The sequence below is a fragment of the Pan paniscus genome, chromosome 23, assembly GCF_029289425.2.
Source record: "Pan paniscus chromosome 23, NHGRI_mPanPan1-v2.0_pri, whole genome shotgun sequence".
In the NCBI taxonomy this organism is placed as follows: Eukaryota; Metazoa; Chordata; class Mammalia; order Primates; family Hominidae; genus Pan; species Pan paniscus.
Window position 1 is genome coordinate 172,952 of NC_085927.1, and position 72,089 is coordinate 245,040.

Consider the following 72,089-nt stretch of genomic DNA (forward strand, 5'->3'; position numbering starts at 1 on the left):
CATGAGCAGGGATAGTCAGTACAGCTTTAAGCCTTATTCGAGCTGAACTCTACTAGATGATCAAATTTATGTCATTGTTATAGCCTATGCATTTGTCATAATTTTCTTTATAGTAATACTATAATTGGAGGTCTTGGCAACTGATTAGTCCCCCGATAATTGGCGCCCCCGATATAGCATTTCTCTGCATAAATAATATGAGCTTCTGACTCCTCCCACCCTCCTTCCTTTTATTACTTGCATCCACTATAGTAGAAGCCGGCACTGGAACCGGCTGAACAGTCTCTCCTCCCTTAGCAGGAAACCTAACACATGCAGGCGCCTCTGTAGATTTCACTATCTTTTCACTCCACTTGACAGGTGTTTCTTCTACTTCAGGGGCTATTAACTTTATTACCACAATTGTTAATATAAAACCCCCAGCCATGTCCCAATATCATACACCCCTCTTCATCTGATTATTCCTAATTACAGCAGTTCTTCTACTCCTTTGTCTCCGAGTCCTAGCCGCCGGCATCACTATATTGTTAACTGACTGCAATCTTAATACTACTTTTTTCTACCTGGCTGGCGGAGATGATCCTATCTTATTTCAGCATTTATTCATATTCTTTGGTCACCCTGAAGTCTACATCCTCATCCCACTGTGCTTTGGGATAATTTCCCACGTGGTAACATACTATTCTGGAAAAAAAAAGAACCATTCAGGTTTATGTGCCTAGTGTGAGCTATAGTATCAGTTGGGTCCTTACGGTTTATTGCATGGGCCCACCGTATATTTACGGTAGGGATAGATGTGGATGCATGAGCCTGCTTCACCTCTGCTATTATAATTATTGCTATTCCTACTAGCATCAAAGTTTTTAGCTGACTAGCTAGCTACACTTCACGGCGGTAATATCAAATGATACCCCGCAATGCTGTGAGCCCGGGGATTTATTTTCCTTTTTACTGTAGGAGGCCTAACCGGCATTGTATTGGCTGAGGCTTATATTATGGTTCATTCATATATTTAGAAACCTGAAAGTTTCTAAATAAGATGTAAAAAAGTTGTAAAAAAAACCCCAGCTGAAATAACTACGAAGGTGCCTTTAATATTCTGAAGACAAAATAGCTAAGATCCAAACTGGGAGTAGATACCCCGCTATGCTTAACTCTAAACTCGAATAGTTAGATCAACAAAACTGTTCGCCAGAACACTACAAGCAACAGCTTAAAACTCAAAGGACTTGGCGGTGCTTTATATCCCTCTAAAGGAGCCTGTTCTATAATCGATAAACCCCAATTTACCTCACCACCTCTTGCCCAGCCTAAATACCTCCATCTTCAGCAAACCCTGGAAAGGCCGCAGAGTAAGCACAAGTATCTACATAAAAACTTTAGGTCAAGGTGTAGCCCATGAGGTGGCAAGAAATGGGAACGTTTTCTACATCCAGAAAAATGTCGCAACAACCGTCATGAAATCTAAGGGCTCAAGGAGGATTTAGCAATAAATTGAGAGCAGAGTGCTTAATTGAATAAGGCCATGAAGCATGCACACACCGCCCGTCACCCTCCTCAAATATATTCTAGAAACTCATTGTACACCCCCCTGTGATATTGTCCATAATATCCAGGGAGGGAGAGAATGATTTGATTTTTTTTTTTTTTTGAGACAGAGCCTTGCTCTGTCGCCTGGGTTGGAGTGCAGTGGCCTGATCTTGGCACACTGCAAGCACCGCCTCCCAGGTTCACACCATTCTCCTGCCTCAGCCTCCCTAGTAGCTGGGACTACAGGCGCCCGCCACCGCGCCCGGCTAATTTTTTGTATTTTTAGTAGAGACGGGGTTTCACCATGTTAGCCAGGATGGTCTCGATCTCCTGACCCCGTGATCCACCCGCCTCGGCTTCCCAAAGTGCTGGGATTACAGGTGTGAGCCACCGCTCCTGGCCAGAGAGAATGATTTTACTCCCCATATCGCAGGGGATTTACATTCCCCTGCATTATTTTTCGTAATATCCAGGGGGAAGATGAAGATGTTACTCCCCATATAGCATGGGAGAACAATTCCCTGCAATATTGTTCATAATATCTCTGGGGGGAAAGAATTATATTTCTCCTTTTATCGCAGGAAGTGTACGCCCCCTTGTGATATTGTTTATAATATCTAGTGGGGGAGAGGATGACGCTACTCCCCATATTGCAGGGGGTGTACAACCCCCTAGAATATTGTTCATAATATCCACGCGGGGAGGAGATGATGTTACTACCCATATCGCCAGGGTGTACTGCCCCCTGCCATATTGTTTGTAATATCCAGGCTGGGAAAGGATGATATTACTCCCTGTATCACAGGGGATGTACACACCCCTGTGATATTATTAGTAATATCCATGGGGGAGATAATACTACTTCCAATACCATAAACACCCTGTGTGTACACCCTCTGTGATATTGTTTGTAATATCCAGGGTGGGAGAGGAGTATATTACTCCCTATAAGGCAGAGTGTGTATACACCCCTCTGTGATATTGTTCATAATATCCACTGGGGGATATGATATTACTCCCAATATCATAAACACCTCACATGTACACCGTCTGTGATATTATTTGTAATATCCAGTGGGGGAGAGGATGATATTACTTTCCACATCGCAGGGGGTTTACAACCCTCTGTGATACAGTTTGTAATATCTAGAGGGGGAGAGGGTTATATTACTCCTCATATTTCAGGACATGTACACCCCCCTGTGATATTGTTTGTAATATTGTTCCCAATATTCTTTTCCCCCATGGATATAGGAACAGTATCGCATAGGACGTGTACACCCCCTGCCATATTGGAAGTAGTAGTGTTTTCTCCCTTGCTGGACATTAGAACAATACCATGGGGGGGTGCATACCCCCTGCGATATTGACAGTAATGTAATCCACTATCCCCTAAATATAGGAACAATATCACAATGGGGATGTACACACTTGGCGATATTGAAAGTGATATGATCCTCTCCTCACCTGGATATTAGGAACAATATCACAGAAGGGGTGTACACCCCCTGCGATATTGACAGTAATATCCTTTCCCACCCCCGGATATTAGGAGCAATATCACAGAAGGGTTGTACACTCCCTGCGATATTGACAGTAATATCCTCTCCCCCCCGGATATTAGGAACAATATCACAGAAGAGGTGTACACCCACTGTGATATTGACAGTAATTTCCTCTTCCCCCCCGGATATTAGGAACAATACCACGGGGGGTGTACACCCCCTGCGATATTGACAGTAATATCATCCTATCCCCCCCAGATATTAGTAACAATATCACTGAAGGGGTCTACACCCCCTGTGATAGTGACAGTAATATCCTCTCCCCCCCCCCCCAGATATTAGGAACAATACCACGGGAGGATGTACACCCCCTGTGACATTGACAGTAATATCAACCTCTCCCCCCAACCCAGATATTAGGAAGAATACCACGGGGGGTGCACACCCCCTGTGATATTGGGAGTAATATCACCCACTATCCCCTAAATATTAGGAACAATATCACAAGGCGGGGAGTACACCCTCTGCGATATTGGGAGTAATGTCATCCTTTCCCTGCCCCTGCATACTAGGAATAATATCACAGGGGATGTACACCCCCATACGCTATTGGGAGTAACATCACTCTTTCTTCCCATGGATATTAGGAACAATATCACAGAAGTGTTGTACACACGCTGCACTGTATAGAATAAAGCAGGCGGAGGAAGATGGGATAACCTTGCTAGCTGAAGCTTCTGGCTCTCTTTTTTTCTTCTTCCCATGCAGGACACTTCCTTCCCTTCTTCCTGCCCTCGGACATGAGACTCCAGGTTCTTATGCCTTTGGACTCTGGGACTTGCACCAGCGGCTTCCCCGAGGCTCTCAGGCCCTCGGCCTCATACTGAAGACTGCACTGCGGGCTTTCCTGGTTTTGAGGCTTTTGGACTTGGACTGAGCCACTACTAGCTTCTCTCTTTCCCTACCTGGCAGACAGCCTATTGTGGGCCTGCCTTCTAACCGTGTGAACCAATTCTCTCTGGTAAACTCCCTTATACATATACGTGTATCTTGTTGGTCCTGTCCCTCTGGAGAACCCTGACTCATACATTTTGTTTATTTTTTCTCCATTGCCCTTTCCTCTGCTTCTAGGCTTACCTAGACCACCACCATTCTTTCCCCCTTTCTAAAGTAAAAGTTGTTTTTTTCTCACTAAATGCATGGTATTCTGCCCGTTTTCCATGGCTTCCCTCAGCCCTGCTCTGTTTACTGTTGCTCTCTTAAGAGGAAATCCCTGCCTCTTCCGTGGCTTTTCCCACTTGGTCTACTTACTTGTTTCTGTTGTTCTCAGAGACACACTGAGACCTTTCACATCTCACTGTCACTTCTTGGAAGGGCTCTCTACCTCGTCTGCCTGCTGAGCAACTTCTTGGGGAGACGCAGGCCCTCTTGAGTCACTGAACTTGAGCTATTTGGTGTTGGTATGTTAATTTATCTTCTTAGACCACTTACCACTTCTTTAACTTCAAAAGAGAAGAATAAGTATTATTTTCCATGGTTGATATGAAGACTAGAAATAACTTATACAAAATGCATTGCAGTTAAGTGATAATAAATGGCCGTGAATGCCCTTATTAATGTTATTCTATCAGTCTCGGCTCAGATACCATCTGCTCTGTAAGCTCTGCTCTGAATCATATCTGCTTCTTCTCTGGGTTCCTTGTGCTCTGTTCTTGACTACTTTAAAGCAGTAATTGTTCTGATTCTAATTAGTGATCCTTCCCAATAAAATTTTAATTTTGTAGATCTCTTCTCCCCACCCCTGCCCCAGCCTAACAAGTGTTTTCTTACTTTTTTGTGTACAGGCTACATCACTGGTCTTTTATTTGTGGCTAAATAAATGTTGTGTTAGAAGAGTAAAGAGTTCCCAGTTACATGGGATCTATAGTTCTACAAAATGAATGTATACATAATCCGTGTAAATATTTCACTTATTTTAAAACAATTTTTTAATTTTTAAATTAAATTTAATTTGTGCATGTGTGTGAGACCAGAGTGAGACCAGAGATGGCGGCAGTGAGGGGCGGTGGTCTCACCATGTTGCCCAGGCTGGTCTTGAACTCCCCTTCAAGTGCCCCCCTCCTCACCTGGCCCCCCTCACCTTGCCTCCTCCACCTCACTCCTATGCCAGCCCCTGCCTTTCCCTACCCCCTCTGTTGACCGCAAGACTCAACAAGTGACTTGCTGAGCAAACCCTGCTGAGAAGAGGTCTGTTTAGGGACACAGGAGGCCAAGTACACAAAAAAGCAAAAGAACTAGCATGCCTTTTTCAATGGATGTCTATTTTACAGGGCTGGCTTCAGATTATTCTTATAGCTTTAAATAAAAGGACCGTTTTGTCATCTCGGCCCATGGCCTACATTATTTCTTTACTGTCCATTGCCCTGGGCGCTTGACTAATAATTTAACAGCAATTTTTTTTAAAATTTTAAATCGTGATTCATTGCATTGCTGTAAGAGTAATTAGAGGTAAATTAGGGCTTGAAACTGCCTGTAGTGGGTTACTTTCTGAGATCTTAGCATAATTATCAGGTGAGAGGGTGAAGTTTTAATTAGCGCTAAGTGGGATAGAAATTCAATGCACTGAAACTGCAGTGTCCAATTCAGTAGGCGCTAGCCACCTGTAACTGTTGAGCACTTGAAATCCTGGCTAGTCCTAATTGAGATGTGTTGTGTTAAATATACTGGATTTTGTCATTGGAGTGGGAAGAACAGCGTAGAATATCTGCTTGATAATTTTTTATATTGATTACATGTTAAAATTATTACTATGATTACTATTTGGGACATACTGAGTTAAGTATATTTAAAATTAATTTCACCTTTTAATGGGGCTTACTAGTACATTTAAAATTACATATGTGGCTCACATATTTATTGGACAGCACGGCTCTAGAAGTTTAGGAAGAAATAAGAAAAATATTGAGAATAGGTAGCGACAGTATGAAGTTTGACCTCCTGTAAGACTGATTCCAATAAAACTAATAGGTGATAGTTTTAATTGGCTTTTTCCTACTAGAAAAATTAAGTGTACTTTACATGCCTCTTTGTTCTCCCTCTTTCCCCTTCAATTTAGTGGTTAGCGTGTATTTACTACATCAGGCTTAATATTCACTAAGCAGTGTTAAGAAGACTTAGGTAAATGATTCCCTGATGAACACATTTGATTTTCAAAGCACTTTCCTAACCCATTTTTAATTGGAATAGAGTCAAAGGTAGATGGCTTATTAGTAGTCATCTCATTTAAACCTCATGGAATTTTCCTGCTAAATCTCAAACAATTTGTTCTAGGCTGTTTTGTCAAGTGCATGGAAGGGACAGGATAAGACATATGGTACTTCATTTCCAAATTGCTTGAGATGGTTTTCATTATAATCATACATTATTTGCTTCTGGTTTTCCGGAAAAGGCAGCTAAACCTGTGGTTCATTTAGATATAAATGAAATATCCTCAAAGGATTGCTCAAAGTGACTTATGCAACTTGAATATATATTTTTTTCTGTAGGGTGTTTATTCCAAATTATCTGGCCATTTGTGGCAATTTGCAGTTTTTTAGAAAACACCAAATATTTTTCAAGTTAGAGATGTTTTAATAAAAACAGTCATATTGAACTGGAAGCAGCCAAATAAAATGGCCCTTTTTTCACAGTTGAGAATTTGAAATTGGAAGATAATTAACATATGTAAGGATGATGTGTTTGCTGCCTGGCTTATAGGAATAAGCCAAGGTGTTTTTTGAGGGATGTTGTTGCTGTGTATGTCTCACCTATTTTGCTTCCTTAATGAACAATGCAAATTTGAGACAGAAATATTTTAGAACATTTTTATCAGTTGTGACATTTTGATAGTGAACATTTTATATCTTCTGTCAACTTAAAATGTTTACATCTTCTGTCTGCTTAAAATGTTTAATTTGTTATAGCCAAATAATTTGGCTATAATTGATAATTTAATTCATCAAATTAAATTGCTTTTTTTCCCTTTAGACTTTCTTCAGTCACATCTGAATAAATCACTTAGAAGTAAGCTAGATGTAATATAATGAAATGCTTAAAAGGGCTGTGTATCTTCATATTACACTTACAGTGATTTTCTGTTGTACCCATTATATTCTACCTGCAGCTAGTTGAGGTAAAGAGAGGGCATTTAACTGTCAAGGGAACCTGTGAGGAGACTGTAGAAATCTGGAAAGTCTCTTGGGTCTTTGAGGGATTTTGGGATGCAGAGAGTGGGGCTGGGATCTCTGGCTAGGTTGGAGCCAGCCTGCATTTGTATCTTTATCTTGGAAGCAAACTTAGAATGCAGAGATAGATGTGGCCTGGATGCTGCTAACTCTAGCCAACCACTAAATCTTAAGGTGGGAGAGATGCAGGCTTTGGCTGGGTGCTAAGCTGCTGTATCTGGTTGAATGTAGAGGTCACTATCTTTTCTGAATACTTGTAAGTAAATTAAATCATTCTCCACTCCTGTATGCCTGCCAACCAAATGGGAAATCGCTATAGAAAAGATGGTTTAAATTTTAGTCTTTGAAGTGGTTAATGCACGTTTCTGGAATAAAGATTTAATGTGGACTTGGATTGGATATTGAATATTTTTGATTTGTCTACTTTTCTCTCCATAGGGAGCTTATAGCTTCATTGCACTGTGTGTGGCATTTGGGTCCTGTTTGGCAGCAATGACTGCCTTTCTGTTTAGTGTCTGTGTCCTATGAAGATTGCACTCAGGGGTCCAGATGCATCCTGTTTTGAGAATGTTAATGGATACACCAGCTGCTGCTTTGGATTTCACCCACTGGCGGTTTCTATAAAAACTTTAGACACAGTGAGCCACTCTTCTCAGGGAATGGTGGAAACCCTCCCAATTCCAATTTCCTAAACACTAGCCAAGGGCCAGCCTTGCATGCAGGCCTTTCTAAGGATGGCAGTCTCTTGCCTGTTATATGAAGTCTTTTCTGCACACTTTGTATAGCCCCAACTTCATTTTTGGTGTTGTTTTAAAATTTCATTTTAATAACATAATATTATAAGATAAGGTAACTTGGTACTAATTTCTGTTGTATGATCCATTTTAAGTTGCAGCACTGGTTACTTTTTTGACTTTCGGTGATGAACAGCTATTTGTACGTAAGTTACCATAGCAATGTTAGGTAATTATAATCTGTCCTATTTATCTCATTTACCTTTCAGTAAAATTGTTAAATAAGCAAAATAATTTCTGAGTTAAAATTAGAATAAAAATTGTCTTTTATTTGGATTACATGAATAATCTAGTTTTCATATTGTGCTAAAGCCCTGCTTAGAATTATGAAATAAGATAAAATATTCAATCATTTTTATCAATATTTTCTTACCTAAGCATGCAATTAAATTTATTTATTTTATATAATTTATATACTTCAATTTGAGAAATAATGACCACATGTTGTTACTTTGGTCTTCAATGATCTCTAATTTTTAGGGTCGCCGTGTCTTGCTTAAATATATCATAGTAACAGGTTCAGTGAATATCTTTATTTTTAATTTTATTTACTTATTTTTTTTTTTTTGAGACAGAGTTTTGCTCTTGTTGACCAGGCTGCAGTGCAATGACACAATCTTGGATCATTGCAACCTCCACCTCCCAAGTTCAAATGATTCTCCTGCCTCAGCCTCCCAGGTACCTGGAACCACAGGCATGCACCATCATGCCTGGCTAATTTTTTATATTCTGTAGAGATGAGGTTTTACCATGTTAGTCAGGCTGGACTCGAACTCCTGACCTCAGGTGATCCACCCACCTCAGCCTCTCAAAGTGCTGGGATTACAGACATGAGCCACTGCCCCCAGCCATCTTTTTTATTTATTTATTTTAATTGTTGTTCTGGAGATCCTGGGATGCATAGACAGTGAATATCTTTTTTGTTTTTTGAGACAGAATCTCACTCTGTCTCCCAGGCTGCAGTGCAGTGGTGTGATCTTGGTTAACTGCAACCTCTGCTTTCTAGGCTCAAGCGATTCTCCTGCCTCAGCCTCCTGGGTAGCTGAAATTACAGGTGCCAGCTGCCATGCCCAGCTAATTTTTGTATTTTTATTAGAGATGAGATTTTGCCATGTTGGCCAGGCTGGTCTTGAACTCCTGACCTCAGGTGATCCACCCACCTTTGCCTCCCAAAGTGCTGAGATTACAGGCATGAGCCACTGAGCCCAGCTGAATATTTTTTTTAAATCAATAACCTTATTTCTTAGAGTAGTTTTAGGTTCACAGCAAAATTGAGAGGAAGGTACAGAGATTTCTCATATATCCCATGCCTCCCACACAAGCATAGCCTCCCCCATTATTAGTATTTTCCACCAGAGAGTGGTCCATTTGTTACAACTGATGAACTTACATTGACACATTATAATCACTTGAAGTTCATAGTTTACATCAGGCCTCACTCTTGATGCTGTACATTCTGTGAATTTGGACAAACGTATAATGACATGATGTGTATCTATTACTGTAATATTATCAACAGAACAGTTTCACCGCCCTAAAAATTCTCTGTGCTATGCCTGTTCATCTCTCCCTTTCTCCCTAGCAACTCGTGACAACCATTGATGTTTACTCTGTCTTCATAGTTTTACTTTTTTCAGAAGAGTCATATAGTTGGAATAAGAAGAGTGGATATCTTTTTGAGCAGTTAAAAAATTAAAGCTCCATGGCAGTTGAATGTAGTCATTTAAGATGTTCTTTTTCCTTTTGTTTTTCTTTTGCTTCTTTATCTTTGTAAAGAATGATGTATTCTGATGAGATATGATTTACATACTTAGAAAACATGATTTGTATAGACATGTGGCACATAATAGAAAGGGTTGAGGAAAAGGACACCATGCCGTACTACACAGCACAACCTGGAGCATCTTGCTCTGTGAGGTGGGTCCAGATAGACTCTTTAGCAATGGAAGGGGACAAGTGCAAAGGGTTGTGCTTTATAAAACTGGAATCACAAAGTCTTTCATACTTACCTTCGGTTGGAAATAAGACCAGGCAGTGAATGCTATTAGGTAAATACATAAGTTCCTCACTGATCCTCTTCCTTTGAGGGATGAGGTTGACAACAGCCTGTATTATGATGACACGACTCACCTACAACTAGATTCTGTCATGAGAGATGACAAGGGAGTTTTGCTTTATGCGAGGTGAAAAAAATTTTTTCTCCTACTAGGGAGATGGGCAAGCATTAGAACATTCTGGTAGTAAAAGGGCGTTGATAGTTTTCTTTCTATATATTTTTTCACATCAGATAATATTGCCTGGCAGCCTGCCATACCTCCCCAGTGTTTATTCAGCTTCTCTCTGAATGTGGATAAGCTCTTAAAGGAGTGATCTTTCCAGTGGTTCTTTCTGTGGGAGGTAAAATGGCAGGTGAATTTGGGCCGTGTTATACGTAGGCCAGAGCAAATAGCTACAACTAAGGAAACCACCGAGCACCTTACCCAGAAGAGTATTAGCCAGAGTAACACACTGATCTCTCTTGAGATCTTCTCCACTGGTGGCTGGAAAGTCTTTGCAAGGATTCCTGTTTCTGGTCTGATTCCTATGTTTTGTTGGTTTCTGGTGATAGCATGTTTTATTCTAAACTAAACAGTTTGAACTGAAGAGCTAGAGAGGCTGTGTTGTGTTATAACAAAATAAGTGCAGTAACTACACCTTAACTGTGGGAGATACATTCCAAGACCCCCAGTGCATGCATGAAACCATGAATAGTACTGAATCACAAGCTGTTTTTCCCTATACATACATATCTATGACAAAGTTTAATTTATAAATTAAATTAAATCTGATGTTATCTGTAGATAGGGTGTGAGAATTGAATTGTGTCATCAGCAGGAATGATTGCTTGTTTGTTGGTGGGGAAAAACTCTCCACACATTTGGTCACAGAAGCCTTCTTTTTTGATGATTGTTGCTGTGGTGTGACAGCAGAGAAAAACGTGTCAAGTATGTCTTTCTGCGCATATAGTGGATAAGGGGTACTAGTGTATACTCTGTTGTAATGGCCCCTCATATTTTGGTCCAGAAATCATGCTCTTTGACACTGTTGGCTCATCACACCTGTTCTGCTAACAATACCATTTTTACTCAATCTCATAGGCTTTGGCTAGGATGACTTGTATACTGCAGTTCACTTGTAGATACCAAATTTTAATAAATTTATTCTTCTTTGCATCTAATAAATACAGAGGGAAGAGTTCTTACTGCATTAATTACCTACCAATACATATAATGAATGTTAATTCTAATAAGGTCCCAGGCATGCTCCCAAAGGAATGCTTTGTAACAAAGCGTCAGTCTTATGCTTTAAAAAACAAACCAAACCAAAACAACAACAACAGCAACAACAACAACAAAAAAACAGGATCTAAAGCATACACACAAGTGTGCACAATTTTTTTTATGAAGGTAGAGTCTTACTATGTTTCCCAAGCTGGTCTCAAACTTCTGGGCTCCTCAAGTGATCCTCCTGCCTCATCCTCCCAAGTAGTTTGGATTAGAGGCATGCATCACTGTGCATTCTTATGATTTTAATATTCTGTACATTTATTATTGATTTAAAATGCATTTTACCTTTTTCTTTAATAGATGTTGGAATTTCTGATGAATCTGCACTCAGGTAAGATTTCATAGATTTAAAAAATTATGTTAACTAAGAAAATACAGACGGAAGAAACTAATATCTGTTGAGTGTTGTATTCTGGGCTAGACATGCTAATATATTCTATGCATTTATCATCTCATAAAGCCATCATAACATCTGTGTTCCTATAACCTACTCTTAAATAAACAACTATGAATTAGAGCTGATTAATTGCCTCATGATCCCATAGTTAACAAAGTAGCTGGCCTACAGTTTGACCATCAGCCTGCCTGCCTTCCAAGTCCTTTCTCTTGCTCCTCAGCATAGATTGATAGATATCTGTGCAGCCCTTGGATCAAAGTATAGGTCTCAATCAGATCAATCGGATTCATTAATTTGATTAACTTCTAAATTAATGAGAGTTTAAATACCTTGAACTCTCATTTAAGTTTATTGTTAGAATGTGGTTAGTCCTAATAAATTTGACGATTTCAGTGGTAACCAGTATCTTATTTTTACCTTCAAAGGCTCTAGGGCAGATCTGACTTAGCTTGGGCCATAGGACTGTAAGTTTTACCAAAGCAAGTTTAGGCAAGTCTTAGAGACAAATTATTTGACTTCCCAGTTTGGTTTTCCATTTAGGCAAGTATTTCTGCTTACTTCCATAATACATTGTTTAGTCTTGTTGCTTTTTCCATGACTTTTATATAATCTTGTCTTCATTTTTTAAAACTTTCTTCTCTGTTTTTCTTGGTGTTTCTTTTGTTCTATTATTTTTTCAAACTCTGCTGCCTATGTATTCCAAGTTTTTCTATAGACAGAATCAAGAAGACATAGAATTACAGAATTTTAAGGAATCTTGGAATGAATTAAAATACCTTCTAGTATTTTTATCTGCGTTGAACATTCTGGTCAAGTGATTCTCTAGATAGAGAATGTGAGGCTCAAAGAGATTAGGAAGCTTTTTTTTTTTAGACATAGGAATTGGCAGAAATGAGATTTGAACTCATAGTAAAGCCCAGTACTCTTGCTTCTTTTTATGTCCTATTGGCGTGTGTTTTAATAATACAAACGGGAGTGAGTCTGTGGATAGAATGAGAATGGAATTAGCTGGTGAACCCAATGGAAGTAGATAAGAATGGAATGAGCAGGGGAAGTCCAAGTTTGAAGATAAACAACACTGGATTGGATAGGAGTACGGACTCTTCTACAAGAGATCAAAGTATTGGGGTTTATGACAAGTTTGATAAAGATAAATTATAAAAATGAAGGACACAAGATGTTGGGAATTATCTACAAAGGCACATTAAAATAGAAGGTTCAAGGGAGCTCTAAAAATTTTGCTGCTTTTTTTTTTAATCAAGGACTGACAAACTTGAAGATTTTTACTGAAAGATGCCAAAACATTTTGAGACACTGGGAAGAATGTCCAGAGCAGATAGAAATGTGGTGTCATCTACTTCCATCCTGACTTACAAAGGAGTGGCTTAGAGCCCCTGGAGTACTAAGGGGCTGGAAATTGCGGAATTACATAGATGTGTGGCACAGGGCAGGTGTCTCCTCACCTCTGCCTCTTTTCACAGTTCACTGATGTCCTTCCCATGTCCATGTGGGCTGGGTCAGGGGCATGATTAGCTGGCAAATCAGTCATGGAGTTCAGTTGGGTAGTTGGTAGTGTGTATAGCTGGTGGCAGGTGATGGAGACTCCAGTTAGCTTGTTTTTCAGGAGCAGGGATATAGAGAGCTCCTACTCCTGGTCATTTGAGGCCATTCTTTCAGGAATCTGTGCTTTCATACACTGAAGATTTGAAGATTGGAGACTTCTGTGGAACCCTGCAGAAGTAGAATCTGGAAGTGGGTGTCCATAGGAAGAAATATACTTAGATAGTACCTAGGGAAATAGAGGTACAACTATCATGACTCTGTTTCTTTTCTGGCAGTCTCTCTCCTTGGGTGTCTGAGTGCCTATGAAAATTTTTAAGGGCTTGCTAGTTCATGTAGACCTGAATAAGGTAGGACCTATAGAGTGAAAATAATGCGATTTTATAATTGTTAATATTTTAATCTTTCTGGGAAAAGTATTCTCAATAAGAACATACACCTTTGCTATTTGACTTCTGTACATTTAGCTTTCATACATTTCAAATATTGTGGGGGCTTTCCTGTACCAATTTAGGGTAAAGGAAAGCAATAGGACCTTCCTAAGTTGGATCCATGCTGAGGAATCAAGACTACCATTTTGAAGTGATGTAGATTAGTCTTTTATCCAGAGACAGATCACGGAAAAGAGACAGTGGATCTTTCTACCTTGTTTTAGGTCATCAGTTTTATTCCAGTTTAGGGAACAAAATTTATGTCATCCATGAATCGAATTTTAAGTTCAGCTTCAGGACAGATAATTTTTGAGGGCACATTATTGTCAGGCTCTGCCAATATATTGACTGTCACTATTTGTTATAAACCTCAAGGTTAGTTTTCATTGAATATTTGATAGATTTAGACAGGTAGAGGTAGAAATAGCTAACTAAAATCTATTTTTAGAACAGAGGACATATTTTAATTATATCAAGAATCATAATTTAATATATAGATCACTGACCTTTCCCAGATTATGTTTTCCTTTATTTGAGGGGGAAGCTGGATATAAACTGGCAGTTAAAAAAATTGTAAAGAAATCAACTTTCTCATTTTCATTGTGTATTTTTGCTCTCAAGCATTTTCCATGAACTGTGTGTGGATTCATTGCCTACATTGGATGATGAAGACTTGAGTGTTGCTACTAAGGTAAAGTGGTCTCTTGTAAAATTAATCTTCTCACTCTGAGTGTAGTTTTGCATAGTATTTACTTTTCAAATTTAGCAGTGGTTTACCTATCATTGTTTTATGGTGGTAATGGAAAGCTGGTCAGAGAAAAACGTACACATGGCTAGTTGATTCAAAAAATGTGTTTAACTTTGGTAACTAATAAAGATTGGTAAGTACTGTGACAAGGTGGGAGCTGAAAAATAAATGAACTGGAAAATAAGTAGTCACAGGAAAATCACATTAGGAAATGCTTTCTCCAATAGAGGAAATATGAAATTTGGTTAAAGTTTATTTGGATAAATACTAATACTTTGACTTTTAAATCATATGAGTGTGACTTTCTTAATATTTATTCCTGTATAAATCTTCAGTGGATCAAATTGTTTGCAGTAATCATGGAATCCTCCTGGTAATTTTTAGTGGCAGAAATATTCAGCACATAGCATATAGCTTTTGTTCTTGGAAACTTATCATTTTGGTGTCATATAGTTTTTAGGAGAGATTGTTTCTCTACTTATATTATTGGTTCTGTAGTGAGACTTAAAAAGTATTAAAAATTGTAGAAAAATAGCTGAGTTTGGTGGTGTACATCTGTAGTACCCACTACTTGGGAGTTTGAGACAGTAAGATTGCTTGAACACAGGAGTTTGAGAACAGCCTGGGCAACATTGTATCTGATTTAAAAATATAAGTTGTGGAAATGTAGAAATTTAAATTTATGTTCTCAAGATTTGTATTGCAAAGGGATTTTTATGTGATTTATGAGTTGTCCATGAAGAGTTTATATAAAACACTTCATCTAATTGAATAACATGTATTTTCCTGCAAATAACCAGTTCTAGAAGCAGAGACTCTTAATACCAATATGGTAAGTCTTTATCATCATAATTTTGTCATTGTAGTATATTTAAAATATTTACTTGGCCAGGCGTGGTGGCTCACACCTGTAATCCCAGCACTTTTGGAGGCCGAGGTGGGTAGATCACCTGAGGTCAGGAGTTCAAGATCAGCCTGGCCAACATGGTGAAAACCTGTCTCTAAAAAAAAAAAAAAAGCACAAAAATTATCCAGGCATGATAGTGCATGCCTGTAATCCCAGTTGCTCAGGAGGCCAAGGCAGAAGAATCGCTTGAACCCAGGAGGCAAAGATTGCAGTGAGCCAAGATCGCACCATTGCACTGTAGGCTGGGTGACAGAGCAAGACTACATCTTAAAAAATAAAATAAAATAAAATAACCACTCAAAGTCCTTATATCATATTCTGAAAGTTTGAATGTCAGAAGGTTTTCTATTTAGTTTTTTAAATAATCATTGGAAGCTCCTGCATACCATAAGCTACTGGAGGTCAGTAAACATATTTGTGTGTATCCTGGAGTACCTAGAATACAGTCTTACATGTAAGAAGCATTTTACTTGTTGTTTTTTGAGATGGGGTTTCACTTTGTCACCCAGGCTGGAGGGCACTGGTGAGATCTTGGCTCACTCCGATCTCCATTTCCTAGGCTCAGGTGATCCTCACACCTGAGCCATCCAAGTAGTTGAAACAATAGAGCTATGTCACCATAGAGCTGTGTCACCATGCTGGGCTGAGTTTTGTAGAGATAGGGTTTTGCCTTGTTGTCCAGGCTCTTCTTTAACTGTTGGGCTCAAGTGTTCTGCTCGCCTCAGCCTCTCAAAGTGCTGGGGTTACAGACATGAGATATTCAGCCTTAATAGTTGTTTAATCTGAATAAATAAACAAATGAATTTTTATGTAATGGAATGTTATAAGTAATATAATAAACCTAATGTATCTAATCATTAAATATTGTATTTAAAATATTGCTTACATTGTATTATTTTTTAATATTTAAGGGTGTATAAGTTTTGACATGTTATGTTGAGAAATTATGCCATAATTAAAAAGGAAATAAAATAGAAATAGGTCATCGGTAGCAAAGAGGGTTACAATATATTTTCTAGTATCATTCAACTGGAATCTTAACATTGAGATTTTAGATTAACATTTCTTAAGCTTTTTATTAGAACCAACTCATTTTCCATTAAATATACCATTTCAAGCCATACATTACTCTTTATTATTATTATTATACTTTAAGTTCTAGGGTACATGTGCACAACGTGCAGGTTTGTTAAATATGTATACATGTGCCATGTTGGTGTGCTGCACCCATTAACTCGTCATTTATATTAGGTATATCTCCTAATGCTATTCCTCCCCTCTCCCCCCACCCCATGACAGGCCCTGGTGTGTGATGTTCCCCATCCTGTGTCCAAGTGTTCTCATTGTTCAGTTCCCACCTATGAGTGAGAACATGTGGTGTTTGGTTTTCTGTCCTTGCAACAGTTTGCTCAGAATGATGGTTTCCAGCTTCATCCATGTCCCTACAAAGGACATGAACTCATCATTTTTTATGCTGCATAGTATTCCGTGGTGTGTAAGTGCCACATTTTCTTAATCCAGTCTATCATTGATGGGCATATGGGTTGGTTCCAAGTCTTTGCTATTGTGAATAGTGCCACAATAAACATACATGTGCATGTGTCTTTATAGCAGCATGATTTATAATCCTTTGCATATATATATCCAGTAATGGGATGGCTGGATCAAATGGTATTTCTAATTCTTGATCCTTGAGGAATCTCCACACTGTCTTCCACAACGGTTGAACTAGTTTACAGTCCCACCAACAGTGTAAAAGTGTTCCTATTTCTCCACATCCTCTCCAGCACCTGTTGTTTCCTGACTTTTTAATGATTGCCATTCTAACTGGTGTGAAATGATATCTCATAGTGGTTTCGATTTGCATTTCTCTGATGGCCAGTGATGATGAGCATTTTTTCATGTGTCTGCCATACATTACTCTTTAGAATTCTGGTGACCAATTCTTTTTCTGGGTGGAAAGTTGATGGAAAGTTCCAGTTTTCTCTCTGTTATAATAATGTTCTTTCAGGTAATGGTAGATGACCATATTTAGCTAATTGAATGTCTTATAGTAAGAAACACTATCACAGAAGTACTTACAAAAAACTAATTGCAGCATAAATATTAATTAGTATTATCAGAGTTATGAAAGACTGAAGGCTCTGTTATAGATCTATTTCCCCATGTACTTTATTGTACTTCATGGTTTTCGTTTTCTTTCTTGGCTTAAGCTCATACTTCATTGACAAATTAGGCTTGTTTTTTGTTTGTATCTCTCTTTGTTCTCACATGTTAAATTGAAATTTTTGGGGAGGCAGGGTCTTGCTCTGTTGTCCATGCTGCAGTGTAGTGGCATGATCTTGGCTCACTGCTGTATCCACCTCTCAGGCTCAAGTGATTCTCCCACATCAGCTTCCCAAGCAGCTGGGACTACAGGCACACACCATCATGCCTGACTCCTTTTGGTATTTTTTGTGTAGAGATGTGTTCTCATTATGTTGCCCAGGCTGGTCTCCAACTCCTGAACTCAAGCAATCCACCCACCTTGGCCTTGCAAAGTGCTGAGATTACAGGTGTGAGCCACCATGCCTGGGCAACATTGAGATTGATTTAAAGAAATTGATTAGGGCTGGGTGTGGTGGTGCACACTGCTTATCTCAACATTTTGGGAGGCAGAAGTGGAAGATTTGCTTGAGCCCAGGAGCTTGAGACCAGCCTGGGAGGTATAATGAGGCCTTGTCTCTACAAAGATAACAATAAAAACATTAGCATGACATGATGGTATGCACCTGTAGTTCCAGCTATTCAGGAAGTTGAGGTGGGAAGATTGCTTGAGGTCAGGAGTTTGAGACCACAGTGAGCCATAATCAGGCCCCTGCATTCTAGCCCTGGGTTGACAGAGTGAGACCCAGTTTCATAAAAAGGGATTGATAAGAAACTCTTGATGCAACTCATTATAATTTTAAATGGAAACTAATTCTTGATATTACCTTAGCTGTGTGTCCCCGAGAAAGTGTCAGAGCTTTTACGTGGACCTTCTCATGAAAAAGGAAACAGAATAGTCAATGGAAAAGGAAAAGGTGAGAACCGTATTTTATTTAAAAAGTCATTTGATGGAGACCAGGCGCGGTGGCTCACGCCTGTAATTCCAGCACTTTGGGAGCTCGAGGTGGGCGGGTAATGAGGTCAGGAGATCAAGACCATCCTGGCTAACATGGTGAAACCCCATCTCTACTAAAAACACGAAAAATTAGCCGGGCATGGTGGCGGGTGCCTGTAGTCCCAGTAACTCGGGAGGCTGAGGCAGGAGGATGGTGTGAACCTGGGAGGTGGAGCTTGCAGTGAGCGGAGATCGTGCCACTGCACTCCAGCCTGGGTGACAGAGTGAGACTCCATCTCAAAAAAAAAAAAAGGCATTGATGGAATGTTTCTTTTAAAATATGAGCACTAATAGAGTTTAATAGCTAAAGAAAATGTCCTATTAACTGTATCATAAGTAAAAGAGAAATGAAATGGTGATAAGTGGTGTCTCTAACCAAGGGTCAGCAGTTGATTCTATTGGAAGTACCACTAAAGGAGCTGAGTTATGAGTTCCATTTTAACATACCCTAAGACCTGAGGCAAGTCAGGAGAGAGGGAAGAGGAAATGAATAAAAGAGAAAGAAAGAATGAGGAGGGCAGAGTGTACATGGAATAAATAAAAAAAAAGTGGATGTATGTAATGGAGGGTCGTAAAGTCAAATTGATCTGTAGAAGAAGGAAGAACAGGGTGTTAGAAATAGGAAGGAAGATAAAGTGAGCTTCCAGTACCAAAATGTGTCATATAATTACAGTAACATTTTCCTTCTCTTGCTGTCATTCTCGCTACTGGGGAGGCATTAAGGATTGAGGTACTTTACCATGCAGACCTGTATTTTATCTACCATAGATGAACATCACCGTAAATGGTCAGCCATGTATGGCTATAATTTGTTTTTATAGAAAATGTTGTAACTTCATAGGATAGTATCATATTAACATAATTGAAAAGAATAGTGTTGGGTGATTTATTGGGAAGAAATTAATTAGAGAAACTTTGCCTGATTAAAAGTTCATTAGAAACATTATGGCTTATAACGTACTATTAAATTCAGGGACATAATAGGAAAGAAGTTGAGGCTAGGCCAAAAAGGCCAATTAGGGTAAACCAATATGGAAGCACACCAGTGTAGAACAGGGCATTCAAATTGTCATGAATTCGTTGAGGAGCTTCTGGAAAGTGCACATGCTGACTCAGCAGGTATTGGAGTCTGCATTTCTCATGAGCACTCAGGTGATGTTTGTGCTGGTCCTTGGACACAGCTCTGAATAGCAAGGGAATAGCCTTCCTTTAGAGAAATCTGGAAAAAGAACCACTGGAGAGCAATTTAAAAAATAACAGAATCCAGGGAAAGCTTTAATTTCCTTTTATTTCTGAGCATGATTCTAGCCACAGGGGAAGGAAAATGAGATGAAAAAAGAGAGATTACAGGTGTATACTACTGCTGAATACAGATGAAAAAAGTGGTCACAATCATCCATAAAAAGCAGTTAGGAAGGGAAGCATCAGGATGACAGTCTGATAATCATTTTTTCAAAGGAAGAGGGATGGCGAAAGGACACAAAAGGAGGAAAGAAAGACATTTGCTGGGGTCTTGGGAGTTAAAGCCAAGTAAACTTGAGACAACTCACTTCCAGTTTCTTCAGCATATGCCCAGTCTCACAAAAGAGGTTATTGCTGTGGAGAGTACTGGAGACAGGAGGGAGTGCTAGAGTTGGGGTAAACCACAGCAGCTCATTTCACTTGATAACTGTCAGGCCTCAGGGAGAGAAGTTTCACTGACATGAGTGAATAAGATATGATTAAGTTGCATATAGATGCTTTGGCGAAATTTTTTTGAGACAGCCAGTTCTTTGATATGATAGCTGTTTTATAAAAGTCCTTTACAGTGTAAGATAATATACCAAACTTAGTTAATTTTAGAAGTAATCATAAAATTCATTCCATGAAAACCAAAATTATCATTTTCAATAAATACTGCACTGATTTTGAAATATAAATATGTATTAATATCCAGCAAGTCTGTGGTCATTCAATGTTTTCTTTTTTGATAAATATTTTGATATCAGAAGCTTATTTGACATGGTTTATTTGATGTGTTTTATGGACCACCTTGCATGCGTGGATCAAGGAGCTCTAATTCAAGGCCAAATGAGGGGATAGGAGAAATGTAGGTGCTGCAGTAGCCCATGTGATCATGGGAAAAATGAGTAGTTTGATTAGCTGTTATTTCATAAGTGTGTATCCTAGCTGATCAATGTAGAACCCTTTCTTTGATGAGAGGTGAATCACACATTCACCTGAACTGTCATCCCAACTGCATATTTCCTCAGTGACAAGACAAGGGGAATTTATTTGTGCTGTGCTGGCAGCAATGCCTCTGGTGTGTGGAGTTAAAATTCTCTGTACATTCACCATCAGCTTTGACATTGATTCTCTCAGGTTTGATTTACCCCTCTGTTTAATGGTCCCTTTTCTCCTCATCAGTCCACGTGTTCACGGTTATATCAATGCTTTTCTATTTTAAGTATAGACATTTGAAACATAATCTCACTACTGAAATGTAAACTGTGCATTTTGGGAATCCTATATTCCTATTTTCCTCATTGTGTTTCTGTCATGTTGCTGTCCTAGGCAATGAAAAGTAGAAGCCAAGAAGAACCCTCAAAACCTTAAGTAATTATTTTATAGCCAGGCCTGAGAATTCAGCTCGACAGTAACACTGCATGAATGTTTGGTTGGCCCTGTCATACTTACATATAATTGATGACATATCCCCTTTGCTCTGTAGGGCCTCCTGCAAAACATCCTTCCTTGAAGGTAATTAATTATGTATATTTTTGAATCACAAACTCCATGTTGTATAAAATATATATGATTTATGAATCGTTTTCTTTTAAAACCCATCCAGCCTAGCACTGAAGTGGAAGATCCTGCTGTGAAAGGAGCAGTACAAAGAAAGAATGTACAGACATTGAGAGCAGGTACATTTAATGGAATACTGGAAATAAAGTACATTCAATGATTGGATGTACTCATATTATTCTTATTCCTAATTCTATTTGTTCAATATTGAATAGAAGGCATTGACATAAATGTTATTGTTGGTATCCATATTTGAATAAAAACAAATTTAGAAGCATAAAAAAGATTTTAAAAATGTAAGCTTTAAGTCAGATGTTTCTGTTTTAATGTTTTGAATAGCATGAAGTTTACAGTATAAAATTTTTATACTTGTCAGGGATTCAAAGCAGTGAATTTTGAGACTCTTAAGATATTTCCAGTGAGTTAAGTGCTAGTTGGAGTTCCGATCTTTACCTAGAGGAAAGCTTTACTTATTAAAGTGTCAGTTTCTGTTTTAACTTCAGAGGCTTGCTGCTAGTGTTATTACACTGATGATCTGAAGCCTATCAGATGTTCTAATGAGCAAGACTGTGTGTGTAGGTGTATATATAGACGTGTGTATGCGTGCACTTGTGGCATCTTTGACTATTACAAATGACGAAAGTAATGATTCATTTATGACTGGTAGACACAGTCTTTTAAAATGGTGATTTTGAGCCTTTTTGGTGTTAAAGTTTTCAAAACATGATTGCATAGAGGCTACCAACATCATAAGTTGGTTGTTTTTCATTTCAATGCCCTTTTGAAATCTTTAACTACATTGTGATGCTCAGAAATAATATGCAGAATTTTTTGTGTCCTAAAATGGTATGTGAGTGGTTATACACTTTATATACCTTTCTGCCACTTTCTTTGGTGTGTTTTGTATTATATTTTCCACTCGTACCCACATTGGTGTGATTATCTCTGGTTTAATTCATTTTACACTGTTCATTGTATTCCCTCATACCACTTTACCACATTTAGTTAGACTCTCCTGTTGCTGATAAATGAAGAAATAAAAAGAAAAATAATGTCAGATTAAGAAGGCTTTTCTTCAATTGGTTTGTACCTATTAGCATTTACTATATGAGAGTTTAAACCTGAAAAGTTCAGAATACAAGCATGCACCACCATATTTTATTAATGCCCTTAGAACTATGACTCATGAGACTTTAGCCTATGAAGTTAGGACAATTCATTTCTCTGAAGAAGAATGCTGGGCTGTTCTCAGAAAAGAAAACTGAAAATAGCAAATGATATTGTCTTATTTTACCTCTTGGACATCCTTGAATGAAACTGCTACTAAAGGGATACTCGGATCAAAATACAGATCTAATGTTTTGAACAGTATAGTTTGTGAATGTCCAGTGATCATGAGCCCTTGATGGGAAAATGACCTTTCGAGTTTCACTTTTGCATTTTTTGCTCTTTTCGTTGACTTGTCTTGAAAGCTTAAATTCAACTATTTTATTTTTACAGAAACCAGGAATATAACTTTTAAAATATATGTCTGTCCTGTCTCACGGTGTTGTGTACTCTTGAGATCTTGTATGAACATAGACTTATATGGGAACAATTAGGTTTTTTGTTTGTTTGTGTTTTTGAGACAGAGTCTTGCTCTGTCACCAAGGCTGGAGTGCAGTGGCTCAGTCTTGGCTCATTACCACCTCTGCCTCTCGGGTTCAAGCAATTCTCCTGCCTCAGCCCCTTGAGTAGCTGATACTACATGCACATGCTACCATACCCTGCTAATTTTTCTATTTTTAGTAGAGATGAGGTTTCACCAGGTTGGCCAGGCTGCTCTTGAACTCCTGACCTCAGGTGATCTGCCCACCTCGGCTTGCCAATGTGCTGGGATTACAGGTGGGAGCCACTGTGCCAGCTACAAATAAGATTTTTAAGGCTATTATATTTTATACATTTCTTTGGTCTATGTGAATTCTGAAGGTATTCATGCATTGAGGGAAGATTATCTCAGTTTAATGAAAGCAGTTTTTAATTTAACGTATATTCATTAAAAATTTTTGTGAAGTTTTTGTCTCTAGTACACAGAAACACACAATAATGTCATGGGTATTTGACCTTAATGTGTTTATGCACAAACTTAGTTATTCAAATATTTTCTTATCCTTGAAGAATCTTAATTACTAATAAACAAATTTCTCATGGAAAACAACATATATAACAGAGATGGTTGAGTGATTGAAAGTAAACTGTAGTAAATACCAGAAGCTTAGAACAAGTTAAGTAAACTTGTCTGAGTTAATAGCAATTACAGGACTTTTAAAATACATTAGAACACGGGGGAGTAGTGCATTTGTGGGGTAGAGGACAACATGGTACTGCTTCAGTGAAGAAAGAACTTTTACACCTTATTACAATTTGTATTATTGTTTTATAGTGTTGATTTTCCCAATATTAATGGGAACCACTGAGCATTTGCCTTGTGGTGTCTCCTCAGCTATATTCACATATTCCATCACCTTTTCTTAATGGATAATCACGCACTATGAGTAAGGGTTTTCAGAAAAGCTGTGTCATTTAAAGATAACACAGGAGCATCAAATTTAATTCTGCTAGGACGCCTGGTCTACTGATTAACTGCAGCTAATATGAGGTCTACTTCACATCCAAGTTAAATTCAGTGCCCTTAATCAGTCATATGATGAGGTCAACAGTAATAAATTATGCAATATTTTTTCAGCCACCCCTACAGTTTTAATTTCTTTTTCCCCTTATGTCTGTGTTTAACATTTTGCTTTGCAAAACATGATGATAATCTTCTAGAGTAGTGAGGACAAGCTATAAATCCAAAGTTTCTTACCTATGCAAATGACTTGTTTGCTCTATTTTCTCATGAGCTTGGTAGATCCAGGAAACAGAACTTTTAAAACAAAATCCCTATATGTTGCTGGGTGTGGTGGCTAGTGCCTCTAATCCCAGCACTTTGGGAGGCTGAGGCGGGCAGATAACCTGAGGTTGGGAGTTTGAGACCAGCCTGACCAACATGGAGAAACCCATCTCTACTAAAAACACAAAATTAGCTGTTCATGGTGGCACATGCCTGTAATTCCAGCTACTTGGGAGGCTGAGGCAGGAGAATTGCTTGAACCCAGGAGGCAGAGGTTGCCATGAGCTGAGATCACACCACTGCACTTCAGACTGGGCAGGAAGAGTGAAATTCCATCTCAAAAAACAAAAACAACCACAACCACAACAACCACCACAAAACCCAAATGCATTTCCTTGGCACAGTAAAACTGAAACAGAAAAAGGGTAAAGTAAATACAAGTAACTGAAAGAGTTTATGTATATTATTTTACTTCTCATTTGATAAAATTTGTAAAGTAATGAGCAGAGTGTATTTCTCCAGGGACCCAGATATATACATTTATTTATTCAATAGAAATTCATTCTTATAATGGCCACTGATACCTATATCCTAAATATTTCTGAAAACATCTCCTCAGGCCTGCATCATCTTTGCAACATTGCCTTACATTTTATCTTTGTTCATTGATTTATATGCCTCAGAATTTTATGCTCCTCACAGTATTTAGAGTGAATTATCCCTAATGCAAATAGATCCGTGAACCACTCCTGAATACCTAATGTCCAAGCATCTTAAAGGTTTATATAAGGATTTCAGAAACTGACTTCTGGGTTGGGCATGGTGGCTCATGTCTGTGATCCCAGCACTTTGGGAGGCTGAGGCAAGTGGATCATTTGAGGTCAGGAGTTCAAGACCAGCCTGGCCAACAAGGTGAAACCCCATCTCTAATAAAATACAAAAATTAGCAAGGTGGTAGTGGCACGCTCCTGTAATCTCAGCTACTCAGGAGGCTGAGGCAGGAGAATTACTTGAACCTGGGAGGCTGGGTTGCAGTGAGCTGAGATCATGCCACTGCCCTCCAGTCTGGGAGACAGAGTATAACCTTGTCCCAAAAAAGAAAAGAAAAGGAAACTGATTTCTGCCCAAATCTCCATCTGTATCCCTTTCCCCATCTGCCTTTTTCTCTGGAATTACTGAGCTGCTGGTAATGGCCCCCTCACCATTCCTCTTCTGCAGAGAAATACATACTCTCTTGGAGGCTTCTCTTCCTCTCTTGTTGCTGCCTGGCATGTGCTCACCCTTTCCTGCCCTCTGCCACGCTTAATCTGGCTAACCTCACTCTCTAAGTCTCAGCTCATGGATGATCTTTAGGAAAGCCATCCCTGACAGCTTCTATTTTCCTTCCTTATTCCCCAGTGCCTAACACTTAGCAGTAACTCACTAAGTAATTATTTAGCAAAATTAAGACTGTTTATACAAAGATGATTCAAAAGATTGTCCTCTACAGTCTAGCAGCAAAGGGGGTCAACATGTAAAGACATGATGTGCAGGTCAGGTGGTAAAGTGACACTAGAAAAATTGACAAGGTACTAAGGGACCCCAACGAAGCAGACACCTGTGTGTGTGGAGAAAGATAGCTAGAATCAAGGAAGATTTCACATAGCATTCTGAGCCTTTTTTTTTCCCTCTTTTTGGAGACAAGTTCTTACTCTATCACCCAGGATTGGAGTGCAATGGCATGATTGAGACTCACTGAAACCTCAGACTCCTGGGCTTGAGGGATCTTCTCATCTAAGCTTCTTGAGTAGAGGGGACAACAGGAACATACCACCATACCTGTCTAATTTTTTGTAGAGTCAAGGTTACCTATGGTTCCTAGGCTGGTCTTAAACTCTTGGCCTTGAGCAATTCTCCCATTTTGGCCTTCCAAAGTGCTGGGATTACAGATGTGAGCTATTATGCCCAGCCTACTTTCTGAGTCTTAAAATAAGAAAATAAATTTTTCAGAATAGCAGGGGAAAACATTTGTGATGTAAAAAATGGGGTGCACACTAATTGAGGTATAAAGAACAATAATTTTGCAAATTATTAGTAACTGCCAACTCAATTAATGTCTTGTTAAAAAGATACTGTTATGAAGTATAGTAAAGCATTACATTGTATATTTTGACTGTATTTCAAATATCTGTTTTGTTTCCAACAGTTTTGTTGACTTATGTTGGGTGGAACAATTTGTGAGTGACCCTGAGATTTTGCATGGCTTGAATCTGGTGATATCTGGTGTCTCCCCAAGTGGTTTGTTGAAGTTTTGGATAATTAGAAGTATTTCTTACAGAAGTAAATATTTCAGTAAACATTGTTTCATTCAAACTCTCAAAATATAAAATACAAAGAAATGTTATTCTCTATTTATTTTTATAAAGATTATAGTCTTTATCTAACTCTTCTTAGTTCATTTGAACTAAATCAATGAATTTGTCTACAGAACAAACCTTATCAGTGGCTTTAGAGGAAGAGCAAGAAAGGTGTGAAAGAAGTGAAAAGAAGCAATCACAGGTATATGAAAATTTAAGTTCTTGTTTAATATTAGGTTTTTTTTTTGTTTTACTAACAAAGCATAGTCCAAATGACATGACCTTTCAGACTATACCTTTAGAATCCAATAGATCATAATTTTATATTTAATTTTTAAAACATCTTAACCAGTTATGAAACTTAAGATATTCTTACTATCTCTAGTAACTATTAGTTATTTTTGTAATTCTTAGTATCTCTATTAACTCATAGCTGTCTTTACCCTTGGAACTGAGGCAAGAAATTTTCAGAATTATCTTGCTGTTTTATTTATATAACCTTACTCATAATACACAAGGTAACATGAAGTATTGGGTCATATTACTGAGGAATAGAAATTATGAACAGTTTAACACCAATGGCCACTGAGTTAAACTAGTGTTAAAGGAGTCATCATTGCCAGTGCTTCAAATGTTGCAGTTTTATATTGCTGGTCACCAGTGCCGAGGTTAAAGATTTATTCTGTTTTGTGGTCACCGGTTGACTTCTGTGTCTGTGTTCAGGGAGTGAATGGGGTCATAAAAGTCAATGCAGTTGCCTATTAAGAGAATCCTACCTTGCAGAATGGGACCTTTGGTGTCAGGGTGTGAACAATAACTTTATTTCAACATAAATACATACTAAACATTACTAAAATTTAAAAAATCCAAACCCTATCACTACCGGAACTTAAAATATATTAGAAGTGGATATAAGCAGAAATTCTATCTAGATACATAACACTATCATAGTATATCATTTGAATTAGAATTTAAAATTTTGCTTCTCTTTCTTATTGGTGTTCAGTTTAGCTCTTAATAATTTAGTGTTTGCCTAGTGCTCTAGTTAATCTTCAGAAATAAACATGCACTGTAGGGGCTCACTCTTTCTGGTATGCTGAGGTAAAGTCTTCGTAAGAGAGGAAGCTTTTATAATACTACCTATCATCTTTGAATTCATTTCTGGTAGATTTTACACAAATGCATTAAGTTTAGTCCAAACAGACACTGAGAGTTCAGCTTGCTGGTTCATGTTTCTGTCCTGTGTTAAGCCAAGGCAAATTATTTTTCACTTTTTAGTTACAATCCCATAATTTAAGAGTAGCAACACATAGATTAAGTTTCACAGTTAAATTTTAAATATTTTCTAATATTTCTTTGTTTATACTTGATTAAGGCTAATTTTAAAACATGCACTATGACAGAAAAGACATCTGAGAAACAAAACAAGCAAATTTGTTTTCCATTTTGCACCTGCCCCCCCCCAAAAAAAGTCTCAAGAACCAGAACTGGGTAAGAACAGTGATAAAGGGAATCAATCTATATATTCATGACTTTCTTTAAAATTCATTACAAACAAGTTCAAGCTGAATATTGATAAAATTGCTGAAAACCCCAAAATTACTGCTTGCCCTGAGGAAGAGCTCCTACATGGTAACTCTAAAGAGGGATGAACAAAAAAGGAGTGCCCTCTAGTCTGATGAATCGTGTCCCTGATTGTGAGGAGAAAAATGTATCTGGAGGGTCTAGCTCTGTGGCAGTCCAGGCAGCGCCTGAACAGAGGAAGCCCATGTCAAATGTCTTTTTATTCCATTCACACTCCAGGTCCCTGAAATACACTTACCAGTCATCTTCTAAGCTTCATTTAAAATAAAATAAATCAGACTATAAAAATGATAACAAACCAGACACACAGCTTGTTTCTAACACAGATGATGGAAATTTTTGTTATGATATAGAAACTGAAAAAGTAAGGAACCCAGTAATTATGATTGAAATGAAAAATGATTAAGAGTTTGACATGCAAATGGAAAAATATATAAACCCAAATACCACTAATTGGAAATTAGACATTAGGCATTGGTCTCAGTCTAGAGATCCAGAAAGTCTCTTTGATTTGTGGTTTACCCACTCCAAAGAAATGAAGCATATGATTCAGATAGAAAGTCACAGTATTTCTGCTGCTACAGATACTTATAAAAACAGAAAACCAACACAGTGCTTATTCCAGAAGCCGCTGTATGACAATCCCAGTGTTAATAACTACAAAAGCATGAATGTTGAATTATAAAATGCGGGTTATTCTTTGCCACATAGTGAGAGAACATCAAAAATATAGCTAGAAGACTTATAGCAAGATATTCCAAGGTCACTAACATAGCACATGTATACATATGTAACAAACCTGCACATTGTGCACATGTACCAGAACTTAAAGTATAATAATAGTAAAAAGAATGAGGTAGGCATGTTACAAGTAGAGTTCCTGGCTTTGGAGAAAGAGAAAGTCCAACTTCAAAAAGACAGAGGTTCACTTGCTGCTTCTTTTTTCTCTTTATCAATTATTTGATTTAGGCAAATTTTCTATTCAAGAAAATCTCATGTGTACAGTTACAGCGGGGTTTTCTAAATGTGTAATTATGTGTCAAAGTAGATTAGTCCTGCTATCTAAACAACGGTTCTGGAGAATGTTCTCATAATGTTTCTTCATTAATCAACCTAAGTCTCACTCTCAGTCTTCCAAGTGGCCTATGAGCTGGGAAACTAATTCAGCCATATACCATGTGACCTTCTGAACCAGATCAACATAAAGAAATTGCTAAAGAAATAAGCTTTAGATTCTAGATTCTTTTTTCTGTATTCATTTAGAGATAAATTACATTTATTTAATGATAGAATGGGAATACAATGGGAGGGAAGCAATGACTGAGATGAGCCACAAAAACACATCTAGCCTTGAGAGTTGCAATGAATATTCCCAGCCAAATGAGTCTGTTTAATGTGTTTTCATGCACGCCAGTTTATCTGCTTAGCTCAAACTGTTTGAATTTATAGTTCCATCATGGTTATTTCCAATATTTTGAAAACAAATATATACTTCCACATATTTTAAAAAATCACCACTCCAATATTTCTGTTGAATCAGACCTTACATTATGTTGTTTAATAAAGTATGGTAAGTTTTGGCATGTATGATTTTTATCATATAAGAAAGAAGCATAATTTCTTAGCTAAAAATTTAGCCTTTGACTCTTTAGTAGAAAGTTGAATTCTGTACATTGTGCTCTAAAGATAGACAAAAATCTAGAGATTTTCTTCTTTCAAAGTAAAAGCAGATGAGGCCTTTTTCCACCCTCTGAGGTGTTAAATTGCTTTGCTCAAGTTAGACTTTTAATATATCTGACTAATTTGATAAATTTATCTGGTAATTTATGTCATTCAGCAATATGGAATTGTATCATGTTATTTGGTGCCGTGAAATGCTAGGGAATGCCACCTCAAGAGCTCTGGATGAAACATTTCACATGTCTTGGTTGGTTTGACTCCCATTTTCAGTAGATAATGGGGCTAAAGTAGATAACTGTACTGTATGTTTTCCACCTATAAATGTTTGTGGTAATTGAATGTGAAATCTGGGAAGCATCTCATTTTCCAGAATTCTGCACTAGAAACTCAGCAGTTTCACTCTGCTTCTTGTGTTGTGGCAAACATTGGTTCCCATAGTTCAGGGAGAACTTTCACTTTTTTGATATCCCAGGATCCAAAAAAAAAAAAAAAATGAGATAAAAGGCAGTGGGGAAAAGAATAGCTCAGTGCAGAAAAGGGAAAACTTCTTTACTCTTCCTGAAGGCCTACAAGGTCACATCCTCTTAATCTGGCTATTTCATGTAAAATCCAGGTGGCAATGACAGAAGATATATATTATGGCTGTGTCTTTTTATTTCTCTGTTTCTGCCAGTCAGATAGCATAAACATTTATATCAGATAGCAAAGAGTGGATGCGAATAAAAGCACAAAATGGAGAAGAGTCCTTTTTGAAATTTTGGAAAATTATTCCATTCACTCAAACAGAAATGAGCAGACTTGACAAAAATTTCAATGATAAAATGATAAGTATCTTATAATTATTATGTATAATGATAAAATTAAAGTAAGCACAAAATACTTTTATTATTAAAATGGTGATAGTTAACTTGAATCAAGTGAAAAAATCAGGGAAAACGTTTTTTTATTGAATAAAATAATAATTATTATTCATATTACTTTTATTAAAGGTCAAAGAAGGAAATAATACAAACAAAAGTGAAAAAATATAACTATCAGAAAATGTATGTCATAGTACATCTTCTGCTGCTGACAGATTAACCAAACAAAGAAAGGTTGGGAAAACGTATCCTCAGCAATTTCCCAAGAAACTGAAGGAAGAGCATGATAGGTAAGTAAGCCTACAGCAGTGTGTTTTTGTTTGTTTTTTGTTTGTTTGTTTTTTTCTGAGATGGAGTTTCTCTCTTGTTGCCCAAGCTGGAGTGCAACGGTGTGTTCTCACCTCACTGCAACCTATGCATACGGGTTCAAGTGATTCTCCTGACTCAGCCTCCCTAGTAGCTGAGATTACAGACATGTGCCACCATGCCCAGCTAATTTTTTGTATTTTTAGTAGAAATGAGGTTTCACCATGTTATCCAGGCTTGTCTCGAACTCCTGACCTCAGGTGTTCTGCCCGCCTCGGCCTCCCAAAGTGCTGGGTTTACAGGAGTGAGCCACCGTGCCTGGCCACCTATAGCAGTATTTCTCAGCAGATAATTGTCATTGTGCTATAAACTAATTCAAAATTTGACAAATGTTCCTTATGATTAACAAGTTTTATAGTTTTACCAGGGATATTTAGCCCTGCCTGGTAATCAGAAAAATGCAAATTAACATAAAATAAGATATATTTTGTAAAGTCATGATGATATTGAAAAAGTAATTACTACCATTGAAAATGTGAGGAAAAAGGCATTCTCATACACTGTTGGTATATGAAATTGGTAAATTATTTCTGAAGGGTAACTTAGTGCTGTGTATCAAAATTTCAAATAACCTGACATCCCTTTAACTCAACAACTCCACTTCTGGGACTAGATTTCACAGGAAAACATAACTTGTGTAAACATACACACACTTATTAAGGGCATTAATTATATATTATGCATAATGAACAATAGCTTAATAAATATATAAAATATATGAAATAAGGTGAATTGGAAGTATTAAGAATTATAAAAAGTGTGGGGTGACAGATGTTAGACTCTTTAGCCTAGTTTAAGATGACAATCATCTGCAGATATAGTTTGTGTGAGAGACATCTTACTTTGTAAATCATTTGGAGAGACACCTACAATATTTCATAGAGATGAAACTTTATTTCTAGTGAACTTATACGCTTGTCAATAAATAGTAACTTTAAAAATTTAGTTGATTGTAAATGATCTTTTCTAATCGGGGAGTAATTATGACTGTGTGATTTGAAAAGGTAATTTTGAACTTCTAACTATACTGAATTATTTCCAGTATCCTTCTTTATAATACATACTAGAGTGACTAGTAACAAAAACTTTAGCAGAATATTCTTTCCTTACTACTTTTCAAGTATATACATTCGTTTGAAGATGTTGAAGTGAGAAATTAAATATCTGAGAACTACAAAGGAAAAATAATCCAGAACATAGAAATTTTATTAGGATGATAAAGAGCATCTGCAGAGGTAGATCACAGGATGATCTCTTTGTTTTTTAACAAAATGAATTTTAAGATAAATGTCTTTATCTGCAGATGCATCTTAAGACAAGGAAGTGAAGAAAAAACAAATGTTAATATGCTGTACAAAAAAATAGAGAAGAATAAGAAAGGAAAGAGAAACAATATAAGAAAGTAGTTGAAGCAAAACAACTTGAACCAACTGTTCAATCACTAGAGATGAAACTGAAGACTACAAGAAATACTCCAAATCAGATAAATCAATCTTTGGTAAAAATTCTATATTTTAAACTTTATTTTATCAATGTTACTTATAATATCCTCTTGATTTAATATATAATATTTTGGTCTAAAACAAACCAGAAATGTTATCTCATTTTCAAAAAATGAATGATGACACTTACAGGTACAATTATTGATATTTATTATAAATCTTGGCATCCACATAGGATATTATTTTATTACAAAGAGCTTTTGAAAACAATAATATGCCATAATATATACTTAGTGATAACCTATTGATAAAGATTTTTTCCCAGAAAAATTGTTCCTTGTACTTCCCGCTATTTCATATTGATTACTGTACCTAATACTATAAAGAGGAAACAAATTATTGCAATCACAAATAATCTCATGATATTCTAAGAAGAGCTCTATAAATTTTATCTTATTTACCATTGGTGTTTTGAAATAAAAGTTTTCTTTCTTATTGATACATTTACACCACAGAAGTAACTGTGATCTGTCAGAGAACTAGAAGTAGAGTCAGAAGTCCTGGGGAAAATCCTGTAGCTTGCTTATATTTTTAACATTTCTTTTTCAAAATTGTGGTAACTTGATGAGTTCATCAATGAATGTATATAGGAGTGACTAGTATAATGTCTAGATTTATGATTTAGTAAATGTAATTCTTACAACTGACTATAAAAGTGTTAAAAGAGTCAAATTGAAATAGAATGTTATCAGCGAAACAGAACTGTAGTAACTCTGGGAAATTTTATCTGTCCAAATACGTGTGAAGTAAGGTTCTTACTACAGGGTGGTGTATGGGTTAGATATCAAAGTGTAAATGCAATTTTTTGATATATTTTAATTTAGTCAAATTTGTTAATGCTTTAATTTATGCTTTTGAGTTTGTTGTAATTCAGGGAAAGGCTTTTCCAATTTTGAAATTCTTAAAAATTCCCTGGTGTGCGTGTGTGTGTGTGTGTGTTTACTTTTATAAATTCATTGACTTTAAATAAATTTCTGAACTTTTTGGAACTTATGTTCTATAAGGTTCAAAGTCTTGTTTCAACATTTTCTCCAGTTGGATATCCACTTACAGTAACCTTTTTAGTATATGGATGTGCAGGTTATTCTTTAACTTCAGAGGTAATCATGATATGTTATTTTATTGAGTACTAGCTAAAACTTTCTTTTGTTTTATTTAGGATTTTCATAGTCACGAAGAAATGAAAGATCTGATGGATGAAAATTGCATTTTGAAGACAGATATTGCTATACTCAGACAGGAAATATGCACAATGAAAAATGACAACCTGGAAAAAGACAATAAATATCTTAAGGACGTTAAAATTGTGAAAAAAACAAATGCTGCCCTTGAAAATTATATAAAACTCAATGAGGAATTGACAACAAAAACAGCATTCCGGTATCAACAAGAGCTTAATGATCTCAAAGCTGAGAATACAAGGCTCAATTCCGAACTGTTGAAGGAAGAAGAAAGCAACAAAAGACTGGAAGCTGAAATTGAATCATCAGTCTAGACTGACTGCTGCTATAAGTAAACACAGTGAAAGTGTGAAAACAGAAAGAAACCTAAAACTTGCATTAGAGTGAACACAAAATGTTTCCATACAAGTAAAAATGAGTTCTGATATTTCCGAAGTAGAAGATAAGAATGAGTTTCTTACTGAACAACTTTCTAAGATGCAAATTAAATTCAATACCTTAAAAGATAAGTTCCGTAAGAAAAGAGATACTCTCAGAAAAAAGTCATTGGCTTTAGAAACTCTCCAAACGACCTAAGCCAAACACAGCAGCAAATAAAGGAAATGAAAGAGATGTATGAAAATGCAGAAGCTAAAGTGAATAATTCCACTGGAAAGTGGAGCTGTGTAGAAGAGAGGATATGTCAACTCCAACATGAAAATCCGTGCATTGAACAGCAACTAGATGATGTTCATCAGAAAGAGGATCATAAAGAGATAGTAACTAATATCCAAAGAGGCTTTATTGAGAGTGGAAAGAAAGACCTCATGCTAGAAGAGAAAAATAAGAAGCTAATGAATGAATGTGATCATTTAAAAGAAAGTCTCTTTCAATATGAGAGAAAGCAGAAAGAGTAGTAAGTATCAAGGAAGATAAATATTTTCAAACTTTTAGAAAGAATATTTAAACATCTGGCTCTGGATACGTGTTGAACTTAGTTGAATATAAAAATCAATGGATAAAAAGTGTGTTTACCATACTGTATAATTCCATTTACATGAAGCATCCAGAAAAGATAAACGTATAGGGACAAAAAGTAGACTAATGTTTGCAAAGGGCTGGGGCTGAAAGCTGGTAGTGACTGCTAATGGGCCTGAGGGATCTTGCAGTGATGGAAATGCTGTAAATTTGGATTGTAGAGATGGCTGCACAACTCAGTAAATGGACTAAAAAATCTTTTAACTTTAAGTTAAAACAGATACATTCTATAGTATGTAAATTATATTTCAACAAAGCTATTTTAATAAAAAAAAGGAAAACCGTGTTTACTATACCAGCTTAGAAACGTGCCTCATTTCTAGGAAATAAAAGGTAGAGGTGAGAGATGATTTACTTTGAGAAAAGACATTGTGTCACCTATGAAATTTTATTAGGCACAGAGTCATATTTTAAGGTAGATAGTTCTGTACTGCTGAAATAATAATTTTAATGACTTTATGTTGCCACATGTTAAGACCATAATGTAAGTATAAATGGAAATGTTTACACCTGAAATGAGTATTTTCAAATTAAAATTTAATTGATTTTCTTTGACACTTAATTCTAGATTTCCCAGATGAACTGAAGTGTATTGCTGTGTCTTGTAATACCTTGCTTTAAGTAGCTTTTTATGTATTTTAGTTGGTATATCTTTGTTATTAATCATATTAATTTAACAGATCTGAAAATATGTCAAATTACATATTTTTATGACTATGTAATGTTTTAAAGGCACCTACTTGTTATAAAATCATAATTTAGGATACATGTGGTAATATTTAGCAAAACTATATTTGGTTTAGTCTTCCCACTGGTATTTATAGTTTACTTTGAATATTTATATTAATAATTAGCTCCTAATTTTTATTTCAAGGCTCAATGACTATCATTGGAATATAATTTTGTTCAGTACAAAGATACTTGTAGCTGCCTGTGATTTATGAGTAAGGCATTAGATCCCTATTTTCAGACTGAGGGGTGGCAGGCTTCACGTACAGTGGGAATGGAGTAATTACAGGAGGGAGTTGTGGGAGCTTTGAAGTCAGAGAGGGAGGTAGAGACCTGTTTACCTAGGACCTCAAAGGCCATTGGAATTTTACTTTTATTCTGAGATAGGAATCTGTTGGAAGGATTTGGACAGGTGATTGAATATGTCAGGAACTTTGAGGTTGAGTTGAGCTTCTAAGGTGATTGAATGGTGGGATGAATCTGTTATGTAAGTAAGAGAATACCAACTTGGCAGGAAGAGAACATATTGTGCATCCCTCACTGAATTCAGTAATAAATACAAATGTGTACATGTGATTAAAAGAAGGTGAATTGATATGTGTGGTGATAATTTTCAAAGTAAGTATGTTAGAGTTAAATATTATTAACATAATTTAATAATAAGACAATTTATAAAATCAGTAACAAAAATATTTTCTCAGGAGGTTGTGAGACAACTTCAACAAGAAGCGGCTGACAGACTAAAAAAATTAACTATGTTAGAGTCTCCACTGGAAGGTATATCACATTATCACATTAATTTGGATGAGACACAGGTCCCAAAGAAGAAATTATTTCAAGTGGAAAGTCAAGTATGTATGGAACTTAGCATGTCAACTGTTATTCTGTAGCTAGTTGAATTACATAACATGTTTTAGGATACTAATTATGGCAGAAGCTTAATTTTTTATTTTCATTATAATGAATTATTTCCATTTTACTATCTCTATAATGTACTTATTTTTTTATATAGTGACTTTCATTCTACCATTTTGAAAAACCATTGCATACCTTTTCTCTTACAATATGTACCCTTGGAAAAGTTGAGAATTATACATCATTCCTCATAGAAAACTGACTTTTGTCCTGTTAAAACAGTATTTTTAAGTAATTTTTGTATTGCTCTGATGAGGCAGACCAGATTAAATCAGAGAAGAATGTTTCATGGAATGTTCCAGAAAATTGTCTTATTTCTTCACTTTTGTGAGTGGACACAGAATCTGTGTCTATTTATTTCACAGATTCTAGGTTAACTTGTACAGAAAGGCCGTTATACTATTCTTTTAAAAGTGCATGTTTTAGGTTAATTTACAAACTATTGGAAAAGTTAGGTATTTTCTTTATTATCTTTTATTTAAAATATACTATAAAACTGTGGAAATAATTAAATTTGAGATAACATGTACATCAAAAATTGAGAGTTGAGAAAATTATCTTGATCCTGCCTTTGGATTTTAAAAACAGTTTCACTGAGATATCATTCACATTTCAGAGAGTTCAACCATTTAAAATGTACAACTCAGTATCTATTAGTATATTCACAGCATTTTCATCACCCTGAAAAGCAACCCCACATCTCCTAGGCATGACTGCAGCCTTCCTCCATGTCCCTCCACCTACCTCTGTTGTAGGCACCCACCCACCATCTATCTACTTTTGTCTCCATATGTTTGCCTGTTCTGCTTATATCATATACATAGAGTTATACAATACGTAGTCCTTTGTGACTGGCTTTTTCACTTAGCATAATGTTTTCAGAATTCACTTAGCATAATGTTTTAGCACACATTGGTAGTTTATTTCTTCTTATAGTTAAATGATATTCTATTCCATGGCTATACTGGTTTTCCATTCATTCATCAGTTGATGGACCTTTAGGTTAGTTTCCACTTTTTAGCTCTTATGAAAAATGCTGCTGTGAACATTCTCTTACAGGTTATTATGTGGACACGGGTTTTTATTTCTCTGCCATTGGACTTTATCCTCAGAGTTAATTGGGCAGATTTCACCACTTGTCTTGCTCATGCTATTCTTTCTACCTTCTCAGTTTGTGTTCATCTAGCCTCATTCACTCAGACGTGGCAGACAATTTATTGTTTTCATGAAGCTTTCTCTGACTGTTCTCTCATTGACCTTATGTGTTAGCAATCATTGTCTAGTCTGTGCAGAAAAACTTAGTTCTTAATTTTACATGGCTTTTTTTTATGGAAGATAATTTTCTCTCATTATAAATTTGCTTAATGGGGGAATAATATATAATATGTATGCCACCTATCCTTGCATACATTGAAAATATTTTAGCTTAGAAGTTTGTAGCATACAATTCAATACTTTATACCATACCAATTATTTCTTCTTTGAGACCTTGACACAGTAAGATTTATATTCTAAGTGTGTTTTTAGCAATTATATATCAAATCTAAACCAATTAGTTTAATACAGGAGACTTGTTAAATCACATATTTATGTTTTTCTCTCTATGAAAAATAATCTAAATTGGCCTTTTTTCACTATGCAGCAGAACTGTATTTCTGGACTGCTACCAGTTTGTCAGCTGAACAGTTCTGGGTGCAGCTTGTCCGATGACGGATAGCACAGCACCTCAATCTGAGTGCTCAGCAGAGTGCTTGTGAAGGCAGCACCACAGCAACAGTTGCTCAGAGGGAACGGATTCAGGAGCCTTGATTTAACAATAGAGTCCAGGGTTTTCAGCTCATTGTCTTTAGCCTGTCTCTGCTGGTCATGTCAGTTATGTACTATTCAATCCAGGAGGTGCTGTTTACATTGTAGTACATACATAGTCATTGCCTAATGAGTCATACAGAGAGAAAAGTAAGTTATAAATTATGTCCCCCATTTGCTGCAACTCTCAGTGGTAAGAATGATTCAGTGCAGCTATAGGAGAGTACTTCCATTGGCATGCCACCTGCCTAAAATACACAATTTTGTTAAGATATACTATAAAATTATTATGTTAATAGCAAATATTTTATGTAGCTCACTATGTTCCACGTAGTCTTCTAAGTGTTTCATGTTAGTCCCCAGTTAAACACCTGGTTTTGGAAGGCTGAAGCAGGAGGATCGTTTGAGCCCATGAGTTTGAGACCAGCCAGAGCAATATAGTGAGACCCTGTCTCAAAAAAAAATTTTTTTTTAAACACTTATCTGAGGCATGGTGGTGCACGCCTGTAGTCCCAGCTACATTGGGAGGCTGTGGTAGGAGGGTTGTTTGAGCTTGGAGTATTGAGGCTGTAGTGAACAGTGATCAAGCCACTGCGCTCCAGGCTGGGTAACAGAGGGAGACTGTCTCATAAATAAAACGTTTTGTATAGATTCCCATAGAAGTGAGTTAGACATCAGTCATAGAATTATTAGCTACTTTGATGTCTACCTTGGGAGTAAAACATATAATAAGGGGCAGCGTTAAACCATCTCAATCAATAGCCTCCAACTTCTCGAGAAGGTTCTTATTTCATGAATTTCTAAACAAGCGACTACCTGGATTAAGACATTTGGTGGACACCATTTTGAGATGAACAATCTTGAATGAGAAGAAGGGAGATCTCTACTTACTGAAGCTTCCCAATGACATAGTTAAGTGTCCCCCAAAAGAAAATTTAGAAGACTTTCATCATGCCATATCTCTATGGAAAAGGAATTTCTTTAAAAGAAAACAAAGGCAAACAATTGATAATATGATTCTCATGGGAAAGTTTTCATTATAAAAGAAAAAGAGGGCTGGATGCCGTGGCTCACGTCTGTAATCCCAACACTTTGGGAGGCTGAGGTGCGTGGATTACCTGAGGTCAGCAGTTCAAAAACAGCCTGGCCAACATGGTGAAACCCTGTCTCTACTGAAAATACAAAAATTAGCCAGACGTGGTGGTGTGCACCTGTAGTCCCAGCTACTTGGGAGGCCGAGGCAGGAGAATCACTTGAACCCAGGAGGTAGAAGTTGCAGTAAGCCGAGATGGTGCCACTGCACTCCAGCCTGGATGACACAGTGTGACTCCATCTCAAAAAAAAGAAAAAAAAGAAAAACAAAAAAGGGACAAAGTATACTGGTCCAAAAAAGAAGAAAGCAAGAAAAAAAGGACAAAGTATACTGGTTACTATCATAACAGTGAGATAGTCCCCCTTTGAGATTAGAAAATAACAGTACACTCAAAGCAACATTAATGAGAACCAACATAAAATAGACAACATTCACTATCTACAAAAGTAATCTGCACCAATTAGCAATGTATGAGCATGTGGTTGAGAATATTTTCTATAATATGTGTACTAGAAGGAAGAGACCTCAAGAAAATGGTCAGAGCTGGAAATGTAGATTAGGGAATCTAGGTCAAAGTTTTGAGATTTTAGGAGTCCTGAGAGAATTTAAAAAGAGAAATAACCACCAGGCATGGTGGCCACACCTGTAATCCCAGCACTTCGGGAGGCCAAGGCAGGAAGATCATGAGGTCATGAGTTCAAGACCAGTCTGGCCAACAAGTTTTTTATATAGGTAAACGTGTTCCATGATGGTTTGCTGCACCTATCAATCCATCACCTAGATATTAAGCCCTGTGGGCATTAGTTATTGATCTTGATGTTCTCCCTCCTGACCCCAACATGCCCCAGTGTTTGTTGTTCCCCTCCCCGAGTCCATGTGTTCTTATCATTCAGCTCCCACTTATAAGTGAGAAGATGCAGTGTTTGGTTTTTTCTTTCTGCATTAGTTTGCTGAAGACATCAGCTTCGGGTTCATCCATATCCCTGCAGAGAGCATGATCTCATTCATTTTTATGGCTCCATAGTATTCCATGGTGTATATATACCACATTTGCTTTATCCCATTATCACTGATAATGTCCATCTGGGTTGATTCCATGTCTTTACTATTGTGAATAGTGCTGCAGTGAACATACAAATGCATGTATCTTTATAATAGAATAATTTATATTCCAAAGTATGGTAATTTTAAATCAGTTTTGGTATTAAAAATCATGCATTTTGGAAAATATTGATAATGGAAAAATCCAAATTCTGCCAAAATATGTTAAGAAAATAGAGGGTAAATATATCTTTTCAAACTTTAAATGCCTCAGGCACTTAGTTAATCTTCCCCAGATCTGCGAAGACCTAGAAGGGGAGAGATTGGACTACCTTAATGAGGGCCATTTCAATCTCTTGGCCCTGCAGCAGCCATTTCAAAATACGTCAAAAAATATATTTTGGGGTAAAATATTTTGATTTCCTTCAGCTTCTTCTCTCTGTGATGCTGCACCAGAATCAGATTAGAAAGGAAGCCACATTATAAGTGTTAATAAAACCCATCTGATGAGATTTGATAGTTTGAAGGGTGTGTTTCCCAGACCCTTTAGATAGAAATTGGGGCCAAAGAAAACAAGGTCTTATTCCTCTATATAAATCTGTCAGTGCTTTAAGCAGTGAAAGAAAGATTTTTCATTTAATTTTACAGACTTGATACTAATGAAAAGGATAGCTTGTAAAATATAAATCTCTTTTTCTATAAAAAGGACATGTTGTTGATTCTCTTAGACCTTGAACCCTGGCCAGTGATTTGAAACCAAGCAGTACCTATCTCCAGATCTCTAGTACCAAATTAATTTGGGGTGGGGGGTAACAGGTTTATTGAGAAATAATGAACACGCCATGCAATTCACTCATTTAAAGTATAGAATTCATTAACTTTAGTATTTTCAGAGAGTTATGCCGTCATAATTACAATTAATTTTAGAACATTTTCATCACCCTAAAAACAAACCCCACATCATTTAGCCATCTTCACTAGTTTTCCCTTCCTCCCTCAGCCCTAGGGAACCACTCACCTTCTTTGTATAGATTTGCCTATAAAACTCTGAAATAAAAAGCAAGTGGTCTGCTGGGACTGGCTTATTTCACTTAGCATAATTTTTCATGCTGCATCTGTGCTGTAGCAGGTATTGATGCCGGGTTTTTGCTCCTTAGTTCAGCTACATCTGGGTTCATCTCTCGTGACCAGGAAAAATTAAGCATGCAGACACATTGAGGAGGGCAGAATTTATTATGTGAAAGGACAGCTCTCAGCAAAGAGAGGGTTCCTGCAAAGAGGTTCTCACCTCACAATTGAATACCAGGATCACATGAGCTGAAGCTGCCAGGCTCCTCCTCTGCATAAGGCGTGAATTCCTGGTGACTCCACCCCATCCCCCCACTGCATGTGGGCCTCCGGTCTGCTGCGGGCATGTCCAGGCAAGACAAGTCCAGGTTCCCTTATCTGCACATAACATCTGGTCTAAACACTTGTGGGGCTGGTTGGAGATTCTCCGGGGACCCTTCCGTATCTGCCTAGGCATTTTGCTGTCTCCTACTAATACGGTATCTGTACTTAATTTCTTCTTATTGCTGAGTAATATTCCATTGTATGGATACATCAAACATTTTATTTATCCATTCGCCAGGTGATGGACCTTTGGGTTCTCTCCCACCCAAAGGTGACAGACGTTCTGGTTCTTTCCACCTTTTGACTACTATTAATAATGCTGCTGTAAACATTTATCTATGCGTTTTTGTGCTTGCGTATGTTTTTATTTTTCTGGAGTATATACTTATGACTGGAATTTCTGGGTCATATGGTAACTTCATGCTTAACCCTTTAAGGAGCTGCCAGTTTGTTTTCCAAAGTGGCTGCATCACTTTACATTCCCAGCAGCATTAGATAAGGGTTTTAATTTCTTTACATTTTTCCTAACACTTACTCTTTTTTCTTGAACAAAGATTTTATCCTGTGGTGTGAAGTGATACCACATGTGGTTTTGATTTACATTTTCCTAATGACTAATTACATTAAGCATCTATTAATGTGCTTATCCATCTTTATATCTTCTTTGCAGATATATCTATTCAAAATATTTGCCCATTTTTTAAAATTGGCTTATCTTGTTATTTATTAATTGCAAGAGTTATTTATATTTCCTATATATGTAAGTCCCTTATCAGATACACGCTTTTCAAATACTTTCTTCTACTTGGCGTCTTACCTTTTCACTTCTTCATACTGTCTTCTGAGGCACAACAGTTTTCAATTTTGAAGTCCATTGAATCCATTTTTCCTTTGGAGTCATAGCTAAGAAAACACTGGCAAATGCAGTCACAAAGATTTATGCCAGTGTTTTCTTCTGAGAGTTTTATAGTTTTAGCTTTTACAGTTAACTATTTTATTTTGAGTTAATTTTTAAATAAGATATTTGGTCGAACTTTATTTATTTTTTGCTTATGGATACCCAGTTGTCCCAGCACCATTTGTTGAAAAGACTATTCTTTTCCCATTTTGTTCTTTCGTTAAGCTTGTATAAAATCAATTGACTGTAAATGTGCAGGCTTATTTTTAGATTGTCAATTCTTAGCTTGTTTATGTCTATTCTTATGTCAAGGCCCAATCGAATTGAATGAGAAGTTTTTTTCAATCATGTTGCATATTACCAGTTGTATTATGTCATAATAAAAATTAAATTTAGTGGAATATCTGTAACTTTACCTTTTGTGTCACAAAGGAGTCTCTGGCCAGCTTATACCTTACTTCCTGTAAGACATGATCAGACGCCAGGCTTACAAGACACACTTAATTTCTTTTTTTCTCCATTCAAGCCTTTAGTCTCTTTTTCATTGCCTCCCGCTATAGTTATATTTTCAGTAAATTTTGGTCACAGGATCTGCTGATATAGTCTAATATTTAATGCATTATGTTTTACTAACTCATTATAATTCATAGAACCTTCCATAGATGTTTACCATCTAGGAAGGAGAAGTTTAAGTCTGAGCCACCAGCTTTCCTCAGTGGAAATCAAGTGAAGTCATCATCTTGCAGTTTACAGACCCTCTTTCCTCCTGGTATCTGGTTCTCTTGGGTTGCACTGTGGCTAATCCTTTTCTTGGTGCAGATCTTGCATTCTCAGAAACCACAGTTCCCTGTATTGACCTCCTTTTACTGAAACAGAGATTCACAGCTCTGCTTTCTAGCTCAGTAGAGGATTCTTGGAATAAAACGTTTAACTCATTCCAAGAAAAAGTCTTAGGAGTGCAGCACTTCAAAATCAGGTAACGTTCAGGCAATTTATCAGAGACACATAGTAGATTAGTATTTTGACTTTCAAAATTTCAGAGCCAAGTTGTGTGCTACAGACAGACATTGTGGCATAACATAGAGATGGGATGGTCTTAACTTCTCCATACAAACAAGCTTGGAGTAAGGTAAAGGAGAAATTACATTTGATGTCTTAACACTCAAAACATACTATGCTTATTTTACTTCTGTGAAGACTAAAAATCATTCCATAATAATCTCCTTATTTCCTCATTTAGAAAATAAAATGAAAATTGAATACTAGGTTGATTAGTAAACACTCAAAGCTTCTTCTTTTAGAATTTTAGTTAATTGAAATCAGGTAAATGTCTGATTTTGCCTATGTCACCAAGTATTTCTAGTTGTTTTTCAAATCATACATCTTCTTGCTTCCCAGTCTTATTTCCTAACTTGAGGGGAAATTGTAAGGAGACACCCTTGCCTTGTTATCAGAATTCATAATTGAAGGAGTTTTAGGAAAATTCCTCCTCAGCAGCTTATGTCTCTCTCCTGGTTATCTGCTGCTTCTCAATAATGTTTGACATCAATAAATAAATAGCAACATTTATTAGATCCTGCTTTAAAGGAGACTCTTTTCTGCTGCATAAGTTATGTTTCCTGTTGTCTCTTTTTAAAACTTATTTTCCTAACAATTACCCAGAGTCTGGTGGCTTGAAAGAAAAACATTTATTTTGTTCATGAACCTGTGGTTTGGGAAAAACTTGGCCAGGACAGCTTGTCTCTGCTCCCTTCAGCTTCCCTAGGAACAGCTGATTAGTTGGGGAAATGGAATCCTCTGAAGCTTTGGTCACCCACTTGTTTGATGGTTGATGCTGGCCATCGGCTGTAAACTTGGTTGGAACAGGAAGCATAAACACTGACACAGGCACTTTCAGGCTCTCTTTGTGGCCTGATGGCTCTCACAATTGGGGCTGGGTTCCAAGGGAAAACAGTCTGAGCTAGGGAAGCCACATGGTATTCCTTTCACTACATTCTACTCATTAGAAGGAAGTCAGTAAGGCTGGCCCATATTTTGTTTTTTAAATGGGATGAATGAAGCTTCCCTTTTGTTTTAATTGACACATATATACATAATTATGGGCTATAGAGTGATATTTTTATACACGTATATAGTGTGTAATGATCAAGCTAACTAGCACATTTACTACTTCAACCATTTTTCATTTCTTTGAATTGTGAACATTCAAAATCTTCTGGCTTTTTAAAAATATACAATAAGTCATAGTTGACCATATTCACCCTACAATGCCACAGAACACCAGAACTCACTCCTCTTATCTAACTGTAATTCTGTATCCATTAACCAGCCTCCCCTCCCCTACTTCTGTCAGCTTTTTTTTGTTAAGAGACAGGGTCTTGCTAGTGTAGTCTGGGCTCTGGGCAACTGTAGTCACCCAGACTGGAGACAGTGGTTTGATCATGGTTCACTGCAGCCTCAAACTCTTGGGCCCATCTGATCCTCACACCTCAGCCTCCTGAGCAGCTGGCATTATGGGCATGCTCCATTGCACATGTCTGATTTTTGACTTTGTAGAGATATCGCCCTATGTTGTCCAGGGAGCTCTGGAACTTTTGGCCTCAAATGATTCTCTTGCCTTGGTCTTACAAAGAGCTAGGAAATTACAGGCATCAGCCATATTGCCCAGCCTTCAATTTTCCTTTAGCTCCCACATATGAGTAAGAATGTGCAGTATTTATCTTTCTGTGTCTGCACTTAACATAACATCCCTCAGACTGATCCACGTGGCCACGAATAACAGGATTTAATTCCTTTATACGGTGAATAGTATTCCACTGTGTTTGTGTGCCACAGTTTTTCATCCATTCATTTGGTGATGGACATGTAGGTTGATTCCATACACAAGCTGTTGTGGATAGAGCTACAGTAAACATATGAGGACAGATATCCTTTTGATCTATTGTTTTCTTTTCTATTGCCTGAATACCCAGTAGTGGGGTTGCTGGATCCCTCGGCAGTCCCATTATTAGTTTTTTTGAGAAAACCTCCTGTTGTTCTCTATAGTGGCTGCACTAATTTACCTTCCCACCAACAGCTTGTAAGAGTTTACTGTTCTCTGGAGCCTCACCAGCATTTGTTATTTTTTTTGTCTTTTCAATGACAGCAATTTATCCAAATTGAAGCAAGATTATATCACATTGTAGATTTGATTTGTATTTCCCTGAGGATTAGTGATACTGAGCATTTTAAAATTTATTTATTGGCTATTTGTATTTCTTTTTCTAAAAAAAAGTATAGTTAGATATTTTGCCCAATTTTAAACTCAGATTTTTTTTACTGTGAAGTTGTTTGAGTTTTTTTGTATATTTTGTATATTAGTCCCTTATTAGGTGAATAGCTTGACAATATTTTCTCCTATTCTGCAGGTTTTCTCTTCACTCAGTTGTTGGCTGGACAGAAGCTCTTTAGCTTAAGGTAGTGTCATTTGTCTATGATTTGTTGTTTGCCTATGCTTCTGATGTCTTACCCATAAAAATCTTTGTGCAGACGAATGTCCTCAAGCATTTTCCCTATATTTACTTAGAGTAGTTTGATAATTTTAGGCCTTACATTTCAGTCTTCAATCGATTCTGAGTTTATGTTGTTATATGGTGTTACATAGGAAGCTAATATCATTTTTCTCCATATGGATATTTAGTTTTCCCAGTGTCATTCATTTGAAGAGGCTGTCCTTTCCCCAGCGTATGTTCTTGGCATGTTCGTCCAAAATCAGTTGGCTGGAAATATGTGGATTTATTTCTGGGTGCCGTATTCTATGGCCTTTACCCCAAGAATCATTACTTCTTAAAATGCAATTCAAATTAGCACGAAACTTTTGCAGTTTAAGGAAAGGCTTATAGCATCAGAATCCTTAATCATAGATTTCATTATTTTGTGTTTTTTTTTTTTGAGATAGGGTTTTTGTCTGTCATCCGGGCAGAAGTGCAGTGATAATAATTCACTGCAGCCCTGAACTCTGAGTACAAGCCATCCTTTTGCCTCAGCATCCCAACTAGCTGGGTCTACAGGCATGAGCCACCATGCCCGGGTAATTAAAAAAAAATTTTTTTGTAGAGATGGGGGTCTCACTATGTTGCTCTGGCTGATCTCAAATTCCTGGCCTCAAGTGATCTTTCTGCCACAGCTTTTAAAAGTGCTAGGATTACAGGCATGAGCCACCATGCCTAATATAGAGTGTAATATTATTTTCAAAGTCTTATTCCTAGACCCATTTATTGACTTTGGCCTAAATAACTCAATATGATATCTCTGAAACTTTTTTTGACATACTGTGGGGAATGATAATGAAGGAAGGGGGTTAGACACTTTTTACTAGGAGATAACTTTGTACCATTTAAGGAGGAACAAAAATGAATTATCAGAAAAATAAAAGTTAAATGAAGTATAAAAATTCTATGGCAAAGATGATGATAGTAAAGAATATATTTTTATGACTCATGGTAGCTTTAACTTTGTTCTTAAAATTCTGAGTAATTTAAGGGGTCACATTTGAAGAATCTGCTGCATTACAGATAACATTTTATTGCAAGTAAATGCATTTCAAAATTTGCTATTGGTTTTGTATTAGACTATTCTCAGCCTACTTCATTATCAAGCTATACTATTTTATTCATGCAGTTTGATGATCTTATGGCAGAGAAGGAAGCTGTATCTTCAAAATGTGTCAATTTGGCTAAAGAGAATCAGGTTTTTCAACAGGAGTTATTATCTATGTAAAAAGTACAACAGGAATGTGAAAAACTTGAGGAGGAAAAAAGATGTTGGAAGAAGAAATATTAAATCTTAAGACACATGGAAAACAGTATGGTAGAACTTAGTAAACTACAAGAATATAAATCAGAGCTAGATGAAAGGGCAATGCAGGCAGTAGAAAAATTAGAAGAAATCCATTTACAGGTGAGTTGTTTAAATCAGGTAAGTTTACTTGTAATGTGCTTTCATTTATTTCACTGCAAATTATATTTTGGAGATTATATATATATATATATATATATATATATATATATAGTGTTTCATCTGCCTCTCTTGTAGCAATCTGCTTTGTAGAGTTCTAGAAAAAAATGGTATCTGTTTTTTCTTTTAAATATTTAAATTTCCATTATTATTATAACAAAATCTTTCAGAGTAATGATTCTCATTATGGAGTCATTTGATGATTAAGACCAGTTGGCAAAGGAAAAAATTGTGATTTAGAAATTATGTGATAATTATGAATTGGTCTTAAGCTACAGTGTTCATTGATCACTTTTTAAAATTATGAATGGATTCTATTACTTTTTATATGACCAGATTACATTAATACTAGCATAATTATGATTTCAAATTTTTACAAATCAGACTTAATTCTGAATTCAGTTATTAGTTTTGATATTGCTGAAATATTTTAAACTTCAGCCTCTTTTTTAACATATTAGAAATACTCTTTGAATCACTGACGCAAAATGAAAGGCAACAAACATAATAATTAGGTTATAATTGTTTTAAAAGTGTATTCTTTTCCTCTGTTTTAGGAACAAGCACAATATAAAAAACAATTAGAGCAGTTAAACGAGGATATAATACAGCTTCACTAAATAAGAAGGAACTCACACTTAAAGATGTGGAATGTAAATTCTACAAAATGAAAACTGCTTATGAAGAGGTTACAACTGAGTTAGAAGAATATAAGGAAGCCTTTGCAGCAGCGTTGAAAGCTAACAATTCCATGTCAAAAAAATTAACTAAGTAAGTCAAAATATACACTCATAGAAAATGAATTAAGCTCATTAATTTGTTTCAAAAGCATAATTTTTAGTGAGATGGCTTCATGAGATTAGAAGGAAGTGAATGCTAATTTCACAATGTAATTTTGAAAAATAATGTTAGTAAATAATCTTACCTTTAAAATGTTAGTCAAAGATAGTTTTTGTCTCTCCTCTCATTTTTTTTTTTTTGCTTTTGTATGGCTTTTTTTCCTGAAAAGTCTCATGTAATTAACCTGATCTGTTAGTTTTTTTCACTAAGTATTTTTGAAGCTTTATAATTAATGAAGTGATCTTGTTATAAAATTACTTGTCAGAATTTCCCTAAATAGAAATATTAATGTGTTTAATTTACTTTTCTGTAGATCACAACCTAAATGCAAAGTGGTCCTGCTACTCTGGTCACAATTGTTTTTGATTGTGATCTTTAGTATTATCACCAGAGGGTGCCTCAAGAAAGACTATTTGTGTAACATATTCAAGATGTTACAGAAAGGCACCCTTGTGAAATAGGGAATAATTATCACAGGAATTTAAAGAAGTGTAATTCACAAAGCGGTTAAAAAATAGCACCTTGTTCAGCCTGAAGCAGTGTGTGGAAGGCAGAAAGAACATGCCCCACCTCCAGGGCCTTTGTCACAGAATATGGGCCTTTGTCACTAGAATATGGTGTCTCTTAGAAGATTCATGAAAGAATGAAAAGGATCCTGAAAAACACTCGTGAACACAGATTTCTAATAACTTTAATATCATGGGTAAAAATTCCTCATAAGTTCCCCGATACCCCAAGAATTGGACTGGTTAAGAATTCTCAAAAGTTAGGCTGGGTGCAGCTGCTCATGTCGGCAATCCCAGCACTTTGGGAGGCCAAGGCCAGTGGATCACTTGAGGTCAGGAGTTTGAGACCAGCCTGGCCAACGGTGAAACCCCACCTCTACTAAAAATATAAAAATTAGCCGGGTGTGGTGGTATGTGCCTGTAATCCCAGCTACTCTGGAGGCTGAGGCAAGAGAATTGCTTGAACCCAGGAGGCGGAGGTTGCAGTGAGCCAAGATTGTGACACTGCACTCCAACCTAGGTAACAGAGTGAGACTCTGTCTCAAAAAAAAAAATCCCAAAAGTTTAATAAAAAGACCAACTGGTTTATAAAACTGCTAACCTAAGTAAAACAAAAATTGTATACCAAGGAAATATTTTGCCACATTTGCAAGCTAAATCACCAATATTGAAATTGTTTAGATATATAATTTAAATAAACTCCATGGTCTAAGTCAAATCACCTATAACTACTCATCAGTTACCAGTGCCATGCACCTAATTTGGAGAAGCAGCTGGTATTCAAGAGGATGTAAGTCTAATGTTAATTAAGCACAGACTTATGAAGAACCAGGATGGCCACCTTATCCTTCTTAAGTCCTTAAAACTTTTGTTATTAAAAGTTCTGCATTCCATAACTCATCATGGAAAGAGAAAATGATCCAAATTAAATATATTGGTGTGGTGATTTGTAAACTGCTAAAATAGTTTATAACCAATGTTTGGTTTGTCAAACCTATATTCCTAGGAAAACAATCAAAACTTCAGGTACATTTGGTTACCTGATGGGCCATTTAAACATTGTATAAAGGGATTTCATTCAGTTGTCATTTTCAGTGCATGTTTTCTGATTGTATAAAAGCTCTTCCATGCGAGAGAGTTGATGTTAAAATAGTAGATTATTACCCTGCAGTGTATTTTCACCAGGTAAAGAAAGCCTTTTATGGTTCACTGAAGACAGTCAACCCCTGCAAAATCTAGAATCTGATGACTGGATCTTCTGAGAACATCAGAGAAGGACTGCCCTTGCCATCCACATGACAGCAAAACTTTAAAACCTTAAACTTTGGGTTCATAGTCTCACAACTCAGAAGGGTCCTTCCACACTTGGAACCATATACCCACTGGAACCCTTAAGGTAAAGCTAACAAGGACAGTTCCCCCCCCAGAAGAAGATGGCATCCTTAATGTGAACAGCTTTTCCCAAGATCACAGATCAAGACTTCTCTACTATCATGAGACACTTATCTGAAGTATCTGTGCAACTGCTAACACTTATAACATGTGGAGAAAACATGGGGTATTATAAAGATTTGGTTGTAGGGAATTAACAGAAAAACCCACGAGTTAAGCAAGTAAGCTCTTTATCTAATTCATTCTTTAATCTATTTGATTTTAGGTGGTTTGATTTATGGGGACCCTGAGTTAGGAGCATATACCAAATTCTTGGTGTTATCCCAATAGTCATAAGAGTCTCCCTGGTGCACTGTACTTACTCAAATGTTTTAAGAGTTTGCATGCAGGCATCTCTAAAATATCAAATGGTATCTCTTCAACTGGAATGACAAGAGATTAAAAAAAAAGTGCAACCATAAGGACACCATAACCTATGAGTGACATGCTAAACCGGAAACCCAAAACAATGAGAGTGACATGCTAAACCAGAAACCCAAAACAATGGGAGTGATGTACTAAAACTGGAACCCAAAACAATGGGAGTGACGTGCTAAACCAGAAACCCAAAACAATGGGAGTGACTTGCTAAAACTGGAACCCAAAACAATGGGAGTGACGTGCTAAAACCGGAAATGAAAACAATGGGAGTGATGTGCTTAAACCAGAACCCAAAACAATGGGAGTGACCTGCTAAACCAGAAACCCAAAACAATGGGAGTGACTTGCTAAAACTGGAACCCAAAACAATGGGAGTGATGTGCTAAAACCGGAAATGAAAACAATGGGAGTGATGTGCTTAAACCAAGAACCCAAAACAATGGGAGTGACCTGCTAACCAGAAACCCAAAACAATGGAAGTGAGTGTAAAACCAGAAACCAAAACAATGGGAGTGATGTGCTTAAACTGGAACCCAAAACAATGGGAGTGACCTGCTAAACCAGAAACCCAAAACAATGGGAATGACGTGCTAAAACCTGAACCCAAAACAATGGGAGTGACGTGCTAAACCAGAAACCCAAAACAATGGGAATGACTTGCTAAAATCGGAACCCAAAACAATGGTAACTAAGAGTGATGCTAAGGCCCTACATTTTGGTCACACTCTCAACTAAGTGAGAACTTGACTGAAAAGGAGGATTTTTTTTTCTAAGACAGAGTCTTGGTCTGTCCCCCAGAGTGGAGTGCAATTGCACGATCTCGGCTCACTGCAAGCTCCGCCTCCCGGGTTCAGGCCATTCTCCTGCCTCAGCCTCCTGAATAGCTGTGACTACAGGCACCCGCCACCACACTTGGCTAATTTTTTGTATTTTTAGTAGAGATGAGGTTTCACCGTATTAGCAAGGATGGTCTCAATCTCCTGACCTCGTGATCTGCCCACCTCAGCCCCACAAAGTGCTGGGATTACAGGTGTGAGCCACCGCACCCAGCCAAAAGGAGGAATTTTTTAAGCAAAATTATGGGAGGCCATTGTTTTGAACTAAGCTCATGCAATAGGTCCCAACAGACCAAACCAAACCAAAATGGAGTCACTCATGCTAAATGTAACATAATCAAACTAAGACTTTAAGGAAACACATAAATCCTAGAAGAAGCCAGGTTTTGTTTTTCTCCTGTAAACAGGATGTTCCAGCATAAGAAGATATCTTCTACTCAAGTCCTTGTTCCACCTTTTCAAATCTCACTGTTCTATTTCCCAAGGGGTTTCTAAACCAAGTAAGTACATTTGCAAGGGTAATAGTGACACCAGTGACTGAAGTTTTGGCCAATCTCTCAAAATTGAGAAAATAACCAAAGGGAAGGCATTGTTAAAGTGAACTAAGTATGGCCTGAGAAGGACTCCATAATTATATATATGAGTCCTTGTGGATGAACTGCAACCTACTTTAATAGGTATACAAGAATGAAAAACTAACTTGAGAGTATGCACCTGGAACAACAGCTACATCTTGGCCAATCCCAATGGCCAAACTTCAACCACTCAGGCACTGCCAAATGTTCAAACTGTTCAAACAAGGCAAATGCTGAGTTGTTTCTGTACCTCACTTCTGATTTCGGTATGCCATTTCCCTTTTGTCTATAAATCTTCTTCCACCACATGACTGCGCTGGAGTCTCTGTGAATCTGCTGTGATTCTGGGGACTGTCTGATTCGTGAATTGTTTATTGCTCAATTAAACTCCTTTAAAGTTTTCCTTTTAACAGAACTAACACAGAAGAATTTCCAGATCATGACCAGACGTTTTGTAATATCCAACCTTGTATTAACATGAATAGACTCTTCCTTAGATAGCTAACCTTGTTTTTAATATGAACAGACTCTCCCTTAGCTGAGAAAACCAGACAAACTCCATTTGACTCCTTCATTTACAAGACATCAAGGGCTCCTTAACCACCCCCTTTCCTCAAGTACTTTAACTTGTGCAAGCTGATTTTCAACATATCAAAGAGTACAATTAACTGATAAAGTGCTGAGACAAGCGATGTCCACAGTTCCCAGCAAATTACTCAGAGATAGTATCATAAAGCCCCCACATTTGTCCGGCAGATAATGCCCAGAGCCCCCTCACCTATCACTTTGTGGTGAATTTAAAGCCCCTGCACCTGGAACAGTTTGTTTTCCTGTAACCATAAGTATTTTTAACATTTTTGTCGTTTTTTTCTTCTGTAAAGTTGCTGCAGCTAGAATCCCCCGTCCCCTCTCTAAACCAAAGTATAAAAGAAAATCTATTCCCTTCTTCGGGGCCAAGAGAATTTTGTGCATTAGCCATCTCTCAGTCACCGGCTAATAAAGGACTCCCGAATTCATCTCAAAGTGTGGCGTTTCTCTTTAACTCACTCAGGTATGACAGTTTCAACTATGGTAGAAGACTCGAGTAAGGCAAATACAGTCCCCCTAAATTTGACTATTATTTAGGTTAATGGTGAGTTTAGAAGAAATAAGTTAAGACTACACAGAGTGGGCTAAAGTGCAAATAAACACTGGAAATATTTCCCAGAAAATATGACTTTGAACAGGCTGCTGCACACCCTGCATGTACAGATAAACTAAGAAAAAGGTGTGGAGAGTTATTTAAGGACCTATGGTTAACTCAGTCCTCAATATGTTCCAGGTTTCATCCATGAATCGAGGAGGACCTCCCAAAAGCTGTTTGGGACCACACTCTTTGAGCAAGGAGCATACCTTATGATGGAAGCTGTGCTTTAGTGGCCGATGACCATTTCCACTGCACAACACTACAAGTGCTTACTGCCAGGCTGGTGTGAAATATGTTCCAGCACATAATCTATGTCACCAATGAAGGTGGTGGTTCAGACTTGGTGCACACAAGCTTTCCTGTCCCACAAGAACACAGCATGCTCTCTTCTCGGATTCCATTCCAATCACATAACAAATATGACTGCCTTTTTTCTCTCGGCATCAGAAAGATCAGAGGAAAATTTGCACTCAACTTAGACAACTCTAAGCTCTTATAACCTGCCTATATCTACAGGTCAGCTTTATCTTATTTATGTATATTTCCTTCAACTTGAGTTTTACTTATTTCTACTTTTCCTTTTTAATTCACAGACACCCATAAACTCAGAAAATACAGTGTAAAACAAACTGAAGAACAAATAAACAACTCACCAGAGATTTATTCATTTCCTGTTGCTCTTGGAAACACCAAGAGGACACTGGAAACATAGCTGGGATAGAAGGCAAATGACGTGGATTAAGGAGAGAACTGGTGTGGTGTGCTCCCAGATTCTTCTGCCCAACACTCTAGACACATTACCTGGGAAAGCCCTCCTCCCTCCTGAAAAAGAAAAACTTCTCCATGGGAGAAGAGTCCTTCATGCCTCATTAGGGGCAGCAAAGACTCAAGTTAAGATAAGATACATCTACAAGTACATTAATTGGTAGACATTAGATGCACAATTTATTTTTGAATAAAAATATGTATTACCTACTAATTTAGTAACAATATTATCTAAAGATATAATCTAATAATTTAATACAAAGAAACATTATAAGTTCACTAAAATAAATGTTATAGAAATATACTGAGCTGTATTAACTATTTTCCTATTAGTATGTAGATTCCACAAATAACTTCATATGAGTGTTGCCATGACAGTACATCTTGCTTTTCTATACCTGAACATTATGGAAAGTGCATCTTGCAAACCAGCAATTTTGGTCTACAGTTACGTTTTTTAAAATGTACATAATATGTACTTCCTGCAGTACACCATTCTACTCATGTTTCCCAATAACACCTTTCTTTCTATCCAAGCCCTCATATTATGCTCTGAGAATAAATTGGGCTTTTCCATCTGACTTGTCCAGTGAATGGACAATGGAAAATGTGATGCAAATATCCATTGGTTCTTCCCTTTTTGGACACAGTCAAATTGTGAAGAGGTCTGGAGCTACCATGTTGGAGACACAGGGCCTAGCCAAGAGTCACCACAAACCACCAGATTGTGAAGGAAACTATCTTAAACCAACCAGACTCAGTCAAGTCACCAGGTGACTAAGGCCTTTTTGTGATCCAGGCAACACAAATATATCAACTACCCAGCTGAACCCACCACACCAAAATGCAGATCCACAGAACTTCAAACAAATAAAATGGTGGTTGTTTTTTATAAGCCAGTAAGGTTTAATTAGTTCCTTAAACAGCAAGTATTAACTGTTACACCTAAGTGAACAGAATTCATTTCTGTGTTTTTAACAGAATTACGTAGGGGGAGAAAATCTTAAATTACAAATCAAATACAATCAATAGAACTTCGCAATCTAATGCTAAATTTGGTGATGGACTAGGTTTAATATATCTCAGACGCTGGAAAAATCGAGCTAAGGTTGAAGGAATGGGACGGTGTTTGGAGAGTATTTTAATCTTCTCAAGTATGACAGGTCACTCCTGTACCCCAGACCACACTTTCAGGCCCCTTCAAATAAGGAATATTTCCTAAGTCCTTGACAGTTCTTCTCAGCTGAATTCACCTCAACCTTCTGAAAGTTCGTCCAAACTTTCTACTATCACCTAGTCTTTGCAAATCTTGTGCATTCTAGGGAGTAGAATTAATATTTCCTGAGCGAGGAAAACTGGGATCTTCACCTGTGACCTTTTTTCCTCCTCTGAAGCACCAGTGAGAGGTTAGACCAGATGGCTGTTATTTCAAGTGCGCTTCTTATTCATAGGGAACCCTCCCTTTCAAACTTTGTAACACACAGTTAAGACTGAAGTACCCTTAAGGCTGACAACCATCATCCATTACACCATCTCCCTCGCGGAATCAGTGAGTTCTTCCCTGGAAACTAGGTCTCATACAAACTTCTGTAAATGCGACCCAGGAGGACTAGGCAGGTCACACAGTGAAGGAGGGAACCAGAAACTTCACTTGCTAAAGAGACACCAGGAAACCCAACTAATACAAATGGCAAGTTTAAGACTAGAGGCGCACGCGTTTCGCACTACTCCTCTGGGAATGGGGAACGTCTCCCGAGAACTGTGTGTTAGCACCGGGACACATGGGCAAACTGAGTGACATGCGGGTTGGTAACCGGGTCCCTCAGCGGCAGGACAGGAGCTTGGCCTGCAGACTCCAGGCCCAGGGCCACCGGCCTCGCCTACCTGCTCCTGCACCTCTAGAACCCGCTTCACTGCCAGGACCCCACGCCTGTCCTCCCAGCCCCCGCCAGGGTCCGCGGCCAACACCTGCACTTCAGGCCCTGCCTGCCCGCGATGCGCCCACGCGTCTGCTCCCACAACTAGGGAACACTGGTCTGGCCCCCCGGGATTCCCTGAGGCCCACGGGTTCCTCTTCGCCCTCGCACCGACCCGCAGGGACATAGAACCAAGCCCCAAGCTGGCCCAGCTACAGGGCCGCCTCTGGGTGCCACACTTCCGGAGGAAAATGGCGGAGTGGGCCGGGCGGCGCAAGCGCAGAGAGAAAAGCTGGTTCCCAAGGTCCTTGATGGTAACATCATTGGAAGGTGACACTACATTTCCCATGAGGCTCTGCGGTCCCCCGTTAGGAACCTACGCAGGACATTCTGTTTTGCCCAGCAGTTGAGTTCAGTTACCCAGACACCCGGACTTAATGGATCAGGACTGGTCCCAACCCAGGTGACACAGATGTGGCATTCTGGTTCTTTATTAAATCCTGGTTTCACAGCCTGGGACATTGTGAAAATAATGGAGAAATTTCAATAGAGGCCAATTGGTCTATGCTATTAATGAGTAACTTTTTTTTTTTTGGAGACGGAGTCTCACTCTGTCGCCCAGGCTGGAGTGCAATGGTGCAATCTCGGCTCACTGCAACCTCCGCTTCCCGGGTTCAAGCGATTCTCCTGCCTCAGCCTCCTGAGTAGCTGGGATTACAGGCGCACGCCACCACACTCGCCTAATTTTTGTATTTTTAGTAGAGATGGGTTTTCACCATGTTGGTCAGGCTGGTCTCCAACTCCTGACCTCGCGAGCCGCCCTCCTTGGCCTCCCAAAGTGCTGGGATTACAGGCGTGAGCCACTGCTCCCAGCCCTCAAGTCTATTTTTTATAGATGCATTCGAAAGCATGAAAAAAATCATGTTTCTATTTTACTTTAAAATTTTAAAAACACAACTAATGAATATGGTAATTCTCTTCCAATCCGTTATGTTTTCTCTCACTAAACTAATTTGTGAGCCTTCAATTTACACAGTTAGAAAATATGCTCTAGTGCATATACTAGGATAAAATAACAGGGTCATAAGACAGGTGCACTCCATAATCTTTGTGACAACTTACACTTCCAGTGTCTGATAAATATTTGCCTGCAAACTCCCACGTTTCATCCATCCATCAATCAATCAAATCTACCTATCTTTATTTATTTATTGTGAGAAAGACCTGAAATTTGCCTTTCCTTCCCTGATTTCTGCCACAAACTAGGCAAGGAGTTCTGCCTAGGGGTTTCTCAGAGCTCCAGCTACCACTGAGGTTCCTAACAGGGAAACTCAGGCTTGAATGCTCAGGGTTGATGTGGGAGTGCGTGTGAAACAGGGGTGGGGTGAAAGGGCAATGACGTTTGTAGGTGGGCAGATGGGGGTGTGAAGGGCTTTCAGGTAAGAGGCACACAGGAAACTGGGAGAGGCAGCGAAAGCACCTCACGGCTCAGATCACCAGAAGACGCTCCCACCAGTGCCATGACAGTTTGCCAATGCTATGGCACCACGGGAAGTCCCCAACCCTTGCCATAGAAACAGCTAGAAGTTGCTGCCCATTTCTAGCTATTTCCGAATAATCCGCCCCTTAATTAGCATGCCATTAAAAGTGAATTATAAAAATGACTACAAGCCACCCCTAGGCTGCTGCTCTGGGAGCACAACCCACGGAGGGCTCCCTGCCCTGCCGGAGTGGACGCAGGGCTGTAACACCGCCAATGCCTCCGTAGAGCTGCTTTCTTCCACCACAGGCTTGCTCTTGGATTTCTTCCTGAGCGATGCCAAGAACCTGCCCTTCCTCAGTGTGACTCTTGCCTAAAACCTATCCCTGGTTTTCTCATTTCCTAAGCATGCCCTGACTTGTTCTTTCATCTCCTCTGATCTTGCAATTGGTCCTCAGTGACTCTATTCTGCAGATCCAGAAAACTCAACCTTAATCTTCCCAGAGCCCTGTTGTCTCCAATATTGGAATCTCTAGCCTTGTTTTCTCAGACGCCTAGATTACAGGCCTCTCTCTTGAACACCTATTGGTATGGTATCTGGGGATCCTTTAAATACACGGTGATTGGCAGGGGTTACATAGCGGAAATCAGTGCCTGACAATTCTCCTTCCAGGATATGGACTGTCATTCCCTCTCTTGGTGGGCCTCAGTCTCTTATCCATAAAAGTAGAGATTGTAATACTCATTTGAATTGCAGATACCTCAACCTGAACCCACCTAATATAATGTAAAAGCCAAGAGTGCAACCCCTTTCCTCACCCCGTGAAGGTAAAGCCCTCAGAACCAAGGAGAGAAGGCTCAGGGATGAAATCTGGGTGTTTCCAACGCTAACCATGTATTGTGGTTTTTAGTGTACAAGTTTAAGCTTCCCCAGCTTTAATTCTATTGTAACAAGATTTATTTTTGTAATTCCATTTTTGCATTCTTGATTTCTTGATAAATAAATACAGTTATTTTTGTATACCAATCTTATATAGTGTTACATTCTTAAATTTGTTCATGAGTCCTAATACTTTTTAGTAAATTTCTTACGATTTTCTAAATGCAAGATCATGTCATCTATACATAAAGACAACTGTACTTCTTCCTTTCCAATATAGATGCCGTTTATTTATTTACGTTGCCAAGTTGTCCCAGCTACTACTGTTATCAAGTAAAAGGGTCTCACTGCCCAAAGCACAAGAAGCCGGTACCATGACACTGAGTTTTCGAGAAAAGAAAAAGTTTAAAGTCAAACCAAAACCTATGGGGTACAGGCGGGGCGCAGTGGCTCATGCCTGTAATCCCAGCACTTTGGAAGGCTGAGGCAGGCGGATCACAGGGTCAGGAGATTGAGACCATCTTGGCTAACACGGTGAAACCCCGTCTCTACTAAAAATACAAAAAACAAAAATTAGCCAGGCGTGAAGGCGGGTGCCTGTAGTCCCAGATATCGGGAGGCTGAGGCGGGAGAATGGCATGAACCTGGGAGGCGGAGCTTGCAGTGAGCCGAGATCGCGTCACTGCACTCCAGCCTGGGCAACAGAGCTAGACTCCGTCTCAAAAAAAAAAAAAAAAAAAAAGCTATGGGATACAGTAAAAACAGTACTACAGTGCTAAGAGGTAAGTTTATAGAAAAAAGCATCTACATCAAAAAAAGTAGAAAAGCTTCAAATAAACAACGTAATAATACATCTTAAATAGTTAGAAAAGCAAGAGCAAACCAAAACCAAAATTAGTAGAAGGAAACATAGCAAATATCGGAGCAGAAATAAATGAAATTGAAATTTAAAAATATAAAATATCAATGAAATGAAAAGTTAATATTTTTTAAAAGACCAACAAAGTCAACAAACATTTAACCAGACTAAGAAAAAAGAGAGAAGACTCAAATACATAAAACCAGAGATTAAAAAGGAGACACTATAACTGATACTGCGGAAATTCAAAGACTCATTAGAAACTATTATGACCGACTATATTCCAATAAATTGAAAAACCTGGAAGAAATGGCTGGGCACCGTGGCTCATGCCTGTAATCCCAACACTTTGGGAAGCCAAGGCAGTTGATCACCTGAGGTCAGGAGTTCAAGACCAGCCTGGCCAACATGGTGAAACCCCATCTCTACTGAAAATACAAAAATTAGCCAGGCACGGTGGCATGCACCTGTACTCCCAGCTACTCCAGAGGCTGAGGCAGGAAAATCACTTGAACCTGGGAGGCAGAGGTTGCAGTGAGCTGAGATTGTACCACGCTGCAGCCTGGGTGACAGAGCAAGACTCCATCTCAAAAAAAAAAACCTAGAAGAAATGGATAAATGAAATTGAAGCCATAATAAAACATCTCCTAGCAAAGAAAAGCCTGGATTCAATGGCTTCACTGGCTTCACTGATTAATTTTACCAAACACTGAAGGCAGAATTACTATCAATCCTACTCAAACTATTCCAAAAAACAGAGAAGACTGTAGTATTTCCAAACTCATCCTATGAAAAAGACCATTCATCATGTCTAAGGGGGATTTATACCGAGGATGCCAACATGGTTCAACATATGCAAATCAATGAATGTGACACCTCATATCAACAGAATGAAGGCCAAAAACCTTATGATAATTTCAATTGATGCTGAAAAGCATTTAATAAAATTCAACATCCCTGTGATAAAAAGAAACCCTCAAAAAAAACTAGATGTAGAAGGAACATACCACAACTCAATAAAAACCATATGCAACAGACCCACAGCCAGTATCATCCTGAACAGGGAAAAGCTTAAAGCCTTTCTTCTAAGATCTGGAACAAGACAGGAATGTCCACTTCCAACACTGTTACTCAACATAGTACTGGAAGTCCTAGCTAGAGCAATTCAGACAAGAGAAAAACAATAAAAGGGATCCAAATTGGAAAGAAGTAAAATTATTACTGTTTTCTTGTTTGCAGATGATTTGATCTTATATTTGGGAAAACCTAAGGACTGCACCAAAAAACTATTAGAACTGATCAACAAATTCAGAGTCACAGGATACAAAATCAAACTACAAAAGTCAGTAGCATTTCTAAATGACAAAAATGAACAATCTAAAGAAGAAAATCAAGAATGTAATACCATTTACAATAACTAGAAATAAAATAAAATATCTGGGAATAAACATAACAGAAGAAGTGAAAGATCTCTACAATGAAAACTATAAAACATCGATGCAAAAAAATTAAAGAGGACACCAAAAGAAAAAAAAAAGGAAAGATAGTTCATCTTCATGGATTGGAAGAGTAAATATTGTTAAAATACCCATACTTCACAAAGCAATCTACAGAGTCAATGCAATCCCTATTGAAATACTAATAACACTCTTCACTGAAATAGAAAAAAAATCCTAAAATTTATACGAAACCATAAAAGACCCAGAATACCAAAAGCCATCCTGAGCAAAAAGAACAATACTGGAAGAATCACATCACCTGACTTTAAATTATAGTACAGAGCAATTGTAAACAAAACAGCACGGTACTGGCATAAAACAGACACGTAGACCAATGGAACAGAATAGAGAACCCAGAAATAAATCCATACATTTACAATTAACTCATTTTCAATGAAGGTGCCAAGAATATACATGGGGGAGAGGACAGTCTCTTCAACAAATTGTGCTGGGAAAACTAGATATTCATTGGCAGATTTTTTTTTTTTTTTTTGAGATGGAGTATAGCTCTGTTGCCCAGGCTGGAGTGCAGTGGCATGATCTGGGGTCACTGCAAGCTCCACCTCCCAGGTTCACACCATTCTCCTCCTCAGCCTCCCAAGTAGCTGGGAGTACAGGCGCCCGCCACCATGCCTGACTAATTTTTTTTTTTTTTTTGTATTTTTAGTAGAGACGGAGTTTCACCATGTTAGCCAGGATGGTCTCGATCTCCTGCCCCAATGATCTGACCACCTTGGCTTCCCAAAGTCATTTGCAGAATAATTAAACTAGAACCCTCTCTTGCACTATATACAAAAATCAAATCCAAATGGGTTAAAGACTTAAATCAAAGACATGAAACTACTGAAAGAAAACATTAGGGAAACTCTCCAGGAAATTGGTCTTGGCACAGATTTCTTGAGTAATACTCCAAAAGCTCAGGCAAACAAAGCTAAAATGAACAAGTGGTATCACATCAAGGTCAAAAGTTTCTGCATAGTAAAGAAAACAATGGGCAAAGTGAAAAGACAATCCACAGAGTGGAAGAAAATATTTGCAAACTATATATCTGACAAGGGATTAATAACCAGAATATATAAGGAGCTCAAACAACTCTATAAGAAAAAAACTAACAATCCAATTATTTAAATGGGCAAATGATCTGAACAGACATTTCTCAAAAGAAGGCACACAGGTCAGGCGCAGTGGCTCACACCTGTAATTCCAGCACTTTGGGGAGCCAAGACGGGTGGGCCACTTGAGCCCAGGAGTTCAAGACCAACCTGAACAACATAGCAAATAATTTTAAAAACTACCTGGGCATGGTGATGCCTGCCTGTGGTCCCAGCTACTCAGGAGGCTGAGGTGGGAGGATTGCTTGAACCCTGGCAGTCAACACTACATTAAGCCATCATCATACCACTGCACTCCAGCCTGGGTGACAGACTGAGACGCTGTCTCAAAAAATGAGCAAAAACAAAAAAGAAGATATATAAATGTCAAATAGGTATATGAAAAGAAGCTCAATATCATTGATCATCAGAGGAATTGAAATCAAAACTACAATAAGATATCATCTTACCCCATTAAAATGGCTTTTATGCAAAAGACAGGCAATAACAAATGCTTGCAAGAATGTGGGGAAAAGGGAACACTCTTACTCTGTTGGTGGGAATGTAAATTAGTATATTCACTATGGAGAAAAATATGGAAGTCCCTCAAAAAATTAAAAATAGAACTATCATATGATCCACTGCTGAGTATATATCCAAGAGAGGGAAAATTAGTATATCAAAGAGATATCTGCATTCCCATATTTATTTCAGCACTATTCATAATAGACAAGATTTGGAAGCAACCTAAGTGTGCAGCAACACATGAAGGGATAAAGAGAATGTAGTACATATACACAATGAAGTACTCTTCAGCCATGAAAAAGAATAAGATTCTGTCATTTGCAACAACATGGATGGAACTAGAGGACATTATGTTAAGTACAATGAGCCAGGCACAGAAAGACAGACTTTGCATGTTCTCACTCATTTGTGGGAGCTAAAAATTAAAACAACTGAACTCATCAAGATAGAGAGTAGACTGAGAGTTTCCAAAGGCTGGGAAGAGTAGCGGTGTTACGGGATCTTTGGGGTGTTACTTTTCTGGACAGAAACCTCTATGGCTGGTGGCACCTTTGCCCGAGTTTTGCTGGGCCTCGCACACTCAGCCTGGCAGGCTGTGCTCAGCTCATGCTACCACGTTGGATCCCATGCCTGCCAAGGGAGACTGCGTGGAGTGGCAAGGGGTGTGTGAGTGAGCATGGGGTCTGGCCACTGTGCAGTCAGATCTGCTGGCTGCTGCAGTGGGGCAGGTGGCTCCAGGTGCCAACACGGGAGCCAGCTCTCCACAAGGCTGTGGCTGGACCACGGGCACCTCAAGCAGCTTCCATAGCTTGCACACTGGGAACACAGTGGCACCCAGAATTTGGAGATATCAGGAACCAAAGGGCCCCAAAGAAGGAATCACAGCCCTGGCTTGGGGAGCTCCCAGGTCTGGGCTCCCCAAAAGGCCACAGCTCTTCTTTCCTTCTCTTTGCCCACAATGTGGTGAGCAAGCGGCATGTATCAGCCCTGTTTGTGTTACAGCTGTTTCAACCTCTTCCCTAGGATTTGTCTTAATTAATTCCCATATCGTCTTATTTTTTTACATGTGTTTCAACTTCAGAAGATGTATGGATCTAAACACAACATGATGTGTTAGCTAGCTGCCATATGAGTTTCTCCCTGTTTCACCACTATATAGCCTAAAGTTATTCCGTCATCCATGACTATCCTGGCTAGAGAGTCTGAAGATCTTTATTTGGTAGCTATGGCTCCAGCTAGTTCACTTGCTAAGTTACCTAGAGTGGTTGACAGATTTCTAATTATACGTTCATGAGAGGTTACTCCCCACCATTGCAAGAGACTTCTGCCAAACATAGGCCAAAATTCATCTCCTTGGTTTGCAGGTACGGTTTGTCTAATCCTGGAAAATAATTTCGATGAACTACTTCAGCGTTCAGAAACATTGGAGTTATAAATAGAAAAAGGAAGAGCCACATAACCTAATAGACAATTACCTCTCATATGTCAGTGGTCAACACATTCATAAGCCCATGTATGCTTGATCCAGGGATCACACAGGGTCCCTGATGGATTCTGAAATTTAAGGCTTTGGTTTACTGGTAACAGAGACAGGTTAAAGTACATGTCTTCAGTCTTGAGTAGAGTGTAATCAGTCTGATTTCTTCTTTTTTTTTTAATGAGACAAACATCAGGTAAAGACCTTGACAAGAAGGAAGAGAAATCCCGAGATTCTATAATCATAATAATCGAATTGTAATTGCTAGTTTAAGTAGTCCTTCAAAAATACATCTCATTCCTGACAGGATAAAACAAGTTTTATAAAATATATTATATCTGGGTTCACTAGGGAACACTTGGAGCCAGGAAATAATTCAGGATTCAGCCCAAATTATAGGCAAATAATAAAAACTCAGAAAAAATGATCAGGGCTGGAATCTAATAGCATATGTCACAGTTTTCTTTTGGAACATAAATTTTCTCTCTCTAGTCCATCATTTTATCAAAGACAAATAATAGTAGGATAAATTTCTGTGCAAAATAAGTTTTAGTCTTATCCTGGCCTGATTATTTGCATAAAGTGCAGCAAGAATATTTATTGACCATATAGGCTTCTTAAAATTGGCTTTGTTGGAACTTTTTAATAAGGAATCTTAGACTTTTAAAAGCCTTGAGGCTAGCCAAGTCAAAGATTTGCATCAGACTGTGTCTGTAATACTTTTTTTTAACCTACTTTTTAAAATTATACTTTAAGTTGTGGGGTACACAGGCAGAATGCACAGGTTTGTTACATAGGTATACATGTGCTGTGGTGGTTTGCTGCACCCATCCACCCACCACCTATATTAGGTATTTGCCCTAATGCTTTCCCTCCCCCCGCCCCCACCCCCCAACACGCTCCAGTGTGTGATATTCCCCTCCCTGTGTCCTTGTGTTCTCGTTGTTCAACTCCCACTTATGAGTGAGAACATGTGGTGTTTCATTTGCTGTTCTTGTGTTAGTTTGCTGAGAATGACAGTTTCCAGCTTCATCCATGTCCCTACAAAGGACATGAACTCATCCTTTTTTATGGCTGCATAGTATTCCATGGTGTATATATGCCACATTTTCTTTATCCAGTCTATAATTGATGGGCATTTGGGTTGGTTCCAAGTCTTTGTTATTGTGAACAGTCCTGCAATAAACATACGTGTGCATGTGTCTTTATGGTAGAATGATTTATAATCCTTTGGGTATATACCCAGTAATGGGATTGCTGGGCCAAATGGTACTTCTAGTTCTAGATCCTTGAGGGATAGCCACACTGTCTTCCACAATGGTTGAACTAATTTACACTCCCACCAACAGTGTAAAAGCATTCCTATTTCTCCACACCCTCTCCAGTATCTGTTGTTTCCTGACTTTTTAATGATCACCATTCTAACTGGCATGAGATGGTATCTCATTGTGGTTTTGATTTGCATTTCTCTAATGACTAGTGATGATGAGCTTTTTTTCATATGTTTGTTGGTTGCATAATTGTCCTCTTTTAAAAAGTGTCTGTTCACATCCTTTGCCCACTTTTTGATGGGATTGTTCTTTCTTGTAAATTTGTTTAAGTTCTTTGTAGATTCTGGATATTAGCCCTTTGTCAGATGGATAGATTGCAAAAATTTTCTCCCATTTTGTAGGTTGCCGATTCACTCTCATAGTTTCTTTTGCTGTCCAGAAGCTCTTTAGTTTAATTAGGTCCCATTTGTCAATTTTGGTTTTTTTGCCATTGTTTTTGGTGTTTTAGTCATGAAGTCTTTGCCCATGCCTATGTCCTGAATGGTATTGCCTAGGTTTTCCTCTAGGGTTTTTATGGCTTTAGGTATTAAGTTTAAGTCTTTAAGCCATCTTGAGTTAATTTTTATATAAGGTGTAAGGAAGGGATCCAGTTTCAGCTTTCTGCCTAAGGCTAGCCAGTTTTCCCAACACCATTTATTAAATAGGGAATCCTTTCCCCAGTGCTTGTTTTTCTCAGGTTTGTCAAAGATCAGATGGTTGTAGATATGTGGTGTTATTTCTGAGGGTTCTGTTCTGTTCCTTTGATCTATATATTTGTTTTGGTACCAGTACCATGCTGTTTTGGTTACCGTTGCCTTGTAGTATAGTTTGAAGTCAGGTAGCATGATGCTTCCAGCTTTGTTCTTTTTGCTTAGGATTGTCTTGGCTATTCTGGCTCTTTTTTGATTCCAAGTGAAATTTAAAATATATTTTTCCAATTCCGTGGAGAAAGTCAATGGTAGTTTAATGGGGATAGCAGTGAATTTATAAATTACTTTGGGTAGTATGGCCATTTTCCTGATATTGATTCTTCCTATCGATGAGCATGGAATGTTTTTCCATTTGTTTGTGTCCTCTCTTTTTCCTTGAGGAGTGATTTGTAGTTCTCCTTGAAGAGGTCCTTCACATCCTTGTAAGTTGTATTCCTAGGTATTTCATTCTTGTTGTAGCAATGGTGAATGGCAGTTCACTCATAGTTTGGCTCTCTGTTTGTCTGTTATTGGTGAATAAGAAAGCTTGTGATTTTTGCACATTGATTTTGTATCCTGAAACTTTGCTGAAGTTGCTTATCAGCTTAAGGAGATTTTGGGCTGAGACGATGGGGTTTTCTAAATATATAATCATGTCATCTGCAAACAGAGACAATTTGACTTCTTCTTTTCCTAATTGAATACGCTTTATTTCTTTCTCTTGCCTGACTACCCTGGCCAGAACTTCCAACACTATGTGGAATAGGAGTAGTGAGAGAGGGCATCCTTGTCTTGTGCTGATTTTCAAAGGGAATGCTTCCAGTTTTTGCACATTCAGTATGTTATTGGCTGTGGGTTTGTCATAAATAGCACTTAATATTTTGAGATATGTTCCATCAATACCAGTTTATTGAGAGTTTTTAGCATGAAGGGCTGTTGAATTTTGTCAAAGGCCTTTTCTGCATCTATTGAGATAATCATGTAGTTTTTGTCATTGATTCCGTTTATGTGATGGGATTACATTTATTGATTTGCATGTTGAACCAGCCTTGCATCCCAAGGATGAAGTCAACTTGGTCATGGTGGACAAGATTTTTGATGTGCTGCTGGATTCAGTTTTCCAGTATTTTATCCAGGATTTCTGCATCGATGTTCATCAGGGATATTGGCCTAAAATTTTCTTTTTTTGTTGTGTCCCTGCCAGGTTTTGGTATCAAGATGATCCTGGCCTCATAAAATGAATTAGGGAGGATTCTCTCTTTTTCTATTGTTTGGAATAGTTTCAGAAGGAATGGTACCAGCTGCTCTTTGTACCTCTGGTAGAATTTGGCTGTGAATCCGTCTGGTACTGGACTTTTTTTCGTTGGTAGACTATTGATTAATGCCTCAATTTCAGAACTTGTTATTGGTCTATTCAGGAATTTGACTTCTTCCTGGTTTAGTCTTGGTAGTATTCTCTGATGATAATTTGTATTTCTGTGGGATCAGTGGTGATATCCCCTTAATCATTTTTTATTGCATCTATTTGATTCTTCTCTCTTTTCTTCTTTATTAGTTTGGCTAGTAGTCTGTTTTGTTGATCTTTTCAAAAAACCGGCTCCTGGATTCATTGATTTTTTAAAGAGTTTTTCGTGTCTCTATCTCCTTCAATTCTGCTCTGATCTTATTTATGTCTTGTCTTCTGCTAGCTTTTGAATTTGCTTGTTCTTGCTTCTCTAGTTCTTTTAATTTTGATGTTAAGGTGTCAATTTTAGATCTTTCCTGCTTTCTCTTGTGGGCATTTAGTGCTATAAATTTCCCTCTACACACTGCTTTAAAAGTGTCCCAGCGATTCTTGTACGTTGTGTCTTTGTTCTCATTTGTTTTGAAGAACATCTTTATTTCTGCCTTCATTTCGTTATTTACCCAGTAGTCATTCAGGAGCAGGTTGCCCAGTTTCCATGTAGTTGTGAGGTTTTGAGTGAGTTTCTTAATCCTGTATACTAATTTGAATGCATTGTGGTCTCAGAGACTGTTTGTTATGATTTCCATTATTTTGCATTTCCTGAGGAGTGTTTTACTTCCAATTATGTGGTCAATTTTCGAATAAGTGCAATGTGGTGCTGAGAAGAAGGTACATTCTGTTGATTTGGGGTGGAGAGTTCTGTAGATATCTTTTAGGTCCACTTGGTCCAGAGCTGAGTTCAAGTCGTGGATATTCTTGTTAATTTTCTGTCTCATCTATCTAATATTGACAGTGGAGTGTTAAAGTCTCCCACTATTACTGTGTGGGAGTCTAAGTCTCTTTGTAGGTCTTTAAGAACTTGCTTTATGAATCTGAGTGCTCCTGTATTGGGTGCATATATGTCTAAGATAGTTAGCTCTTCTTGTTGCATTGATCCCTTTACCATTATGTAATGCCCTTCTTTGTCTCTTTTTATCTTTGTTGGCTTAAGATCTCTTTTATCAGAAACTAGGATTGCAACCCCTGCTTTTTGTTGCTTTCCACTTGCTTGTTAAATGTTCCTTCATCCCTTTATTTTGAGCCTATGTGTATGAGATGGGTCTCCTTAATACAGCACATTGATGGGTCTTGACTCTTTATCCAGTTTGCCAGTCTGTGTCTTTCAATTGGGGGCATTTAGCTCATTTACATTTAAGGTTAATATTGTTATGTGTGAATTTGATCCTGTCATTATGATACTAGCTGGTTATTTTGCTCATTAGTTGAGGCAGTTTTTCCATAGTGTCAATGGACTTTATAATTTGGTATGTTTTTGCAGTGGCTGTTACCAGTTGTTCCTTTCCATGTTTAGTGCTTCCTTCAGGAGCTCTTGTAAGGCAGTCCTGGTGGTGACAATATCTCTCAGCATTTGCTTGTAAAGGATTTTATTTCTCCTTCAACTATGAAGTTTAGTTTGGCTGGATATGAAATTCTGGCTTGAAAATTCTTTTCTTTAGGAATGTTGTATATTGGCCCCCACTCTCTTCTGGCTTGTAGGCTTTCTACCAAGAGATCCACTGTTAGTCTGGTGGGCTTCCCTTTGTGGGTAACTCAACCTTTCTCTCTGGCTGCCGTTAATATTTTCTCCTTCATTTCAACCTTGGTGAATCTGATGATTTTCTGTCTTGGGGTTGCTCTTCTTGAGGAGAATCTTAGTGGTGTTCTCTGTATTTCCTGAAGTTGAATATTGGCCTGTCTTGCTAGGTTGGGGAAGTTCTCCTGGATAATATCCTTAAGAGTGTTTTCCAACTTGGTTCCATTCTCTCTGTCACTTTCAGGTACACCAATCAAACGTAGATTCAGTCTTTTAACATAGTCCTCTATTTCTTGGAGCCTTTCTTCATTTCTTTTCACTCTTTTTTCTCTAATCTTGTCTTCTTGCTTTATTTCATTGAGTTGATCTTCAATCTCTGATATCCTTTCTCCTGCTTGATTGATTCAGCTATTGATACTTGTGTATGCTTCATGAAGTCCTTGTGCTGGGTTTTTCAGCTCCATCAGGTCATTTATATTCTTCTCAAAACTGGTTATTCTAGTTAACAATTTGTCTAACCTTTTTTTTCAGGCTCTTAGCTTCCTTGCATTGGGTTAGAACATGCTCCTTTAGCTCGGAGGAGTTTGTTATTACCCTCCTTCTGAAGCCTACTTCTGTCAATTCGTCAAACTCATTGTCTGTCCAGTATTGTTCCCTTGCTGGCGGGGAGTTGTGATCTTCTGGAGGAGAAGAGGCATTCTGGCTTTTGGAGTTTTCAGCATTTTTGCACTGGTTTCTCCACATCTTTGTGGATTTATCTACCTTTGGTCTTTGATGTTGGTGATGTCGATACTATTCCTTTCTCTTTGTTAGTTTTCCTTCTAACAGTCAGGTCCCTCTGCTGCAGGTTTGCTCGAGTTTGCTGGAGGTCCACTCCAGACCCTGTTTGCATGGGTATCACCAGTGGAGGCTTAGTTGGAAATGCATGAACCACCTGCCTTCTGTGTTGATCTCACTGGGTGCTGCAGGCCGGAGCTGTTCCTATTCAGACATCTTGCCAGCTCTCCTGTAATACTTTAATGAGTGGGTGTAGTCCTCTCTTCTCAAGGTCCCCAAATATCTTGAGGTTCCTGGGCCCGTCAGAAACTGACATTCTTTACTTCTTACCACAAGGACAGCAACTTTGTAAAGGACCCTTGTAGACAGGACATCAAGCCAGTCATTCTAAGGGGCTTTGTATTGGTGCTATAAAGTCAACCTCAATTCCTTAAAGTGGTCTGGTCGTATCTGCCATTCAAGTTAAAGCCTTGATAAAACAAACAGTGTCTCTAATTTAATCCTGTTACCAAAAACAGATTCTTATTGAAATTATGCAAATAATTATATTGCCATAATTTAAGAATGCTCACGAATGGCTTCTGAATTTTGGAGAAATCAGCTAGAGAGACAGATAAATGGCTCAAATTTTTGTTCACAATGTAGTTTATCTAATGTATTGTAAGTTAAAAATAGCTGAAAAGAAAAAAATTCTTGACTTTGGAAAACAAAACATAAAGAGAATCAACAATGTTTCCAATGGAAGGGCCATGAATAAAATCTTTTCCTTCTTTTATAAGTTCAATCCCATGTAACTAAATCTTGTTCTGCTTGATTTCAAATAGCAATTCTCATTCAGTTTTTTGTGTTTTGCTTGATTTCAATTGGAAATTCTCATTCAGCTTTTTAGAGTCCTGGAAGATTTTCCTAGTCCAACAGTATGATCCCCAAATTTATCTGAAACCATATTTAAGAGAACTTGTCAGAGTCCTTTCCTTTAAAAGTAATTTAGATGATAGCTGATTGTAAAGGCTTTTTTTTTTTTTTGAGACATTGTCTGGCTCTATCACTCAGGATGGAGTGCAGTGGCATGATCTTGGCTCACCGCAATCTCTCCCTCCTAAACTCAAGCCATCCTCCTACCTCAGCCTGCAAAGTAGCTGGGACCATAGGCATGCACCATCATGCTGGCTAATTTCTGTATTTTTGTAGAGACAGGGTTTTACCATGTTGCCCAGGATGCTTTCAAACTTCTGAGTTCAAGCAATTCACCCATCTTGGCCTTGCAAATTGCTGGGATTTTTACATGCGTGAGCCACCATGCCCTGCACCATGCCCAGCACCGTGCCCTGCACAGCCTCCAGCAGCGTGCCCGGCCTGTAAAGGGTTTTAGAGAAGAACTTTAAACAATCACCGTGGATGACAAAAACTTAGAATATCCTTTGGTTAAAATCCAGTGGAAGTTCTCAACTGGAGAGAAAATTTAGTTATTTCTATTATATGTAGCATTTTAAGATAACAGCCAGAATCATGACTGACGGCAACACATCAGATCCATCAGACTTCCACAAATTTTATATAATCTTTAGAATATTTATATTAATAATATATCTATACATATACAACTTTAGAGAATATTTAACATCATCAAAATTATGACTGATACCATATTAGATTTTTATAATTTATATAACATTTAAAATATTTATATTAATAATATACCTATAAATGTAACCAAAAGAAGATTTAGACCAGGCACAGTGGCTCATGCCTGTAATCCCAACACTTTGGGAGGCCAAGTTCGACAGATCATCAGAGGTCAGGACTTCGACACAAGCCTGGCCAACATGGAGAAATCTTGCCTCTACTAAAAATACAAAATTAGCCGGGCGTGGTGGCATGTGTCTGTAGTCCCAGCTACTTGGGAGGTTGAGGCAGGAGAATCGCTTGAACCTTGGGGCAGAGGTTGCAGTGAACCTAGATCACGCCACTGCACTCCAGCCTGGGTGACAAAGCAAGATTCTGTCTCAGAGGAAAAAAAAAGAAGATTTAGACTTATCTTTTGCCAATGCTTCCCATACAATGTTATCAACTAAGTTTTAGCAAAGATGTAAAAAAATTGAAAACATTTGACCAAAACAGAATGACAGTTTATTGTTTTTTATTTTATTATTTTTTTGAGACAGGGTCTCACCCTGTTGCCCAGGCTGGAGTGCAGTGGTGAAATCATGGCTCAATGCAGCCTCAACCTCCCAGGCTCAGGTGATCCTCCACCTTAGTCTCCCAAGTAGCCAGGACTATGAGCACTTGCTACCACACCTAGCTAGCTTTTGTATTTTTAGTAGAGATGGGGTTTTGCCATTTTGCCCAGGCTGGACTTGAACTCCTGGGCTCAAGTGATCCACCAACCTTGGCCTCCCAAAGGGCTGGAATTACAGCCATGAGCCACTGCACAC

At 37.9% G+C, this 72,089-nt stretch overlaps 2 pseudogenes; both read left to right on the forward strand.

Annotated features, from left to right (window-relative positions):
- Nucleotides 1-11,554: 11,554 nt before the first annotated feature.
- On the forward strand, nucleotides 11,555-34,674 carry LOC134730126 (putative ankyrin repeat domain-containing protein 20A2; annotated as a pseudogene).
- A 12,598-nt stretch (nucleotides 34,675-47,272) lies between these two features.
- Nucleotides 47,273-55,622, forward strand: LOC134730167 (ankyrin repeat domain-containing protein 18B-like; annotated as a pseudogene).
- The last annotated feature ends 16,467 nt before the right edge of the window (nucleotides 55,623-72,089 follow it).